Raw genomic sequence first — 72,089 nt, forward strand, 5'->3', positions numbered from 1 at the left:
TTTTTTCTTTTTCCCCCCCTCCTCTCCCCTCCCCCAGCACAGAGAGCATATCTAATTCAGGGTGCCACGGAATTGTAAAGCATGAGCTGTCACGAAGCACATTCACTCTGCCCTGTGCCAGCCTCCCAGGACATGACTCAAAAGACTTTACTGATGACAGTGTCCCTTTATGAGCCTGTTTTTTTTCTAAGAGGGCCATACAGATCTATAAGATCATGAGAGCATGTGTGGGGTGGCTGCATGGGTATCTCTGCACCTCCACATGCAAACAGCATGCATCCTTTCTCCTTTTTCAGCGTTTTTTACACGAGTGCTTTGGTTGAAATCATCTGTCCAACCCACTTGAAAGATGTGCCCTTTTCTGCTCCTCCTCTGCGCAGCGGTGTCTGTGATGAGAAAAAAAAAAACTCCTGTCTGCTTCAACAACTTCCAGCAAGACCGTTGTCCAGCTCCTGTTACAATATCTGGTTGTTATTTGTCTCTTGCCTTTCGAGGGTTGAATTTTTAGTAGAAGATGTACATTTTGGAAGGGGGGAGCTATAGAGGCTGAAGGGGAAAGGGATGAATTTATGCTTTCTGCTTTAATTTGAGGCCAAAGCGAACAGAAACAGAAAAGCCCACCCTTCCCACCAGCCAACCAAACACCACAAGTGTCTTCTGATGAAGTTCGACCGTTTTCGAGATTGTGTATATATATATATATGCGCCTTTACCTGTAGGACCTTTGAAAGTACAAAGGACAGTAGGTATTTTCCCATAGGAGCCCATGCAGACTAACAAAGATTTGTAGGAACCTTACAGTCAGAGCTTAAAATTTCCAGAGACAGGACCTTGAATTTAGAAACACCTTCTTTCTCTCTGTCTCTCTGCCTCAGTGTCTCTCTTTTTTTCCCTTCCACCCCACCCCCACCCCCCGGGTGCACCAGCCCACTGCAAAGCTCAGTTGTTTCTTTTCAAAGTCAGAGATGGGCTCTGCTCGCCTGCAGAATAGGTTGTCTCTTTGCGGTACAACGTGCTATAAAAAAAAAAATAATAAAAAAAAAAGGACAATGCGAAGGAAGGTTTGCCTGGGGGAAAAAAAAAATAAAGGTTAAAAATGGTCCAACTCCTCCTCTCCCCTTCCAAACCAAGGGCTACCCGGGAAATGCACAAACCCAACTCTGTTTTCAACCCTTTTCAGAAAGTAGCTAATCGCTATTCAAACGTGTGCAGAGAAGGGTTTGCTAAACTCCTTTTTGTTTTTTTCCTGGTCTTCTCTTTTTTTTTATTTTTTTTTTTTTCCCAGAGAAAGTGTTTCCAAGTTATAAAATATACAGTCCAAGTCTGAAACGTTAGGCTTTCAAATGGAAATCATTGATCTAAATTCACTCCTTTTAGATCTGCTTGAATGTGCTTGATGAGACGCTGTTTTGGTGTTTTACTGCATATGAGAGGATAATTTCTGGACATGTAAATAAAAGCATATTGCATGTGGGGAAAAGCGTAATATCTCGTTGTAAATGATGAATCGCCTAGTGCAGAGGCAACTTATTATTTATTTTAATATAAATACCATCGAAGAAATATTCATTAATTTCTCCATTCTATCTCTCTATCCATCCATCTATCCATCTACTAAAATAGCAGATATATGCACCACGTAAGACATGTGATCACTGTATAACCATATATATATGTGTAGATGTATAAATATATACACAAATATGCATTTATATACATTGACCAGGTTTGTATGTATACATGTATATGTAACGTGTAGTATACATGTGCCTGCATAGGCAAGAATATAGGTAATTTACATGCATAATTATGTCAATTTATATATACCTGTACATGGAAAAAAGTTACATGTTCGAAGATATACATGTGTTTATGTGCATGCATATGTAGGTCTGTGTATGTGCAGTTGTGTGTATGTATATAGCTTTATATGCCTAAGTCTATATATCTGTGTATATGTATATATCTAGTCGCTTATATGTCTGTAGATATATGTAACTATGTAACAGATAATGTTTTTTACTATCCGATTGAGGTAGACTTCGGCAGCCTATTGTTTCAGACAACAGATATAAGTTGCGATGGAAGAGGAACGTCGGATTTGGTGTCTGTCCCCCATTTCCAATTATAGATGGATCATTACAGACAGAGAAGTACTGAGAATCCAGACATCTGCTCTTCACATGAATGCACTCACCTCCTAGAGAACAGCCTGCCATCATGCTCTGGAAACTGGTTGAAAATGTCAAGTATGAAGATATCTATGAGGTGAGTATATAATATGCATATGAGTAAGAGAGTATATGTATATTTAAATATACATCTAGTATATAGATACAGGCATGACAATATAATACATATATAGCTCTACATATACATATAGGCAGAAATAGACACGCATACACCAACACACACAAGCATAGAGACGGGAAACCAAGAGTAAATGCTTAAATGCTTATTTATTTGTGTATTTGTATTCACTATGCCAAGCCCTAAACTTTTTTTTTTTTTCATGGAAAAGCTGTTTGATGCGATTTAAAACATCAAAGAAATGATCTGGGGGTTGGAATGAGGCAACTTAAAGGCAAGAGTTTGATTGTTTAGACCTCAAATTGAATATAATTCGATTAAATATGGACAAACGTTAAGAAAAAAAAAAGAGCTGAAAATTGAAGAGAAACAGCATCTGGTATTCAGGGATTGGATATATTTCTTTCTATTCTTTCTTTCTTTTATTTTTTATTTTGCAATTCCAAGCTAAGTTCCACCAGAATTTAGAAATTTTTTTTCTTTTTCTTCTTTTCACAATCGGATACGTTTTTTAAGACTTTTTATGCCTATATACCGATAGATAAGATGTGCACGTATACATATACTCGCATTAATTAAGCGGCACATACATTCTTGCACGTATGTGAGTACTCACACCCGAACTGACACATTCAAAGGCAGCTCCGCAGAGTCCGCGGACACGAAAAGTTGTGGGCTTTATTCAGACTTCCGCGTTATTTTCGAGGTCAAAAAGCAGACCAAGGTGGGGGGTGGGGGGTGGGGTGGGGGGTTTGAAGGGGAAAAAAACCCACAGCGCAAACACCGCGAAACCTTTCCTAATTTTGCACGGTTTCCTCAGCCGGATCTTTCCCAAACGGGAGCCGCGACTGCATTTCTTGTAAGTTATCCAGCGTGCTGGATTTGCTCCGAAAAGGGGGTGGGAGGGAAAGATGTGTGAGGAAAGGCTCTCTGCAAAATTGTATTTTCATTTGCATTCTTTCGTTTTTTTTTTAATTTGGGGCTGGCATTTGCACAGTGATAGCGGCGGGGAGATGGTTCAGAAGGGTGCAAGCCGCCAGCTCCAGCGCGGGGGCTGCTCCGTGGGCAGGGGACGGGCAGGGGCCAGTACCGGGCAGGGGGCGGGCGGGGGCTGGGTGCCGGGCAGGGGTCGGGCGGGAGCCGGTGCCGGGCAGGGGCTGGTGACGGGCAGGGGCTGGTGCCGGGCAGGGGCTGGGCAGGGGACAGACAGGGGCTGGGTACCGTGCAGGAGCCGGGTACCGGGTAGGGGTCGGGCAGGGCATGGTACCAGGCAGGGGCTGGGTACGCGGCAGGGGCTGGGTACCGGGCACGGGCTGGGCAGTGGCCGGGCAGGGTCCGGTACCGGGCAGGGTCTGGGTACCGTGTACCGGGCAGGGTTAGGGGCGGCCGGGAGCGCCGCCCGGTGAAGCGCCGTCGGGGCTCCGCCGGCCCCAGCCCCGCGGCGGCGCAGCAGCCCCCCTCGTCCGGGAGCTCGTTCGCACTTACAGCGGGGAAACTCCTGAGAAAAGCGGAGAAAGAGGCAGAAGGAGGGCACAGCTCCGGCTCTGCCCGGCCGGGGAAGGGACGGGACGGGACGGAGGGCAGTGGGGTGGGGATCCGCCGGCCGCACGGGAGAAATGTCTCCACTCCCAAAAGCTGCCGTCAAGCTAATTATCAACTGGCAAAACCCAGCATATGCAGAATAGGCACAGCCCGGCGTGTGTGTGTGCGTGTGTGTGTGTCCCGCCGGCGATCCCCAGCCCGCTGAGCCCTCGCTGCTTTTCCCTCCCCATCCCCAGGCGCAGCCCGGCCATTGTCTCTGCCCGCAGCAGCAGGCGACAAAACATCTCCCCTCCCTGGCCAGTGAGGTCGGGGATTTCTTTCTTTTTTTCTTTTTTTTTTTTTTGTCTACCCTCCTTTTGAAGGGGTTTTCTAAGCCGCTGTGCTTTTTACGGACACTCGTGTTTCCACATTGCCGTGGGAGAGAGGCAGACTTGGGGGAGCAGTTGGGTGGGATTTGGCCGCGGGCAGGGTATACCCTAACCGTGGGGTGCGCTCCAAGACGTTTTGTAACGTGTAGCCTTAAAAAAAAAAAAAAAAAAAAAAAAGAGAGAGGGAAAAATTGTTGTTAATTTTTTTTAAGAGCTGAAGCCCTCCAGATTTATCTTTAATATATATATATATCGTTTTTCTCTCTTCTTTCCGAATTATAAATAACAACACATTAGTAGGGGCGTCTCAGCCACTTAAACTGAGTCTGTTCTTAAAACAAAAGTGTGTGTGTGTGCGCGCGCGCGGGGGGGGGGGGGGTGTGCTGCTCTGGGAAGTGTGAGTCTATTTAGGAAGGAACGTAAGTTGAACTTTAACAGAAATGGCAGACAGTCCAGTTGAACGGGTTCCTGCAACATCAAAAAGGTTTTATATCGCCCCTGGCTTTGCCTCAAAACTATAAATTTACTATCCTTTAAAATTCACTGCATACATTTTACATTTGGGTGAAAATCGGGAGATATATGTACATATATATTTATTCTTTTCATATTGGGCGGGAGGAACAGGGTTGAGAAAATGTGAACCCCAACTCAACGCAGATTCAAGTATTTATTTGGCTATTGCGATTAAATACGATCTGTAACATGCACCAGAAGGGCTTAATCTTCGCTGTAAATAGACGTATATTGTAGTGACTGCACATTTCTTCTTCCATTTCTTTTTTTAAAAAAAAAAAAAAAGGAAAAGGAAAGGATTAGAAAAACCTCTTTTCCTTCATTATTAGGTTTTTTTAAAAAAAAAAAAAACAACAAACAAACCAACAACAAACGACTACAAGAACAAAAGCACCAAAGGCAATCAATTCCTCGTATTAGGATTGTATAATTAAATGTTAAAAAAAAAAAAGGAAATTTTTTTTCTTCGCCTCTAGCATTGCTTCAACTCACTTCCTTGCTCCAGCTCAGCAGTGTCTACTTTCTGCATCTTCCTCCGCTCGAGTTAATTGAAGTTATGCCTCTTCCTTGCTAAACTTTTTCCCCCCCTCTCCCTCTCCCCAAACTCTGCTTCTGCCAGCCCCCCTCGTCTGATTACATCTAGTAATTCTCCACTGAATGAACGTCATTTACAATAGTAGGGGAGCTCTCGAGCTGGCTGCCAGCTTCACGCTCCATTTGGTCCTGCATTCTCCCTTTAAAGTAGTCGTGTAATATTAATAGTCATGAATATCAATTATTATGAGGCGGTGTAGAGAAGGAAAGGGAGGAAGGGGTAGCGGAGCAGTCTGAGCCTAGCCTTGGGTTGAAGAGGATTGTATTTGGGAGCTCAAAGGAAAAAAAAAAAAAAAAAAAAAAGGGGGGGGGGTAGGGGGGAACCCAGAGAGGGAGGGGTAAATCATATATGTAGATAGAGGTTTCCAGGCTCGGTTTTGGGGGCATTGGTCTTTTTTTTTTTTTTTTTTTTTTCTTTGATGGATAGACTTCGAAATATCTCAAGCTGTTCTCCTGTGTCCAACACGTCCCTTTGCAGATCTCCTTGATATTTTTCCCTCCAATTATTAGTATTATCACCATTATTTTATTTTTAGCTATTACAAGACTTTTTTTATTTCCAGATGTTAGTCCACACCTATTCCGCCATGGTGAGTTTGGATCCATGTTGTACTAGAATTGCATGTTCTCTCTCTCTCGATCTGTTGTCTCTCTCTCTCCCTCTCTCTCTTTAAACGCCTTTGGCTTGGTAATTTAGCACAATAATTGGAGGAGGCTTGCAGCTGCTTCTCCCTTTTTGCATTGTGTGTTCTCGATTTGAGCTAGGGGAGTTTGGGGGGGAGAGCAGGGGGGAAAAAACTTTTTTTCTTTTTCTTTTTTTTTTTTTTCTAAATCATGTGTGCCATTGCTTGTGGGGGTTTGAACTACACTTTGTGGAATAGATATTTTTCTTGTTTACTTTAGCCTCGCAGCTTCAGCGCGGTGGAGTTCCACAAAACTCCTCTCCCACCTTTTCTCTGAAGCCTACACACACACACACACACACACGTCGTCCCCCCCCCACCCCAAAGACTTTTCATTACAATTAACCCCCACCCCATTCTCCGGAATATAATATTGGAAAAGGAGACAAAAGACACTGGAAGTTGCTGCAGAAATTCATAGCGACTGGATTTGTTCAATACCTATGTTTCATTTTAACTTTATTTGATTTTTTAATATTTTTTTTAATGGGGTGGATTCTCTTCATACAAAGAGACCCTGTGATTTTTATTTTGGTTTTTTTTCCCCCAAGTCCCTTTTGGCACAACTTCTTACCTCGGAGTCCTCCGAGAAGTGCAACTTTCTTTTTGGTCTTTTCCACGTGAAGATGGGTTTCTGATTTTGAGTTTCAGGACTTCAGCAGGGGGAATAAACAGATGTTTGGAAACTTTAGGCAGCACAAGGAGTGGATTGTTTGGAAGGATGGGTGGTTTGGGGGTTCTTAAATTTTTTTATTTCTTTTTTTTACCTTTGGTTTTATTTGGGGGGCTGCTGGAGGGGGAATCGTATTACTGGACTGAAGTCACAGATCATACACGCATATAGAGCACTAGTCCTACATTTTTAATTATGATAGTTAGCACTTCTCCCTCACACGCACCCCCACCCCACCCCCCTTCCCCCTTCTTGATAGTTACTGGGAATACACACGACCTGGGGGCGAAACGCTGGAACATTTCTAATCCGCGGTAGGGGAAGGGGGCACGTCTCAACCCTACTTTACAACTGTTTACATTTGTATTTTATTTTGGGATGGGTTTGTGCGCCTTTTCCTTTTTATTTTTTTAAAGGTCCTCTTTTTTTGTTGTTTTTCTTTCATTCCGCTTGTAGGACCGGCATGATGGAGTGCCCAGCCACAGTTCCAGGCTGTCCCAGCTGGGATCCGTCTCCCAGGGACCCTACTCCAGCGCTCCTCCGCTCTCTCACACCCCATCCTCGGATTTCCAGCCGCCTTATTTCCCACCCCCCTACCAGCCTCTTCCTTACCACCAAAGCCAGGACCCTTACTCCCATGTCAATGACCCCTACTCCCTAAACCCCTTGCATCAACCCCAGCAGCACCCCTGGGGACAGAGGCAGAGGCAAGAGGTGGGATCAGAAACCGGGTCACTGCTGCCACAGCCTCGGGCCGCCCTGCCCCAGCTCTCGGGACTGGACCCCAGGCGGGACTACCACTCAGTACGGAGGCCAGATGTCCTCCTGCACTCAGCTCACCATGGCCTTGACTCCGGCATGGGGGACAGCCTTTCTCTGCATGGCATCGGACACCCAGGGATGGAGGAGGTCCAGGTAAGGCACAGCGGTTCTTTCTCCTGGGTAATGCCTTCCAGGCTGCAGACCCAGCCCTCGGCTAGGAATTGTCAGTGAGGCTTTTACAGCAGTACTGGGGGTGGTGGGGGTGGTGGTTACCATCCTTTTTCCGCGCTGGGGTTATAACTGTGATACTCCCCCCTCTCTCCCCTTTCTTTTTTTTTTTTTTTTTTTTTTTTTTCGCTAGGAGAATTTATTTCATCGCTGTCACGCACAGGCTGTGCTCTGTACAGCCTCCACTGCACGGCAAGCCAGCAGAGTGCAAGGGGATGGCAGACATACTGCTCCAAATATTCCACGTGTTTCAAAAGCTGGCAGAGTTTAAGCCTGGCTTTTCAAATTCCAGTTATTTCCCATGCAATCTCAGCTCCCTTCGCCTCCCACCCCCCCAACCAATTTCCTGCAGTTCAGGGATTTTGATGAAACTGTCCAATTACTACATTTTTTTATCCGGGAGGGAGGGAAAATGTAAACAAACCCAAACCAAAAGCAATAACCGCTGATCAGGAACAAGCTTCCCCCCCCCCCGCCTTTTTTTTTTAAGTACAGTTGGTAGGGTAGCACTGATTTTAAATAGGCTTATTCTCTCTTTTGGGTAACAAAGGAGTTTCACCGTGCTCAAAGGACAGTATTTCCCAGCCCTCTTCTATCCCACGCGAAACTCATCATCACGTGTTATTTCCTAAAAACAGAAAGGTCTTTAACAGCTTCTGTGCTGGGGTGGTTTGCACCTTGCTGGAGCAGGGCATGGCTAGCTGGTGGGGACCCCCGAGCCGGAGCCTCCAGGGTCCAGGTCCTGCATGAGGCTTTATTAGTCAGGATTTGGGGGTGTCCCCCCTCCCCCGTTCCTTTTTTTTCCGCCAAATTTAAGTATCACACATCCATATTTAGGCTTGGGATAAGTAAAGATATGGACCACTGGATGAGATACGGACTTCAAAGTTAAAGAAAGGGGAAAGGGAAAGGAGAAAAGAGGAGGCTGAGAAGGAGGAAAGAAAAAAAAAAAAAAAAAAAGCCGTGAAAAAAGATCCTGCTGAACATTATAGGAATCAGGGACAGAGATGTGGCGGGGGGGGGGTGGGGGTGGGGTGGGGTGGGAAGCTGTATTGCATTGGCTTGAGGCTTGTCTTAGGGCTTCAGGGGAAAATCTCCGAGCTTTGCTGGGGTGAGTTGCTTTAGAAATAGGAAGGGATTTCTCTTTGGATTTGCCTCTGCCTCCAAGCTCAGTGGCCGTCGGGTGGCTGGTTTCTGCGGGTTTCCAAGCTGGTTTTGAGACCCGGGGGCAGCCCTTGACCCCCACGGGCGTGATGTGCAGGTCTCGTCTCGCATTCCTGGCTCACAGAAACTGGCTTGCAGGTCAAGGCGAGTTTTGCCCCTGTGAAGGCAGAAAGGGGATCGCTCTCCTTTCTCTCTACAACCGATAGGCGTTAAGTGCTGTTTGTGCTTTGATATTTACACTTTCCCCGAAGAAAACCTGGTAATTGTTGTGCTCCTGTGAGAAAGAAAGAAAGAAAGAGAAGGGAAGGGAAAGAGGTTAAAAAAAAAAAAAGAGAGAAAGATAAAAGGAGAAAGAGTGAAAGGAGAAAGAAAAAGGAGAGAGAGAGATAAAGAGAGAGAGGAGGAGGAGAAAGAAAGAAGGAAAGGGAGAGAGGGAGAAAGTGAGAGAGAAAGGAAGAAAAGAGGAAAGAAGGAAAAGTCCTGCTCAGCTCAAATAAAGCAGGTCTCCCTCTCTTTTCCAATAAACCACCCCTGCTGCGGGCAGGGCACAGCACGGACGGAAAGTGCCTCCCCCCGACGGCTCCGAGCGCAGCGCAGCGCTGCGCCCGCGGCCGCCCCGCCACCCGCTCGCCCGGGCCCGGGCCGGGGTCGGGTGGGGTGGGGTGGGATGGGAGGGGATGGGATGGAGATGGGTCGGAACAGACGAGGCTGTGGGGCCAGCAGGGCTGGGATTCTTGCTTTAGGGTGCTGAGGCCGTGGGAAATGGAACAGGCCTTTTATTTCTGAAAGTTTGGGCTCACGCTGAGGAGGAGGGGGAGAGAGAGAGAGGAGGGTATCCCAAGGAGAAACACGTGAAGGAAGAACTGCAAGTTAACACAGGCTGGAGGGAAAGAAGCCCAGCACTCGCTCCTACCGTTCAGCGGTTTCTGTTCTTGCCCCCACCAGTGACAGCTGAAGTTGGGCAGTTTCCCGCCTTGATTTTTTAATATGGATTTATTCTAGATGCAAGGAGCTAGAGGGATTCCTGTTTAGGTGACATAAACATATTATCCACGAATACTACAGAGAATTTCCAGGAAGGGGGCTCAAATAGCTTCAGAGTCTGGGTTTGTTTGGGGTTTGTTTTTTGTTTGTTTTTTTTTTGTTTTTCCAGTAGTCCAAAAAGTTGAACCGATAGCTAGGTATATAGTTGTATAAAGATGGGTCCCCTTTGGCTTATGCATATCTGATCAAATTCGTGCCATGAGAATGGGTTGGGCTGACAAGGGAGAATGAGGCAGAGGAACAGAGTGCGTGACGGAAAGAAACGGTGGTTATTTTATAAACACCAAATCCAGGCCATGTGTGAGCCATTGTCCGGAGCTAGAATTAAGTGATTGTAACGCGATAGTGCTCTGTTATTGTAAACAGGACGTATTGTATTGCTATGGCTGCCCCTTTCGAGAGGAATTTTAAATCTGCAATTTACAGCCCTCAGACAGGGCACAGAGAAGCCAAGACCTACTTATTGAAAACAAATTTGCATCATCTAATAGGGACTCTGAAAAAAAGAAAAAAAAACCCCACACTGCAACCCCAGATATTACCCTCCCCCCACCCCACCCCCGGCTAGGGAAAAATAGTGTGTTATACTAGTAAAATATACAATAAAGAAAATATGCAGGGGATAATTCCGGTTCTTTAGACTCTTTAAAAGAGAAACAAAAAGATCAGTTTGATCAGTTTTTGAGGTTTTCTCTCAGACAGATCCATGGCTGTCGAATGTGGTGGATATCTATGGTATAGAGGCAGCTCCATGCTATCAGATTATTGGAGAAGGGGAGGGACGGGAATCTTCCTCACTAGATTTTCCAAGTATATCTTGAAAACTCATCACCCTTCCCCTCCCTGCACACACACCTCCACTCCTCCTACTACTCTCTCTCACTCACTCTGCCGTCCCCGCTCCTACGTGCTAGGTAGAGACACGGAAAGTTAAGTTGCACCAAAACACTCAAGTCTCTTATAAAGTAACCCCTGGTATCACTTTTAACTAAAGAAGTCTAGTAATTAAAAGTCTGAGTTGTTTTTCCACGTTTCCGCATGCAGTCCTAATTAAATCTTTACGATCCTCTCTGTGACTATTAACTGCCAGCATGCTGAGCGAATATCCTGTACAAAAACCCAGCAGGAGGGCGTAATTAGATAGAAAATCAGACAGGAGTCTTCTCATTAACTACAACAACTAACCCACGTTGCTGATGGAGCGAGCGGAGGTGCGACGCACACGCATAAAGCGTGGGCACAGCCATCTACTCCAGAGATAAGGTGAGATAAGGAGGGCGGAAAAAAAAAAAAAAAAAAAAAAAGGAAAAAAAAATTAAAGAGAACAGGAAAGATGGCGTTTCATATTTACCTGCAATTCTGTGCCATGGAGGTGCAGCACGATGCACTCCAGCGGGGCTGCGGGATTTGCTCATCATCCCTCTTTGGGAGCTACTCAGGGGAAAGGAGGGGAAGACTTTGTAATTTTATTTTGTGCCCTTTAGGTATGTAGCCTATTGATTATGAGAGAGAGAGACACAGCCATGCACAAATACACAGTATAAGGAACCGCTCTGCGTGTGTGTGTCTGTGCGCCCCGTTTGAGTGTGTATTCCAGGAAAATGAAAGGAAAATATTGTTCCGTCACATTTTTGTGAGATGTAATTTTCTCTTAAATCATATTCCGCCTGGAACGTCTCTGCTGAGCAGAGAGAACCGGAGATAAGGGCTGGATCCGGATAAGCTCAGCCTTTCGCTGTAGCAAAGATAAAGTTAAAATAATAGCGAAGAAAATCATTGCTTTGCTGTAAAGGCATTTTCCTTATCAGGGAAAAAATGTGACAACTCCCCAAATATGCAACAACCCGAAAAAACCCAAACCCTAAATAGTAATGAGAAAAAATAAAATAATAAAAGCAAGAAGCCCACAGGTCCTCCCTTTCTCTGAAACCCAGAATTTACCCTAAACCGGCAGCTGTCCTAATTCTGCAATAAATTGCCCTTATGACACCTCTTCTCTTTGGGAAATGATTTTGCTGTGCCGACCGCAGATCCAGCGGTAATTTTTGGTTGGTTGGTTGGTTTTGGTAGAGTCCACTTTCGTGTTGAGAAATGAAACCCAACATTTGCTCTGTCCTCTGTGCCCGTCTTTGTTCTCTTCCCTGCTGGAGAAGTTAATGCCATAATAACAGGTGTGCTCCTAAGCCGGCCGAAAAAGCGAGAAAAGCAAGAAAACGGGGGGGGGGGGGGGGGAGGGGGGGGGAAGGCTTTGAAAGGGAAATGGGGAGACTTTTTCTAGGCAATCAGTTTAATAGTTCATCCTTGTGATAATGTATATTCCAGTTCCCCCTAACTCAGGACATGTAGGCAACCTCGGGAGCTGTAAATCTCTTTCTCCTTGTACCCTATACGATGTGGGCGTTGCGCTGCACTCCGAATTGCTCAGGCTTTAATTAAAAGTACATAATGTAAACTATTATATATAAAAAGTAAATGGCCCTTGAATTATTAAGATGGAGCAGGGTTAAACAAACAAACAAACCAAAAAAAAAAAAAAAAGGGGGTGGTGGTGGAAGGGAAGGGGGAGGGGGTGGGAATGTAAGGGGAGGGAGAATTTAAGTTGGTCTTAATCGTGTTCATTTATGTCATGCAATAGATCTTGCAGATGTTGCCAAATTGCCAGATTTTCAAAGGAAGAAATATAAAGCTTTATCGAATGCAAAGAAGTCTATGTGATATCTATGTTTTATAAGATAACAAAACCAGTATTGCACCCCATATGCTTCACACCTCTTTTTTTATTAGAAGACTATATAATTTGTAAGAATTTCATTTCCTTGTCGATTTGGGGGAATAATAATAACAATAATAACAACAACAACAAAACCGCCTCCTCCCCTAGTGAATTAATATAAATGGAAATAACAGAAACTCCAGTTTGGAATGACATGATTTATGTACGCGATTCTTTAATATCCAGTCAATTTGAATAGTGATGTTTTTATATCCACAGTCAGTTGAAGATGCCAATAACAGCGGTATGAACTTATTGGACCAGTCTGTCATTAAAAAAGGTATGCATTATTCCAACAAGCTAGACAAACTTTTACTGTGTAGCAATATCTTCATGATATATTTTTACTTTGGGGCAATTAATTTACCCGGGAAGCAGGCATACATGGCAGCAAGATGGATAGTTGATCGGAGGGACAGCTAGATGGAAGGGAAAAGGGAAGATACGCGAAAGGAAAAGTTTCTACCCCCTCCTCCCCCGGCCTTCGAAGGGTTTAATTACACAAATGCTCTCTAATGGAGCACCCCGTGCTCAAAAGCAGTTTCCACGGGTCCCCTCCTCTCCTCCCCCCGCCCGCTCCCCCATAGTCCTCGATGGGGACCCCTTGGCTTGTAATGGGGGAAGAGGGTTGATTCCCTTTGGGGCTTAAAGGCATTTCCCAGGCGAATGCAAACGTGAAGGGGAGAGAAAGCAATGCCTGTGGAAAGGCAGCCCCGACCTCCTTCCCCCCTGGTCCTCCAAGAATCCCCCCCTTCCCCATGCCCATTTTTTAAATCTTTCTACATATGCGCACATGATTTAGTGTAACTGCAGAATCACCCCATACTGTTAAAGGGAATGTGATATTAACAAATGTTTGCAGTCTCTTGTACAGCTGTAAGCAAAATAATTAACTAATTAAACTAATTAAATGTAATTACAATAACTCATTTTGGGCGTATTGCAGCTGCTTAATTTTTTTACATTTCTCTGACAGTCACTCGAAGATGCTTGGCGATTAGTGTTGTGTTATGCTGATAGACATTAAACAGATCACACACTGCAAATGTAGGGAGAGCTATCTTTAATTATCTAAGGAGTTTCTATTTCTAGATTCAATTTTAAGTACCAGAGATGAGGCTTAGAAATGCTGTCCCTTATGCTTGCTATCAACAGCACTTATCTCCAGGACCTTATTATTTGTCAAATGCGCACAAATACTTTAATAGAGATGATCTTCTAGAACATAAAGCAAAATAACAGGGAGGGTGTTTATTTAAAATGTGTTCAAGGCAGCATGAGGTCCTTCCGTGTATTTATTGTTTTTTAATTTAAAGCCTCGTGTACAGTCTCTCACACACACGATCAAGGTCTAGTTATTTGAGGGAGGACAGATGAAAACTTGAAGACCGTTTAGCAGCATCATTTATGACCACCGGTTGAAAAGCCGAAGGTGGTTTTGAGAAGCAGAAAATTACTTAAAAAAAAAAAAAAAAAAAAAAAAAAAAAAAAAAGAAAGAGTTGTTTCTCCAGTTTTAGTTCAGGTTGAACGTGTGGTAGGTTTTGTGCTCAGGGTCTGTAACCTGATGGTTTCTGGTTGTATTTTTCTCTTCCCCCCCCTCCTCCCCGCTCCTCCCTCTCCCCATCCCCTCTTGACACCTCATACACGATGTTTCCTCTTGGGTGTATTTGATTAATTGGTGCTTGATTTGTGGGCGAGAGACTCCTTTCTAACGTTGCTCCGTGCTCGCATTTTCCTTTCCCAACCTGGATTTTTTTCGCAGAACACTCTTCTGTTTATCACCCGGCCCAAAATGCTCTTTTTTTAAGCCCCCTCCCCCCGGTGTCTCTCCCTCCTTCAGATGACGAGGACAGCAGAGACGTTTAACGGGCGGGCTGGGTGGCACAGTTACGACCGCGCGTAGCACTACAATGGGAATGATAATAATTATGTGTATTAGGTATAGATTTAGGTGTGTTTATTGCGTATGGGCATTGCAACGGCCCCACGTCGAGCAGCTGCCACATAAAGAATCCCATATAGGTGGGAATACATGTGCCAGTTTGCAGCCATAAGAAGAGATGCTCTGATTTTATCCGTGATGAACAGATATATATGCACTTTGGAAATTAGGTTACTGAAAAAGATCCTGAGATCCCTCTGCAACTGTTTTAAATTCTAAGAAGTGATGTTGAGCTCCAAGAAACTTTGCAGCATAAAGGAATATCGTGAGCTCTGGTTCTTTTTGCACAGCGACTTTCCTGGGTGCGGAGGACGTGAAATGGGTAATAAATAGTGGGTCACATTTGTGGCCGACAATATTTAATCAGGACGAGAGAAGGAGCAACACAGAGAGGGTTCAGGATCAATTTCGCTTTGTTCCCTGCAGTTTGTAGCTGTGAGGATGTACTTTGAAGTAAGAATAAGTTATTTCAGCTCTGTAAGTCGTTATTGCAGGCGGATGGCATAGATAGATAGACAGGACACTACTGGCTGATTTTTGTGCAGAGGAGCACTCCCTGCGATGCATATTTGCTACACGAATGTTGAAGGGGGTCGATTTCATCCAAACCTAGCTTGGTGCCTAAAATGCTTTAATTACAACGTCATAGAAAAAAGCATGGGGGGGTGTGTGTGTGTGTGTGTAGTCTAAACTTAATTATATCATTCAGACTGCAAGTGTCTATTTCTTTATAGTCTTGGAGGCCTGCAGAGGGAATTGTCTATGCAAAAGGGTTGCCAAAATATTAAGGAAATTATACAGGGATTCATAGGCTGCTATCGATTTATCTCACGTATCGATCCCGCACGATAGATTACATATACCCAGTCTCTTGTTATGTTTGCTATCTGAGCTTACTTGACATTTCTGAAGTAATTTAGTTAAGAGGAAATGAGTTGTTCCCAGTAGAGAGAGCAAACGAGTGGAGTGAAGGTAGCCAGCGTGATAAATGGCTCTTTCATTTGGAGATCTCCAGAGCTCGTTTAAGGCTAATTTTCTGTATTAGCCCCCTTTGAGCTATTAATGCAATAGGCAGGGACCGTGGCCCCTCGTCTCTTAGCTGCCCCATTAGAGCGAGCATTAAGCTACCAAGCCTGAACTCTACTGTGGTGGGTGGTGGTGGCGGTGAAATAATGAAAGGTGCTTTTTAAACTCTCCTAATCTAAACTGGCAGAGGGTGGTTAATACGATTTGAAGGGGGCTGGTCAATGAACAATCAATAAACTAATAATGAGAAGGATGCGGTACATTAACAGTCTAAAAATGCAACGAGACATTAAAAAATCATCGTTAACTCCTAGTTCCATTAAGATTTGGGCGGTGGAAGTGGGAGGGAGGGAGCCAGATAAATCATCAAGATGATAATAATCACCAAGAGCATTAATATCAGATTTAACTCGGCTTTAAGAGCTTACCGGCTGCACGTTTGGAGGCCTTTCCCCCAATTTCTGCCGAAACGCAGGGAAGTTTTTCCTTGTGTCAGGAATAAAAAGATCGGGTCCCTATGTCAACTGCTCATCTGAAATTTTCTTGGCATCGTCTATGGCGAAAGAAGTTGTCCTCTTGCAAAATCCTGCGTGGCCCGAGTCCCAAGTTAATTTTTTGTGACTCTGGGGCACAGTCAGTGACCTTAAAATTATTCTGATGTACTTATTTACTTTCAGCTGTTTCTGACGATCGCCTGCACGCTCACGTCTGATGGAGCACGAAAGGCCATCTTAACCCCGACACCTTCGTTCATTGTCTCCTTGCAAACACGCTGTATTGTTCACACTGTTTTAAAGAAACATATGAAAGGAGGTGTCTTGTTTTTGTGGGTTTTTTTGTTTTCTGGTGTTTGTTTTTTTTTTTTTTTTTTTTTTTTAACTCTTAACTAATACAGCATAAGATTCCTTCCCACCTCTTCTTGAAGTATACGGATAAATGATTAACTGAAAACCACCCTGGCCTCAGCTTTCCAGGTGATGGAGCTGGGAATCGGTGATGTTGCTTCGCTGCCACTCGGCTTCGTGCCTGTTCCTGGTTTACACGTTGAACCTTATGATCCCCTTTAATTGAATGCAAAACAATTTCGAGGGAATACATTTCACTTTGAAATTTAGCCCCGGCTTTCAGGGGAAAGGGACTGCAGTGGGGAAGGGGGGCGGGGGGGAAGAGGAGGAGATGGGGGGGACAGGAGGGAAGGGGACACGAACACACATTTGTTGCCTTTGTTCGTTAAAATTGAAATAAGAAGCGGGTTGGGGCGGGGGGCGGGGGCGGGTGGGGTGGACAATGGGTGAGACACTGTCCCCGGACTTTCTAGGTTTGGCTACCAAGTCAGACGAAATCACTACTTACAATAAAGTCCTGTTGTTATAAGGGACAAAGAACTTTTAACTCATTTCAGGCCCGCTAGGTAGATTTAAAAGAAAATAAAGAGATTTGAAGGCAGTTTGGTAGCTGATTAGTAATAAGTTTGCCCATGACATTTGGTAGTAAGAAAAATTTCTTCTAATTGATTGATTGACTGAACGACTATCATATTATCCACCAGGTTTATTGCAACCATATCCATCGCTTACAGCCTTATTATTCAGCTATTTTCAGGACATAATTCTATTTATTTGTTGATATTTAGCATTGCTGAAATGCCCGTTTCTTTCAATTTCCTCTTGTGCGCCTGTATTTGTGCACATTTCCACGCGTTTGTGGAGAGCAACCCAACAGAGAGCCACCACCAAGAAAAAAAAGAACCCAAAACCAAAAAACAACCCAACCACCAAACACAACCACCCAACTCCTAAGACTTAATGTATGCACAGAAAATTGTAAACATGTAAAGAACTGAAAGCTTCACACTGAGTTTCGCCATGCTCCATTTCCCCACCATTTCCTGCTGTCGTTTTAAAGCGATCTCACTCATCTAGAGATCCCGTTGCAGGAACAGTAGGCTTATAATTACTAACAAATCAAGCGGCTACTGTTGCTCTCCCGGTTTATTGATAAGCTGAAGAGAAATGGAAGGGGGAGGAATGACAAAGAGGCTGGAAGTAACCACAGGAGAAGAGAGGGAGAGGAAAAAAGGGCTAGAAAAGGAGAACGGGGAGGAAAAAGAGAAAGAAAGAAAGAAAGAAAGAAAGAGAAAAGAGAGAGAGAAAGAGAGAAAGAGAGAAAGAGAGAAAGAAAGAGAGAAAGAGAGAAAGAAAGAAAGAAAAGAAAAAGAAAAGAAAGAGTGGCAGAGATGTTGGAAGGGGGACTCGTGTTTGTGGGTGCTCACATGCACACAGCAAATAGAGTTCGGGAGTGAAAGAAAATGGAACGGTTTCTTCTGGGGATAACAAGGCCTAAATGGGAAAAAGTTGAAGCAGAACTGGTGGGGACGCTGCGAGATGTACGTGTGTGTTACTCTGTATCATTTCAGCAGTTATGGCAATCCCAAACCAACTGGGAAAGTTGACATCGACTAAAAATACACCCTGCGTTATAGTTTATTTACATACACGCAGGGATTTGCCAGATGCAGCTGCACACGCGGACGTGCATCTCTCTTCACCCGCTAAAGCTGCCACGTTATATTATCTCTGGTAATGTCGGCTGTATCCGAAAAGCTATAGCCATGATAAACATATAGATATGATATAGATAGAGATAATTCATTCCATGGCAAACACTTTTTTTGAGGCAGCATTAGGTAATTTACAGAAGATATAGAGTCTAGATAGAATACATCTCTCTGAAGCTATGAAATTGCAATAGATATGCTTACACCGCCTGGTAAGCTTCTAAAATGGGTTTAGAGTTGTTAGACTCCAACCGATGGGTATGTTCATATGGTCCTTGTCGGGGAGGCAGTGGTAGGAGGAAAAGCTGTGGAGCTCCCAGGATAGCAGGGAAGGGAGCCAGCCTGCTTCCCAAAAGCAATTTGCAAGGGGGTGGGGTGGGGGGGAATACTAAGCACGTGGAAATCCATATTTCAAAGGCTAACTAATGTAATGAGTGCTCCAAAAGGCCAAAGCGAGTGGGGTGAGGAGCATTTAAGCATTGCACGGGTCTCTTTCTCTTTAGTGAGTTTGGACTAAGATCAGATGTTCGTGGAATTGCTGCCTCTTGTTTAATTTCTCAGTTCACTGGCCAGTGACCTGATAAACTGGTCACTAAAAATAGCCACTGCAAAGGTGTACTCGAACCACGGAGCCCATGTGTTTGTCCGAGGAAAAAAATGTCAGTAATGAAAATCTGTCTGGTGGTACTGCTTTAATCTAACCCTTTTTAAAACAAACTTTTTCTTGATGCCTTACTTGAATAATGTTGCAGAACATCGTGCATGAAATAAGAGATATATGTATGTATCGTGGTGGGGAGAGATTTGTTCTTTTTCTGCCAGCATTACCTCTGATACTCAAAACGAGTCTTTTCCTATAGAATCAATGGAAAAAAAAATCCTATTAATAGCAACTAAAGCAGAAGCGGGCCTCTAACTCTTTTATAACTGTTTCTGTGCCGTTCTCAAACTATTTGAAACCACCTTTATGAGCTGCATAAAGTGCCTAACTAAAATAATAGAGAAATAGGAATCCATTCCACTTCCCGATTCCCTGAAGTAAAGCTACTCAAAATAATTTGTTTATACTGGAGACTATATACAAGGCATACGAAGCAATATGTATATCTAAAATCGACATGCCTTTTGGTTTTTAGCTGTTATAGAGCTTTTATTGTGGGGGTCTGGTCTGGCAGTAGGAAATGATCTGTAATAAAAACAGTGAAACACGGTTGTGTCTATTCCATACACTGAGGTTATAAAATTGGCAATTGCCCAGTAGTTAGCACTTGGTAATATATTAGGATACCCGATCTTATTGTTTAGCAGCTCCAGACGACTTAAATATCCCCTCAACCCTAATGGTTTGATTCTCCAGATACGTTGCAAATAAACAGGGGTTTTATGACTTAACTGACATGTATTATAACTACCTAAATAGCTGGCATATGTGCATAATAGAACCCTATTATTTGCCGAATTGGTTTTGCAATTGATTGAGTGGAAATGGGAGACTGTGAAGTAGGATCTGCTCGGCGAGGGTGTGTAATCAATTAGTCTTCTCCTCTGAAACATGCCCGCTGGACTGCCAGGACTCTACCACCAGCAAACCCCCCAGTTTCGGAGTATATTTTCTATAAGGAAACGCGTGTTGCCGCGATTCCGAGAGGAAGCAGCAGTAGCAGCTGTCAGCTCTTATTAACTCCTGCATAAAACATACCTTAAGTACGGTTTGTTATCAATTACTTGCAGAAATGAAACAACTGGGAAAATGCAGCGAGGCTCCCTATAAATTAAAGTGATTGATTGATTGATTAGAGCACCTGCTGTAAATCATAACAGTTACACACAATTATGAGGCAGCTATTTAAGTTCATTTGTAAACAAAATTCATGTCACGGGGGAATTGCGCTCATTTTTACTTTAGCCAATTTTGTTTTGTTTTGTTTTGTTTATTTCTCAGTGTGGCTGGTTGCTATTACAGGAATCTGTTGGTTATAATCCCCTTGGTTACTCTTAAAATAACCTCACTAGTTTCTCAGAGAAAAGAAATGTTTTGGTTTATCGTGGACAGAATAATGCGGGTTTATTTTGGTTTGTTTCACTTTATTGCTTTGTTTTGACACCCCCACACACCCCCCAACTACCTTTAAATTTGTGTTACAGTAACTAGATCAGCTTTATTTAGGGTTGGGAGAGTTCCTACTACTTCATGGACAGCACAATATGGCCAAGGTGGCGAATGCCATGGCTAGACCAGATTATTATTTTTTTTTCCTGGTGTTCATTTTTCTGCAGGAAAAGACTCATTTTATTTCATAAACCAGACTTAATAAAAACACAAAGCAATAACAGAGCTGTCTTCTGGTTGCTGTATCCTCCAGCCTTGATACTTATTTAAGACAGCGACTCCCTTCGTGTAGTGAATTTATTCCTGGCTCAGCTTGGCAGTAATGGAAACATTAGCAAAAAAAAGTAAAATTTCCTTTTTTTTTTCCCCTCCAGAAAGGCGCTGTCCGTTGTACAAAAGGCATCGGGGGGCTCTGGGTGAGACACAGGCTCAAACCCGAAAGTTGCCAGGTGCTTGCCAATATGTATTTTATTTCCCAATGATCAAACCCTGCATAGAGGCTGTACTGCACCACCCTTCTCTCCATCCATCATTCGTGGAGCAGTTTTCTAGAGGTTGGGGGAGCAGCACCCTTTAGGTTGCTGGAGGTAGCCGGAGGTTCAAAATTCCCTTTCATTTTGCTGTTCTGTGCATGTCAGAGAGACTGTGGTTATCCTGTGCTCCTTCATGGCATGATGGTTTCTCTCCCCTCTCTTCCCCTCTTCTTTCCTCAGTTCCAGTTCCTCCAAAATCTGTTACTTCTTTGATGATGAATAAAGATGGCTTCCTGGGTGGAATATCAGTCAATACCGGAGAGGTGTTTTGCTCGGTACCTGGCCGCTTGTCTTTGCTTAGTTCAACTTCAAAGTACAAAGTAACTGTGGGAGAAGTTCAAAGACGCCTTTCTCCTCCTGAGTGTCTGAATGCATCCCTCCTAGGAGGAGTACTTAGAAGGTAAGAGGCTGGTCTGAGTGCATGACCATGCCCATGTCTGGGCATCCATGCATGCACCAGAAATATTTGGGCAACGGTAAAGATGATTGCAAATCCGCATTGATCTTCTCGCCATAGCATGTGAGTTAATTTTCAGGGTAAGGTCAAAACCATGCTGTATTCAGAAGTGAAAGCGAACATATGGAGGCTAGAGAAGATTTGGCCTTGTACAGTTCCTATCAAAGAATCCCAAAATGAAGGAACTGAAACAAGAGTATTTTCACTCTTGTACATGCACGCAGCTTCTATTTTTCCTCTTTCTCCCCACACTTCTCACTTAGAAAATGGACAAAACAAAATGCCCCGATGGACGTGTTGCAATTATGAATTGGGTGTATTTCAGGACCTGATGTATTCCTAGGGATTTCCTAGATAAATCCATGAGGCTTCCTCTATAAGGCGATTAATATGGTGTCATATAAGACATTGAAATTGGCAGGGGATTAATAGGCAATCAGTAAGGTAGGTAAGTACCTGACTAAAGAAAAGCCATCAACAGATAGTTTGAATGTCAGAGGCTTAGTGTTTCATCTAGAGAAGGTTGCAAGAAGAATTACTCACAGTTGGTCTTCAGATCTTTGCTTTTTAACATTTAACATTTGTGCAGATCACCCACTTAGGTCCTTGTGGATTTTCTTGAAGATCTCAAAACAGTTAACATTGTGGTACTGAGGAAAACGAGGAGCAAGGGATAGCCTGGAGGTCTGGTTGCCACCGCATCATATCAAGTGCGAGGTTGTGCATTTAGGTACCAGCAACAGGGATTTAAGCTCCGAGGTCACTACTGGAAAGACTAACAGGAGAAAGGCTTTTGTTTTTCTTGGCAGTGACTGAAGGACTGTGAATAGTCAGTACGACTTGTCTGTAGGAAAGGTGAGCTAAGGCTCCGTCTCCGGTCAGAGCAGGGAAGAAGTCACGATGTGGTATGAGATACCAGTTCACTCTAGCCAGTGGAAGGCTGAGAGGGGATAAGACTTCATTTTCTACATGTGAGGTACAAGCCAGACTGGAAAACAAAGCTTAACTTCGAGACAGAAACAAATTCAATTAATTTAACCCTGAATAAATATCGGCTCATGTTTAAAAGTTGGTGCTTGTCTTAGAGGAGGAAATAACTTGCCAAGCCCTGTAGCAGCAATTGGGCAATGTTGACTGTAAGGTGTTTTAAAATGAAGTTGTTTGATTTTGGTGTTTTTGGTGGGGTTTTTTTTGTGTGTGTGTGTGTGTATGTGTGTTTTGTTTGGGGTTTTTTGCCCCTTTTTTTGTTTTTCCCCTCCATGCGAAAATTTCTGTGATGAATTTCAGGGGCTTCAGCTCCGTGTCTGCAGAGGAGGGGGAAATTCCTGCTACATGCAGTCAATCACCCAAAAATACACGTGAGAATCAGAGTCTCCTAAAATAGATGCTGTTCCACGTGAATGTCTGTAATCATTGCTCAGCTGTGATCCTTGCCAGTGAGAGCAGCAGAGATTTTTACTTACAGATGCTAACCTGCCTTTACAGATGCTAACCTGCCTGCTCATTCTGTACAACTACAAAATGGAACAGGGAGAACATCTGAGAGAGACATTGTAGAAAATACAATTATCAAGGTAAAGAAACATCATTATTGAACTTCAGTGGATTTCTGGAGATGGCCCAAGCCGTAATCATTGGCTGCTGCTGACTTCAATTCCTATCTCGAATCTAAATTTTAGACAAGCTTTTGGTTCAGAGCAGGTGAAATATATAAAGCTGTTGCAATTCTGCTATCTAGCCCTATTTACTTTGATATAAGATCGTGGGAAGCCAGTCTGGCTTCTCTGTCATTTCTGGTTTCCTTTCGTTAAGCGTGACTGCTAATTCTTAAACAATTTTTAAGTAAGAACTAAGAGATAATTGGGATAGACCTTTGATCTCAGGTGCCAAAACTCTCCCTGATTTCGCAGGTGGCAAGATTTTTATCCCTGGGGATTTACATATGTATAGGCGTCCGAACAATAGCTCTGTCTTTCCCGGCCTATAGCTCACTCATCCTTTTATTGTCCTTATCAGTAACCTCCGACAGACATTCAAATCTTCCTCCAGGCAACCAATTCCCTCTCTATATACGCACCCTGCCCTTCAGGTGAGCTCTCCCTCTCAGCATCGCCTTTCCGCGCAAGGACACGCTCACACACACGCACCAAGTGGTTTAATAAATATTTTTCTTTCTCTTTCTATTTATCCACAGGCACGCGCACTTCTCCCCTTCGAACCTCCCAGGTTGTTGTTTGTTCCTTCCCCCCCCCCCCCCCCCCCCCCCTTCCCATTCAGGCTCTTTCTTGGTATAAATGAGGATTTAATTCTCCTCCTCTACCTTTGTAACCGATCTCTTCATCTTAATACAGTTTCCCCTCGCACTATAGGAACCCGTTTGCTCTTTAGATCAGAACCCTGTACATTAATTATTGCTATCTGGCATTATTTGATTTCCCTGGATAAAACAGGGGAGAAAAGTGGGTTCATCCCCACTCCCACCCCTGGGGAGAAATGAAGCAAATCTCAGCAAACCCAAGCAGAAATCAACACCCCCCCAAGTCCTTAACGTCGAGCGAAAACCCCTCCCAGGCTCCACTGACTGCACAGACTAAACGTTTCTTCCAGGAACACTGCGGGGTTAATCACGATGTTAATTTCTTTGCAATTCTAGAGCCAAATCGAAAAACGGGGGCAGATCTTTGCGAGAAAGGCTAGAAAAAATCGGTTTGAATTTACCAGCCGGCAGGCGTAAGGCCGCAAATGTCACTTTACTCACCTCCCTGGTGGAAGGTAAGCCGAGGGTCGCAGCTCTCTTCACATCCCTGCCTGCTCCCGACTCCTGCCTAACATTCCAAGAACCACCACCACCATCACCCCCCCCCCCCCCCCGAAAAAAAAATCCCTAAAAACCCCCACCCATAAAAATTAGCTTTGGGGATCAGGTAGGAAAACCCTTGCAGATGTGACATTCAGGGCGGGTGAGGATGGACACTGCCACGGTTAAGGATCCCACTCCCCCAAAATGAACTCACTGGCTGGAGGGTCGTTGATCCCCCTTGGTGGCAAGAATGAGGTTGGGGTGTGTGCCCTACAGCGTGGGTGGATGTGAGTGTGTGACCCTGCAGGGCTGTCCCTCCTTGCTATGGATTTCCAGGCCTGTGCTCTCCGACTCCACGTCTGCTCCATCCTCCCGTTAATTTCGCTCCTCCCGAGCTTCTTTACGGCCACTACAGGACGCTCAAGTGAGGACAAATAATACAGAACCGATCTTTTCTTAAAGAAATCAGAACAATTCCAGAGTCGCAGAGGGCGGTGTACCTGGAGGTGGCTGGGACTGCGCAAAGGCAGGTTGTTCCCGAGAAAGGAGGGAGGGGAGGATGAAGTTTCCCCTCATTTCAAGTCAGCTAACATAATTTCGGTGGTCGGCGTGCTTCTTTGATTTATTGTTACTGTATCGAAAAGTAAAATTTAGAGCCACTAGTATGTTTAGGATATGTGCGTGTTTATGCTAAGAGAAGTTGGACCTTCTCCAAAAAACATAACGGGAATAGTATGGATGCAATTATGAGTTATGTGTATCTGCATTACACATGCACACCGAGAGGCGTATAAATAATCCACTTATCTCTTCTGCATATAACCATGCATAAACATTTGTGCTAGATATTAACTTTTCCACTCCTTTGATTGAGTTGTGCGAGCGATAAGCCCTTACCGCATGCAGGGGCTGAAGGCAGGAGCGCAAAGAGACGGGGGCTGATAGGAAGGAGCTTCTCCTGGTACCTGCATAGGGGTTATACCGGGTGTGCGAAGCACGGTGTAGGTTACGGGATATAGGGTCGCGCTAATAGGCGACGCGAAGCATTTCGGGGTGTGACAACTGCCCTTTAACACCGGGGTTAGTGCAGCTTCATCCCTGTTGCCTGTGTGAAGACCTGCGCATCCTACTCCCAGCAGGATCAGCCCCTCCCCGAAGCTGGTCTGAGGTTCGAAAGGCTGCGTGGCTGTGTAGCGATGCTGAGGTTTGCGTCAAGCGTGTAGTAAGGTGTACATTATCCTCCTCTCCCCTGATTTCCCTTACAAGTCAACAGTTTACCTTGAGAGAGCATCCCTCCTTTCGGAAGAAGCTGCACCCGCTGAATTTATTTTCTTTTTCCCTCCCCCCCTGCTATCAGCCAGGCTTCAAGCTGTGGCATCGCCCGGAGCGCAGCGCTGCGGCCACCCCCGGCCGCCACCACCCCGGGCGCTGCCCGCCCGGAGCCCGTCCGGCGGGGACACCACCCCATCCCCGCTTTCATTAACGCTTTGGTGATTAGCGAGAAGCCTTGGAAAGAAGAAGATGACGTTGGAAAAGCAACTCCTGATCGTTAAAAATAATGTGGTCCTGGAGTTATTAGACATACCCGTTTTGCGTATTGGAAATCTTCCCCCCTGGTCCCTCAGGCGCGTGCTTTAAAGGTTTTAATGCTTTATTCTAGAGGGTCTGAGCTATAATCTGGTGGAATCCCCCTAGAGTCTGAGGGTTCCCCCCCCTTCCCCCCCCCCCTTTTCCTCCTTTCTGCAGCTACTGTCTTCCTTCTTGTGGCATGAAGTACATCAGTAGGAGTTGGATGACACGAACCTCTGGAGGCAAGAAACCTGAAACCAGGCAGGCAGGAAAAGTGACAATTAGAATTAGAGTTAGAATAATTACTATTTTTCACAGAACAGGTTGCCATTCCTTGCTGTCTTTCCACTGAGAAGAGTTCCTGTTGCATGATGGTCGGTTAAAAAAATCAGATTAATAATTTCCATCGGACGAAACGCGGTTATCTCCATCATTTGACAGATGTGACGATAATTGTGATAACGATACGAGTAACTCCGTGTGCATGTATAAATAAGTGTGTATATAGTGCCCCACAAGGAATTTACATTAGTATTAAACGCTATGTCCACATCTGTAAAATTTTGGACAACGATCTGGTGTATTGCAACAGGAATGGTTTCTCTGCTCTTGAGAAAAAGTTTGGGTCTTTCTGTCTTTCGGAATTTAAACTAGTTTCCCCTGGTTGGTTGGGGTTTTTGGCCCAGTTAGTGTGAAAGTGAGTGTGTGTGTGTGTGTGTATGTGTATGTGTATGTGTGTCCCCCCCTTTTCCCACAGTCATGGGTACCACACCACCACAAGCGCATCATAAGAGACAAACCTACTGAAAATTTGTCCCAGCAACTTACTTCTGCCACCAAAACGGGGCTTACGGAGGAAAAACCTGTACGTGGAGCCCTGCCCTGGCTCCAAAGGGGGCCCGGGGGGAGTGGGGTGGGCGGCCTCGGAGCCGGCCCGGAGGTGTTAATGCCCCTCTCGTCCCCTTCAGGTGAGGCCGTTCATTTAGCTCGGGATTTTGGGTACATCTGCGAAACGGAGTTCCCAGCCAAAGCTGTTTCGGAGTACCTGAACAGACAGCACACGGACCCCAGCGACCTCCACTCCAGGAAAAACATGCTGGCTTGCTACAAAGTGAGTGCCGAATTAACTACCCCCCCTCTTTCTGCCTTCCCCCGAGAGAATCCCTCTCTGTCCTTAAACCCTTCCTCGGAGCTTGTTTGGAAAGCAGACGGAATTTCCAGTCCCTAAGTTACAAACGGCCCCGCCGGGGGGGTGGTGGGGTGGGGGAGAGGGTGCTTGTATCGCCCTATGGGCAGGTTAGACCCTATAGCCTCTGCGTCCCTCTGCAGCGTGGGACAGGCTGTCCCTATTAGAGCGTGTAAGTGACTGTTCCCTAGCTACTGTACAGCGTTTCCAGGCCACCCCCAGTCAAAAAAATCTCTATGGAAAAGGGACCAAAAATCTATGCTTTGCTTCCACAGCATGTATGTCTGTCTGTCCCTTTAGCTGCTCACACACACCCTGTTTGTCTGCTACCAAATTACATCTTTTCCATACAATGTAATAAATCTGAAAAAAGGAAAAAAAAAAAAAGACACCACCCCCCCCCCACCCCCCCCCCAAGACACTACCATATATTGCTAATGATCCTCAGTTTGGTCCTCCCCACCCATCTATCTCCCTTGGGATTATCTCGGTGGATGTGCTGTATGTGGTGATTTATACTTGACTGTGCCTCCCAGGCTGCTAACCGGGTGCTTCATAGTTTGCTCAGGGCCTCAGCAGTGGGTGCTGTCTCCACACATCTTCATCTATCTGGCCAAAAAAGGGGGGGAAATAAAAAAGAGAAAGAAAGGAAAAAAAAAAAAAAGCACCCAGCCCAAACAGCTCTCATTCATTTCATGCTCTGGGATGTGGCTTGTCTCTGATGACAGTGTAATTTAAAGAAATATATGGAGGGTTGAAAAATCATTTGCTCAAATTTGTCCAGATGTTTTTTAGACGTGATTGGAATTTGATTGCCCTTTTCCGCAGGGTCAGAAGATATTAATGTCCCAGAACTTTAATTGCTCGCAGACCCTGCTTTGCTCTTTGAAGATGTAAAATGTTGGACTCATTACTGTTTGTTCTCCAAATTCAAAGTTTCCTCTCTTGCACTTTCTTAATGGATAATGCACATAGAAGTAGACCTTTATCTTTCCCCACCCTCTGAAACCTTTAACCCACTGGGAATTTCAGATAATTTCAGAGGATGAGCAGTGAATGTCTTTTTTAAGGGTTTCTTTTTAAATTTTTTTCTTTTTCTTATCTTTTTTTTTAATTCCAACCCTTTTTTCTCCAGTCTCTGGGTAGACATCTGTCTCAAAGATACTGTTCCTTTGGGAACCCCACCAGCCCCCAGGGTTTCTATGTTGCCTGGGTACCTGTTGACTTTGAAGGCCTTTTGGACCAGAGCAATGCAAAAGGAAGTGTGTGTGTTCGTGTGAATTCATTAGAAAAATCAAATCTAATTTTTCAAAGGTGTGAGCAAGCAAACAAAAGCCAGGTGTCACCCCTGATGTGTTAACTGGGGTGCTACCACCCAAAAATGAAGTAGGAAGTGCTTGCTTTGCTGCTCATACAATGAATAAGCCAGCATGGAGTCCCAGAGTCCTGACCTTTCTTGACAAGGTGGCCCAGCCTGAGCAGCCTCAGAGGAGGCTCCGTTTTGGCCCTTCCCTGCACCACGTCCCCGTGCCACCCAGTAGCTCTTGTTGTGTGCTTGTGCTTTCCTCCAGGAACAGCACTGATGGGAGCTGTTTAGAGCCAGGGTCAGGCCTCCAGGAATGTGGGTGGTTGGCAAACCCATGGTACCTCTCCCTTTCAGCCTGGTTATTTTGAGAGCTGCCAAGCAGGACGGGGTTTTCACAGTGCTTGCAGCTGTCGGAGAGATTTCTGTCTCCAGACCTGGTGTTAACCTGCAGTTGTGGAAATCTTTCTCCTGAAGAGCATCATTTGGAGCAGGGAGCTGTTGGCTCACCGTGACCGGTCCCCGAGCACTGTTGGGGGGGAAAAGAAGGTGGCAAAAAGGTCCTATCCTGGCTATTTGGATCAGCTCTGGCCTGAATCTGCCCCTTCAACCTTGGTTGTCTAGGAGAAGTGTGGGATGAGCCTAACCATTGCTTTTTTTTCCTCTCTCTCTTCCTCTCTTTGCTTTTCTCTCTTCCGTGCAGGCAACTTTGTAAAGAATTTACAGATCTCTTGGCCCAGGACAGGACGCCCATTGGAAACAGCCGGCCCACCCCTATTTTGGAACCGGGCATTCAGAGCTGCTTGACTCACTTCAGCCTCATCACTCACGGCTTTGGGGCCCCCGCTATCTGCGCTGCCCTCACGGCCCTTCAGAACTACCTGACTGAAGCGCTCAAAGGCATGGACAAGATGTTCTTGAACAACAACACTGCTAACAGGCACACATCTGGCGAAGGACCAGGTAGTAAAACTGGAGACAAGGAAGAGAAACACAGAAAATGAGAGAGAGAGAGAGAGAGAGGGGAAAAAAAAAAAGACAGGAAAAGAAAAAAGTTAAGTAAATAAAAGGAGAAAAGAGAGAGATAATCTTTTAAAACAAAACCGTCTTAATTTTAGCTTTAAAAATACTGGATTGGGCTTTGGAAGAATTCTATTAGGTAGGACAAAATAATAATAATAATAAAATCATAAAAGAAAGACAATAATTTAAGATCAGAGGAGCACAATGGCGCAAGACCAGTGGTTCAGAGTCTCTTGCCAGGAACATGTGAAGACAACCACCAGGATTTTTTTCCCACTTCTGTTCTTTCACATTTTTTAAATAATGATTTGGGGGGGAGGGAAATATAATAATAATTATTAATAATAATAATAAAAAAAGACATGAATAACTTATTGGAAGAAATCGGAGAAACATTTTTGGTGTCAGTGCTTTGATTTCTTGAGCTGCACAGTCTGTCTTGCTATTATTTTTATTTTGTTCTCTTTTATTTTTTTCAATTGAATGATGTCCTGTCTCCACCCTAGCTAAAATGATCTTCCAGAGCGTTCCTTTCTGAGCAACCCCATTGCCTCATTCACCTCAGCTCTTCCCATCTCATCTCACCACCCTGGTTCTGTCTAGACTAGGAAAGGAGGGGAGGCGAGCACCCAGACCTCTCACAAAGTCATCAACACCAGCCAGTTCAAGCTGCGTTTGTGGCAGCATCTTAACGTTAGATGCCATTAGATAGGAAGTTTCAAGTCGTCATAGCTCGGTTGAATTAGCTAACTCTATTTTTTAAGATTTTTTTTATTTTTCCTGGTCTAGACAGACTCTGTTTAGATTACCAGCGTTTACAGGTGTGTATGGGCGTGTGTGTGCCTATGTGTGTGCATATGTGTATGCACATACATAACTTGATAGGGGTGCGTGTGTATCCTATGTATGTTTGTATATATATATGAATATATATGGATATATACATATATATATAAAATATGTGTGCGCAGTCACACATATTCATGCATGCAAACATACCTTTGTAAATTAGTACTTTGACAGTAAAATGCCTTGTTTATAATGGGTTGCAAAATTTGAAAGTAAGGTCTGGTAAAATGTCAACACTATCTGAGTTCTTAATTTTCTGAGGTCTCCTCTTTTTCTCTTATCTTCCCCCATTTTTAAAGAACTGTTAACAACGACAAAAAATGAGTGATATGAGTATGTAATTCTTTCTCAGGAGTATGCACTATTTTATTTTCTTCTGTTTCCTAAAGCTTTGCCCGCTTGGCTTATGAGCTTCTTCAAAGAGGACTAGAGATCCCTACACAATATATCAGGTACAGAGAAAAAAAATCCACAATTCTGATATTCTGATACTTTTCTTTTTTTTTTTGCTTTTTCAAATCAAAGTCAGTTGTTTCCGAATTCTGTAGGTGCACTTCTTTAAAGAAGCTCAAAGGGAATAATTTGAATGAGATAAAAATATAAGTTGAAATCCAGGTGTAAAACTGCAAAGAAAATAAGAGCTGTGTTGAATGTTATCGCACTTGCTTGGCACTAGGGTTTTGTACCCAGGGAGGAAAGGGCTGCCATGTGAGCTGGCTCCTCGTGATGGGAGTGGGGAGGGCTTGCCAGGGAATATCCTGATTTCTGAGCTCAGTCAGAGGAAATCTGTTTCTCTTAGAAAGCTTTTTTAAAAAAATGTCTTGTGACTCTTGCTTTAGAACAAGTCAGTGTGGTAGGGGGAAAAAAACTTCTGAACTCCAATGTTTTTCTCAGTGGTTTGGTGTCTGACAGGATGTCTTATGCATATGATTCAGCAGGGGGTGGAGGGGAAGTCTGATGTCTTTCCTTTTTTTTTTTTTTTTAACATATATTTCTTTGTCTTCTATGGTAAAAACAATGCTGAAGTGTAAGGATATGAATTTCTGTTTGGATTCTGCCATATTGGGTAATTGCATGTGTTTCTCAGTGGGGTAAGGTTCGTGCACTAACACATCTTTTTGCTTATGTCAGAACAGTTACTGGGTGTGGGTAAATCTCTCCTGGAGTGGCTGGCAAAACTCCAGTGGGGTCAGGCCTCCCCCCAGGATGCCTGTTAAAGCTGCAGGACTCAATCCCACCAACCCAAGCAGGCACACCTGAACTCAAAGCAAGGGAGACAGAGAGAAATAAAAGAGAAGCTTTAGCCTTGTTTTAATTCCTAGATACTTTGCAAAGTGGATGGTGGGGAGTAATAACTCAGTAATACTTTCAACATCCCCCAACAATTTTTTTGGGAAAGAAAAAAGTAAATGAGCCTCTTGACTGTCACCTTAGTGTCCTTAGCTATCTGAGAACTGGCCTGCTCTGCTTTTCAAATCTTTGTGCAGCAAGCAAAGGTTGGCTTTTGTTCCCTACATGTGTGCTGGACACGCATGTGGCAATAGAAATCCAGGAATCACCCAGACCCAAGGAGCACTGGCCCCTCTGGAACTGCTCCTCATTCACATACCTTTGGTACTTCTGGGGCAGAGTGCTGTGGGGCAGAGTGTCACATGAAAAAAGGGGGAAACTGAGGCAGGCAGCCTTCTCCATGGGCTGCTGGGATGAGCTGGAGGCATTCTTCTACCCTGGCAGTGGGTTTGGTAACTGGCATGCCCCTGCAGATGTCACCAGAGAAGGTGTGGATCCCTGGGTAATGTAGATCTCATGGATCCCTCACCAGTATGCAGGGGACCCCCAGATTGAAAAGCAGCCCCCAGGCAGGCCCTGGACCTCCAAAGTCTACCCTTTGCCAATCATTTCCAATTTCAGCAGGCCCCTGGGCAAGGACCACCCAAGCTCCAGCACAGGGCATACCCCAGCAGTGATGTGTGGGAAAGGGAAGGAGTACATGTGTGTGTGTGTGTGTATCTGGGGAGGAATGACTGGTACCACCTGCAAGCACATCTCCCTTCTCTGCCTGATGAGAACCTTCTCTTTATTGAAGCAGAGCACAAAGCGTTGACAGTTGCTTTGTCTGGCCTCTGCTTTTGCCTTGGTGAGGAGCCCATGGGTCCAGCCTCCCCACATCACCCAGCCCAGTGGGGGCTGCTGCGGATGGGGAGACCCCAAGTTAGCTCTGTCTTCCACCTCCCAAGCTGCACATGCAGGGACATGGGGTCCTGCTCCCTGCCACCCCAAGAGCTTCCAGCTGAAGGCTTGGCGGGGGTGGGGGTGTTGGGGATGCCCCTTCCTTGTCTGTGGGGGAATGCTGGGGATGCTCCTTTTAACTGCAGAAGACAGTATCCCACCACCGTTGTGTGTGAATGAGGAGAGGGAACCACTTGCAACTTCTTGGGGAAAGACCTGTACACACACGCACATGTTCATGCATGTGTGAGGGCCCAATCCTGCTTCTGCTGTTGCTGAAAATCTCCCTTAGGCACAGGTTTGGTCACCTGGACCAGGACCTAAACCTTGAGAAAGTTGAGGGAAGAGTTTCAGCTTACTCCTGGCGACTTTGGATCTGCCCCTCGTGCCTTCTACCTGGAAGAGACAGACTGCAAATGCCAGACTGGGCTTCGCTCAGGCAAAATAAAGCCAATTAAGATTCCCATTGATTTCAGTGGGATGCCCCACATTTGCTCCCCAATGTATGGAGACAAAATTCCATGAGGTTTCTGATTTAAATGCAAACAGGGAGAAAACACGGCACAGGAGTGTATCCATCTCTGTTCTTCCCCCTAGTCTAGTGCTGGTCCCAGAGGGAAATTTCCGTTCCTGGATGGCTCCTAGCAGTGCGAAGGACTGAGGTCCCCCCAAAACTAAGCCCAGCCTCCCACTGGAAGGTGTTTTCCTGCTCCCCTGAACTTTCCCAACCCGATTACTTGTGTCGGCGGGGCACCTCAGACGTTTATCTGATAATCGAGTTATTAAAAGATTTGGTTTCCTCGGGATCATAAATCAATAAACAGGAGGATTAACACGGCAGCTTTGCTTTTTAACTCAAGGGAAAAGTTTGAGGAGAGACCATGAAAAGTTTGTTTTCAAACCAAACAGGTGGGTTGCTGTAAATTTTATTTCATTTTTAGTCTCACTTTTTTTTTTTTTTTTTTTTTTTTTTAATAACAATTCTCTATTTTCCGTTGGAAAGATCTTTGGTTTTGTATGTTCCCTGACTTTTTTGTTTGTTTTGTTTTTCTCCCTGGTTGTTATTCACACAAGGTGTGAAGGAAACAAGAAGCCAGTTTGATGGGAATCCTTTTACAACCCGATGATTTCTTTAAAATTGGGTTGTGTTTTGTCCCACCTAATAGAAATTCTCTGTGAGAAGCTGTTTCAAGTCCCTTTGCATCCCAGACCAACCTCCCCCAAAACCCCCAAATTTGCATTTGGGGCTGGGAGGGAGGGGGGGGAGGATGGTTTTAAGACCTTTAGCTGTGCCCAAAGGGCTTATTCCCTTCCCTTGCTCATCTCTTTCTGACCAGTTTATCACGCAGACCTGTTCAGCTCTGTTTTAATACGTTTCTCGGAGAATTTGGTGCTCGTTTCAGCTGCCGTAAGCATTGCCAGATCGATCCGGCTAACCCCCTTGCCCCCTCCGGCTTCCCTGTGTGAGAGACCGTAGGCTTTTTACAAATAGTATATTTTCTTATACAAAGGGAAGAAGTAAAAGAAAATATCCCCAAACACACTGGCAAACGCCTGAACATTTCGAGAGAGACAAAACATTGTGTGTCAGCGAGAAATAAAGGAAAAAAAAAACCCCAACAAAACAACCAAATGAAACCCAAACAAATGCAAAGCTCTGAAAAAGCGAATGAGAAACTGGAAAGATGGTAGAAAAAAAATAATTCTCCTTTTATACCCCAAACTATCCCTTTAACCCCCTCTTCTTGAAAAATCTGACCATGCAGTGAGAAATATCAGTTTATCGACTCTTCCTGAGAAGAAATGTGGAGAGGCATTCAGTATTGAGTTTGTATATATTTATTTATGCTTAATTTAACGGGAATGTGTAAATATGGCGAGCAAGTAGTTTTTGGGTTATTTATCTGTGAATCTATACCTCTGTGAATGGGTGGGGGAATTTAAAAAGAAAAAGTAAAAAAAAAAAAACAAATAAAAAAGAAAAAAACAAAACCAACAAAAAAAAATCCCGCTTGACTAGATAGTATCCTATCTGAATCTTTTCTGTTCTTTATAGACAAGCTGTTATGGTAATGGGTAGAAATTGGTTTCTTGTCCAGTGATGACCTGATTTACATAAATAATAAGAATAAAAAAAAAGAGATTGTTGTGTTTTGTTGTATTTTCCTCTTCAGTTTTTTTGAATGTTGGTGCTGCTTCGATTCTGCAGACGGATTTACTTATAACACCAAGAAGTCTTTATTTTCCCAGTCTAGGCTTTGGGGAAATTCAGGACATGTCTCTACAGTAAAAAAAAAAAAAAAAAAAAAAGAAGACAATAAATATTGCTTCTCAGAAATGTTGGTATTTTATTTCTGTCTGACTCAAAAGTGTCCATATTTTTACCACTCTTACCTCTTCATTCTAAGCAGACCTATAATAAACCTCATGTCATGTGAACGTGAGCTTTTGTTTCATTTTGCTTTTACCAGCTGAATTAGCAGCAAATCCTTTTTTCTTTTCAAAGTATTAGCCATTAATGTTATGTAAGCCTTCAGTATCAGGAAACATTCACCCTCCCGCCCCCCGCTGTGTTACTGTTACTATATGTTTCCCTTATGTATTCATGGATGTGAGTGTGTGTGTGCTCTTCTATACAGATGGGGAGTGATGCTCGTATTCACAACGCGGGATTATTTTCTACCTTTAGGTCTACAGTTGCAGCACCGCTAATTAGCAAAAGGAAATATTCAAACCAAAACAACTTTTTTTTCCCCTCCACCTCCCCTCCCCTCCGTTCCCAAATCGCCTTTATTTAGGTTTGTAATCGACACTCGTGAAGCAGAGCTGAGAGGAGATCCGGATCCCCTGGGCTAAGCCGGAGCCACTCCGGAGTGACTCGGGGTTTGCCCTGCGAGTGGGTGAAGGAAGAGAGGGGGAAGATTGGGAAGATTAGGGCCTCAGGATTATTAATAATTTTTTCAATGTTGTTATAGAAAGAACCTTTCTTTTTTTTTTTTTTTTTTTTTTGTTGTTCTTCTCCCCCCCGTAAATCAGAGGCTGGAAAGGGACTGTCAATATAACCGTCCGCACAGTCACCCTGAAAACAAACACACACGTGTGCTCAAACAGGGAACCCGGAGGGTGGAAACCGGTTTAAAGCATTTCCTTTACTGCGGTGAACTGTTTTAGCTGAATACCCGCTCTGAAGACTTTCTGGGTTGGGTTTTATCCTTTGGTTTTTGGAGACAGTGGTGGTTTAAGAGGACAGGCGGGGAGATGCAGGAGCTGTAACAGGCAGTGGATCGGTTTTTGCAACTTAACATTTCTCTCGAAGGGGGTGGGGGAACAGCAAAAAATAAATCCATTCCCACCTCCATCTCCCAAACTACCTCCCTTCTCCCTCTCCTTCCAGCTTGGACTACAGGAACCGACTCAGCTGATCGTCCAAGGTGTCCAAAATAAATCATCATCATCATCATCATCATAAAAAAGCCCCAACAACGTTGCAAACCAGGACCCCAAAGTCTGTTTTATGGGGAAGCTTTGGAGGCTCGGCTGCCTCGGCTTCAGCCAGGCTTGGACTCAGCCGTGACCTACTTTCCCTCCGTGGTGTGATGGCAAAACCGCCCGGAGCAAGTTCGGGGGGCCCGGGATGAAGAGAGCGGGTGGGGATGGAGGGGGGGAGCGGAACGGTGGCAGCAGCGCCCGAGGTCCGAGCAGGGGGAAAATGAAGTGGGGGGAGCAGCCGAGCTGCAAGCAAAAGAAAAAAGGGAATCCCCCCACCCCCCGCCCTTTCCTCTTTTTTACCGGGGCTTTGCAGGGCAAGGAGTGGGGACCCCCAAACCTCCCCCAGACCCCTGACCCAGCTGCGGGCAGGGGTGGGGGGAAGGTGCCGGTGGGCAGGGAGTGCTGGGAAGCCCAGCGACACCGGAGCTGATTTCCAAAAGCCAGGGTGCATGCCATGCTTTTTGAGTTTGTTTTGTTTTCTTTTGTTTTAATCGCACCGATGACATTGTTTTTAGTACAGCATACGTTTTGCATGAAACCTTTCAACGCAGCTCTCGCAGTTCCCGGCGGAGACTGAGAGGGTTGTTGGGGGACGAGGAGGGAATCAGGAAGTTTCTCTGTTGTCCCAGAACTGTGCAACAGTTATGTAAAAAGAGGATTAAAAAAAAAAAAATGCACCAGGGAAAGCTCTTTTGTAACTCAGCAGAAGCACCCGCTTGTGGAAACCGAGGGCTCCCTTTAAAACGGGACCCGACGAGACGAGGAAGGTCTCACCCCGAGCTTCCCAGGCTCACGGCGACAGTGTCAAGGTTGCAAATTCAAGGCACATATATGTATATATTTATGATAAACTACAACCAGCAGCTCCGGGAGGCTGCCGGTGAGCCCTGCCTCCCCCGGGGCCGGGCTCTCCTCCTGCTCCCCCCGCGGGCAGGTAGCGGTGCTGGGGTGGGGGGCACACCGGCAGGGCTGCAGGGGTAGTGGCAGGGAAGGAGAAATATTCCTGCTGATCTCTGCTCCACCGCACCTCCCCAACGGTCTTCAACAAGCCAAGATCAGATACTCGCTTTCTTTTCCTTTTCTTTCTTTCCTTCTTCCCTTCTTTTTTTCTTTTCCTTTTATTTCCTTCTTTCTTCCCTTCCTTCTTTCCTTCTCTCCTTCTTTCCTTCTTCCTTCCTTCTTTCCTCCTTTCTCTCTTCTCTCTTTCTTCTCTTTCTTTCTTTCTTTCTCTCTTTCTCTCTTTCTTTCTCTTTCTTTCTTTCTCTCTTTCTTTCTCTCTTTCTTTCTTTCCTCCTTTCTCTCTTCTCTCTTTCTTCTTTTTCTTTCTTTCTCTCTTTCTTTCTTTCTCTCTTTCTCTCTTTCTTTCTCTTTCTTTCTTTCTTTCTCTCTTTCTCTCTTTCTTTCTTTCTCTCTTTCTTTCTTTCTTTCTTTCTTTCTCTCTTTCTCTCTTTCTTTCTTTCTTTCTTTCTCTCTTTCTTTCTCTCTTTCTTCCCCTTCTTCTTTTTCTTCCCCTTCTTCTCTTTCTACCTCCTGGTCTTTCTCCTCTTCTAGCTTTTCCCCCAACTAAGGTTAAAAATAAATGAATAGCAGCAGTAACCTGGCTCATCGAAACTTCCCCTCCCCACCGATCTGATGCTATGATCTGCTTTCCCAGTCATGACCAGCAGGGACCTTCTCTCCGGCTCTCCTGCCTTGCCCCATTCTCTTTTTCAAACTCTAGGCAGTTCTACTTTCCATTACGAAACTTCACCTTGATTTATATAGTCATAAACATAATTTTTGTCTTTCATCCCTTTGGGGTGAACTCCTTTTTCTTTCTTCCTTTTGCCTTTTTTTTTTCTTCCTTTTTTCTTTTTCCCTTTTCCCTCCCCACCTGCATGGTATGGCCCACATTTATATGAGACCTCATAAATAACATCTGGTGTCCCTATGATGGAACTAGTCAAATGTCTTAAATAATCCCCAGTACCAATATATTCACTGAATTCCATTGTTTTCTCTGTCTGTCTCGCAAACAGGCACCCACACATATTTCCCCCCGTAGCTGTATGTGTGTCCGTGCACAGCCGGCCTAGGACACTGTGTGTCACAACCTCACGTCGCTCTGCTTCATCGTGCGCAGCCGGTCCCATCCCCACACCGCTACTGACTTGGATCAGTTAAGGGAAAAGAAAAATACTCTTGGGTTTTGCCTTCGGAATGAAACCCTTGCAACGGGCTCCAGCCGCGGCCAAGGGCTGGTCCTGCCCGGCGCGCTGCCCCCAGCCCGGGGCTCTGCCCTCCGCGCCCCCCCCGCGGAGCCCCCTCTTCCCCGCCCGGCCGGGCCTGATCTTGCGCCCCGGGGCAGCGGGGAAGGGCTGCCCCCACCTCCCTGCCAGCCAGCCACCCCTCTGCTGGGGGACACGTTCGGAGCAGGGGAGAAGGGAGTCACCGGGGATTCACAAGTTAATAGTGTCTTTATACTCTCTCTTTAATATGAAGGCGAAAAAACCCCCAGAATCTTACGCAATTACTTCGGGGTTTCCTCAAAACAACACTCGGATGAAAGGAGTATGTGTGCGTGTGCCTTTGCGTGTGTATTTTTCACCCGAATTTTCACAGACAATAATCCTTTTACCATCCAGATCTGCCCGGGATGGGGCAAATGAAAAAATCCCCACAAAAACAAACAAACAAAAAACCCCAGAAAACCCAACAACAACAAAAACCCCAAACAAAAACCCCTCCAACCCAAAAATCAAGAAAAAAACAACAACCAACCACCCCAACAACAATCCAAACAACAAAACCGGGTGTAACGCTTGGCAAGGTGTTTTGAAAGCAAACACCATCCTGAGCGGTCCCCGGTGCGGTGGGACCTCCCGGGGGTGCTGTGACGGTGGTTGTTAGTGCTAGTAAATAAACAGTGGCGTGCGCGGAATAGCCGCCACCTTCTGACGCCAGGCGAGGAGGGGGCTTTCCTCAGGTCGAGAAGAACATGTCCTTTAAAGCAGAAACGTTTAGTTCTTTTCAGGTGATAAATTAGTGCGTGTTGAGCTTTACAAAGAGCATTGGGTACAGTTGTAGTTACATCCGTAGTTTTTACTCGATTAAAACGCCGAGGTGAATGAAACGCGTGTGGACATTTCTCCCCCTTGCAAAAATCCATCAAAGTACCAGGAAGAAACCAGCTCAAACAATAGTTTATCTGGCTCTTGGTGCACAGAGCATCACCTGACAGCCTTTGCTCCTGTAAAACTCCCAGTGAATCCACCGAAAGCTGTTTGCAGCTCTTTCCCAGAGCTGGGAGCAGCATCGGGATGACAGTAAGCCCCGGTCTGCCCCATCCTCGGCTTTATTTCAGTGCAGAGTGGATCCTGTTTTGGCTGGGAAAAAGGGAATCCGTTTCCAGCTCTGCATAGAAAAATCACAGTCCAGTAACTGGTAACGATGGGAAGGGTGGGTTGGTGGTGGAAGAGCTGCGAATTTTTATCCAAAAATGCTTTTCATGGAAATAGGCTGGATTTAAAAATCTCTTTAAAACTGGTCTAAAGCGAGCGGGAAATACTTAAAAACGAAAAGTTCTGGGATTTAATATCAACATTTGAAGGTGAATGTGGGAGATGGTTTTGTTTGACAAGCAAAGCATACAGCGGCGCTAACCTGCCCCGGGGAGCCGCCCTCGCCGAACGCTGCAGGCAAGATGAGTGAGGAAGGCTGAGGAAGGGAAGGAGAGCATCCTCAGAGCCCCTCCGGTCCTGCTCTCCCGGGACCTTGCCATGGCAGGACCCCGGAGCCTTTCCCTGTGCTCGGAGTGGGGGGACACGGGGCGCTGGCCGAGGCGGACAGGGACCTCCTCCCTCCCTGTGCTCCAGAGGTTTCTTTAACATGAGACAAGCCAAAGTAACTGAGCCCCGACATGTAAACTCGTATTTTGGGATCAGCGAGGTTTCCTCACCCGCACCTCCCCCCCCCCCCTCCCGGCCTCCTTATTTATTTATTTATTTATTTATTTATTTATCCCCCCCCCCCCCCCCCCCCCCCCCCCCGCCTCCCTCCTTGCTCTGGGCTCGGCTGGAAAAGCTGGGGGTTGTTTGGAAAGTTTGGACAGAATAATCATTTAAACAAACCCCTGAGTTGGTTACGGAGAGTTTCCCTTCTGGGAGAAAAAAGGTGGTAATTCGAGCGGGTTTCTCGATGGAGCAATACCCCCACTCAACCCCTCACTACCCACCCCCCCACCCCCCCCCCATCCCCCCCCGGCTGGGTGCTGAGCAGTTCTGGAGGGTGAGTGTGAAAGCCAAGCAGGGCTTTCCCCCCCTCCTCCAGCTGTGCAAACCGTGCGTGTGTGTTTGTGTACATATATACGTGCTTGTGCTACTGACCTGCGGGAAATATTTTACAGCTACTTATCTCTCCCGGTGCAGAAAATGAAGACTACGGGGGTGTTTTCCCCTTGCTGCATCGCTTTCTCCAGTTCTCTGTTTATAAGCTGTTGCCCCATCCCGTGAAAATTTGCCAAAACCACCTGACACACGGCTCCGGGAGGCTCTTGCTGCGGGCTGGGCTACGACCCCTGCCAGGAGGGGTGGCCCAGCTCGGGACCGCGCTTGGAGGAGGCTGCTGCAGGGCGAGGCTTGACACTGATGCGGGGGCGGGGAAGGGGGGGGGGGGGGGAGGGGAGAGAAATGTTGGGTTAACCCCAGCGATAGCCAGGGTCAAGGTAAGCCCCTGCTGAAGTAACCCCCTGCTGAAGCTGGGAGTGAGGAAGACCTAGAGGGGAGCCCATCCTTCCCCCCACCGAGTCCCTTCAGCTCTTCTACCCTCTCCCCCTCCTAGTGAGGGTCCGCACGGCCCCAGACCGGCCCCTTCTCCCCTCCGTGCGGGGTGATAAGGACCTTGCCCTGCCCGCTTTGCTTCCCCGACCTCCCCCCTTCCCCTCGCCCCCTCCCCAACATCCTGTCAAGCAATAGGCTGTAAAATAGTTACCCAGCCCAGCACACAGGCAAGTGCCGTTTGAGAGTAATTTCTGCCCCCAGCATTTGGCCAGGGGCAAAGCAAGCGTGCTCTCTAACTGATCAACCTGGATATTTCATTATTCATTAATTTACTGTTTAACCAAATCCCACTCATTATCAGAGGCAACGCTTGGCAGAGCCCAGCGAACAGTAGCAGTTGGTGTCAGGCGTGGAGAATTGGCCCATTTGATCCTGGGCTGTTTTATTATTCAACACCACTGACTGAGAAAAAGGCCCATGAATAATAAAGAGCCAAAGCGTGTTTGAACTGAGAAGCATGACACAGCCTTACAAAACAGCAGTTAGGAAATTAAAGGCGAGGTGGCCCAGGCTTTGCATTTTTTATTCTCACTGTGGGCGCAGGCATTGGGATCCCACATTTTTGTTGCTCCTGTGTTTATTGTTGTCGCTATTACTATTTTCCCACAAGCTGTTTGAGAGGTGTAAGCCCAAAATCTTAATTGGGATCTTTTTATTGTAAAGTTTCTCTCTGATCTATCCTGATTATCGTTTTGATTTTAATAATGGCACAGATAGTGCTGCTGGCTTTTTTCCCCCTGCTTTTACTCCATAGGAAATGAACCCACCACAAACATCAGGTCTGGATCATTTTGGGTGTAAATCCACAAAAACACTCACAAGAGAAGGTTAAGTGAGCACTGGGATGCCGATGGTGCCACAGGAACTCTGCTGAGACCCTGAGGGACCCTCAGGGCTGGGACTGGTCCATTGGGATCAGGACTACAGAAAACCACTACTTTGAAGGCATTTTTCGTATTTTGACACCACCTTCATCTCTAGCACTGACTGATCACCAGCTGAAGACTACACGTCCTAGGTGGTGACACCATTCAAACTATTTTTCATGTTAGTAGCAAATGACATAATAGTAATCCTTCTTGTCATCATCATGCTTTTCACTCCTCTGAACCCAGCCCTTTGTTTTTTCACCCTAATCCTTCCCTTGTGTATGGCAGAAACTCACAGGTGTTATTTCAGTTACATCAGGATCAAACTGCATTTTCCCAAATGCTTCCATTTTTGCAGGGTAGATGAGACTGTCCTATGAAATGGTGACATTTTGCATGTCTTCTAAGGAAATTTTCCTTCTCCAAGATGGTTATATATGGGGTCCTGAAAAAGAATGAGGAGCAAGAAGTCAATAGAGCTTTGAAAAATGTTGACCAAAAGGTCTCTGACTTATGAAAGTCATCCAAGACCAGTGGAGCAAAATAACTTACCTGCAGCCACAATAATCACATGAGTGAAACTGGGAGTATTCACAGCAGCCTAGCCCTAACCTCATCCCCTTCAAATAGGAAAATTTTGCAAGACTTTTAGTCAAAATATTCTTTCTGTGTTGCCCTTTTCATCTTTGTTGATTATGACAACTGCTGTGGTGAAATACCTTCCAATTTCCTTGTGTTGTGTTATAGTTTCCGTTAGAAAGAATGTCTTTAATGTCATCAGGTTGCAGCAAAGATCTGGCTTTTAATCTTTCCACGAATGAACTGTAGGATGCATTTTGCCCTTCTTAACTTTCCTAAGCCCCTCCTGTCAACTTTGCCAAGAATTATGGTAGGAGCAGTCATGGTATTTTAGCTCTCCCTGCATGCAACACTGGGCACAACACATGGTGGTAGGCACAGAATGGGGGTGCCAGCCCCATAACACTGAGACTGGTCCCCCCATGTCTTTGTCATTTGTATCTGTTCAGATTCAGACACTGCTTAAGATGCTTGGATGGTGAAAAGAGATTGTTCCTCCTCTCTGTGTCCCTCCCTATCTTCTCTCTCATCTTCTCTCCTGCCTCCTTGAGATACACAGAAGTGGGATTTCTGACGGGTGGTAGCTGTGCAGGGAATGGTAATTATTAGACCAAGTGCAAGTCTTTATCTGCACGTATTAGTTCTGGTCAGGATCAACAAAGACCTCCTAAATGATTTAGAGTTACTTGATTTGGATCAATTGTTTATTTAATAAAAAAGTGGCCAATTCAACCCCACACCACATGTCTTGTTTTATTTGTGGCCTGGCTCCCTGCAAAGGCATCTTTGAACGGGCCATATGTATCCTATTGTGGCGGCCGGCACTTATCCATAGAGTCTGTCTTATCCTGCAGGGTATTTTTTTAGGTTTGGGTGGTTTTGGTTTTGTTATTTTTATTTTTATTTTCTTCTTTCTCTATCCCACCGCCCAACCCTTTACCTGCCATTCTTTCTAGAAGAACTGGTGTGACTCTCATTTTATGTCTTGATTAAGAAAACCCAAGTCCAAGTGCCTGTCAGGAATGCACAATTGGAAAATTGGCTTCTTAGTCAGAGCTTTGCCTTATCCTTTTAAATGAAAACCTGCTTTAGAAATTACTTCAGATTATCAGAGCTTCCTCTTAAGTCTGGTTCAGACTGACTGTGGCTTTTAAATACGGGAAAAAATAAGATGTCTGTGCATCTGGGTGCACATGGGTTTGTACAGATGATGCTTGCTTTGTTTGCACCTCTAAAGTGTCTATGCACAATATTTTTTCTGTTCTCTGTTTTTTCTGATCTTATATTAATGGTGATGACTATGGTTAGTGTTCCTGAAATTAAATTTATCTGGTGAAAACAGTCCCATAGCAGCCCGGATTTCTTGTTAGCATTTGTGTGGGCTTTACACACCTCTGTGGTGGATCTTATCATCAGGAAGACCTGACAGGTCACTGAAACAACCTTTTTGTTGACTTTAGAAGAAGAAGGATTTCACCTGCACATTGCCATTAGCAAACTGCAAAAGATGGCCGTGCGGTCATGCAGAAGAGACTATACATACAGATTGTCTCAGACGACTGCAGGCTGCTTGGACAGCGAGTCACTGCAGTGGTGAGTAGTTGGCCACGTGTTAAGGAATATCAGTAATTTGCTTTTATAACATCTCCATAAATCCAACAGGGCATTGAGTAGGTAACCTTCATATTCCTCCGTAAGAAACTCTTGTCATTTTCTCCAGCTGATAGATACAGCCTAATCTCTTTAGGGTTGGAACTGTCTTTTGTTTCAAGTGCCTGGCATTTTGTGAAATGGCACCTTGATTTCAATTCCTACTAGGTACTAAAATAAACCCAACCATAGCATACATTCTGCAGGAGGTATAAAATAAGGGCTCAAAGTGATTTTCTGGGATGCATAGGACCGGGAGATTATTATGTTCCTCGGTAAGAAGTGAGTGGTGTTTGTGTTGCTGAAAGAAAAAGTAAAACCCACTCTACTGTCACAATGAAAGAAGAAATCTGGTGTTTCCATGCATGCATGAATGTGATGAGCAGACGTGCATCCCAGGGAAGGCTGTTGAGCATAACTGGATGCGAATGCCAGTGAAGGATTATACCGTAGGTGCAGAATTGCAGCTTTAATCACATGTGATTATAATTGAGTGTGGGGGGAGGTGGGCAGCACTGATGGTGTAACTGGATGTGGAGTGTGAGGGTGTGATTGTAATTAAGTGTGGGTGTAACACTCTAAGCATAACCAAATGTGAGTGCCAGAAGTTGGGTATGTAACCAAATGTGAAAGTGTCTGGGTGAGTACATGTTAGTGGAGAGAAGAGGGCATAATTGAAGCTGAAGGTGAGTGTGGCTGGGTGTGCATGCAGTGGAGCTGGTGTGCAGTCGGACTCGCAGAAAGCAGGGCGGCAGCAGTAGGACTGCAAGAGATCAGTTGAAAGCCTGTTTTTGGAGCAAGGCGTGTGAGAGGTGAGCGTGGGGGGTGTAATCAAAATGCAGCCTGGCTTTTCTAAACTGTGGTGTTAGCTGGGGTGGCCCTTCTGCTGGTGTGCTCAAAGTCACAAGCAATCCCGTTGACTTTACTGCAGCTGAACATGCATGAGTAAGTGCTCAGTACCAGGAACAAGGACTACAAAATTAGTGGATGCAGTTAATGAACCCAATAGTGAATGGTGCTGGGCTAGTCTACAAAACACTGACTACTTGCTCACATAAAATCCTATACGTATTTTCTGCTGTGTTCATGCTCCCAGTGAATTAATTTTTTTACATGCAGTTTAGCCTTCAAGTTTACTGCAGGAAAGTTTGTACAAACGAGGAATTTCCAATCAGTGTTAGAGGATATTTGTGGCAAAGGTATTTGAAAATACCTTTTTCACATGTAACACGTGTTTCTAAGAACTAAATTAACCCAATCAAGGCAAAGAACTAACACATCATAAACTATGCATCTAATCAAAACTAATTAGCCCAGCTTGATTTTCATATATCAAACATATACAATGAACAACTCATAGGCTTGAGACCAAGATGCCTCAAAGAAATTATTTGGAATGAGAGTTCAAATAATGACTAAATTGTAACCTTAAAGACCACGTGTGAATCTAAAAAGAAGTTGAATTAATTCAATCCTTCTTTCCCCCTCTAAACTAGTTGTACAGCTCTAGTTGTTTGTGTGCCAGAATGATTTAAAATGATGCTACCAGCAACACTCTCATTGCCATTTACCAATATAAGCAAGTTTCTTATTATTTTCACCTTCCTTTTAACAGCTTCTCATTGAGACAGGCACACACTTCTCTTCACATGCCTTAGGGCTTCTCGACACTTCAGAATTTACCAGAATAGCTATTCCAGAATTCTGGAATAAAATTGGCTACATGGGGGCTTTAATTAAACAACTACTTGGGAACCATTATCCAGAAATAGTAAATTTCCAGGAGTAGAAAACCGTTAGAGAAACAACATGGCTCAGTGAGTAGAGGCATGGCATGGGAGTGAGGGGGAAAGTGCAGTATTTTCTCAGCTCTGCTGGAACAGTTGCTCTATCCCTCATTTTTTATATATATAAATGGGGAAAGAGAGCCATATTCTGGTTGTTTACTAAGAGACTGAAGTTAATCTCACTAGATTTTACTTGTCGATAGGGTAGACACCTGTTTAAGTTGCAGAGGTTCCCTCTATGCGGGTAGAGAGAGCGTCTTCCAGCAGCTGCCTTGCGCCGTCCTGACACACGTATCTAGATGGCCTGGATGAACATCATCCGTATGTCTTTGTGTCTCGATGGACAGGGATGACAGGCACTAAGAGGACTCAAAGGAGATGTTGAGTTGCTTTTTATGCTTAGTGATACGCTGAATGAACTAAGAAGGCACGTCTGACACAGTTGCTAAATTAGCCACAAATAAGTGGTAAAAAGATGATCGTTGCTACTTGTTTGATGCTGAGAAGCACTTTGAGGTCTTCAGATTCTGCACTTCCCCAGAAGTCTCTGTAGACATTACTCCTTCCTTGTCTTGTGCTTCTTTGCCTAAGCGGATTTAAATTGTAGCATGTTTGACCTAGGAGGATTCAGCCTTTGAGGGCTATATTGGTAAGGCATGAGTTCAGCTTTCACAGTATCTTTAGAGTCACAGAGGTGCTCACCATGTCCACTTTGCTCTGACACGGTCTCAGGTGCTTGGTCATGCTCTGCTTGGATTTGTAGGCTTTGATAGGAGGAATGCAATGTTTACTGATAGCAGAAGGTCTTTGAATGTAGTCTCCACATTTAACATGTGCCACCATTTGTGATATGGAGGCAGGTCTAGGATGCAAAATCACTATCTGAAGGGAAATCATACTCCCTCCTATTTCCTCATTCCTGGTTTCACAGTAGCGTAATCACAGCATGAGGGAGTGAGACTTTTTTTTCTACTTTTTTCTTTCATCTTTTTCTAAAATAGCCTGGTGTTTTAAGGGACTTTGTTGGGAGACAGGGGCCTGAAATCTTTCAAGAGGAGCAGGACACTAACCTTAAATCTTCTTCCTGGGCAAAAGCAGCTCCTGCTTCACGGAATCACAGAATGGTCAGGGTTGGAAGGGACCTCTGGAGATCATTTAGTCCAACTCTCTGCTAAAGCAGGTTCTCCTAGAGCACGTTGCACAGTCACATCCAGGTGGGTTTTGTATGTCTTCAGAGAAGGAGACTCCACCAGCTCTCTGGGAAGCCTGTTCTGGTGCTTCATCACCCTCAAAAAAACAAGTTCTACCTCATATTCCAATGGTGCTCCCTGTGCTGCAGTTTGTGCCCGTTGCCCTTTGTCCTGTTGCTGGGCACCACTGAAAAGAGCCTGGCTCCACCCCCTCGACACCCACCCTTGAGATATTTGTAGATGTTGACAAGGTCCACTCTCAGCCTTCTCCTCTCCAGGCTAAACAGGCCCATCTCTCTCAGCCTTTCCTCATCAGAGAGATGCCCCTGTCCCTCTAATCATCTTCATAGCCCATTCAGCTACACTCTGAATAAAAACGGTCATGAACTGGAAGTGACACCCCTTGTTGCTCACCCACCCTGCTCAGGTCAGAGCACACTTACTGGACTGGCCCCCCTCGTGGTGCTCAGGAGCACCCCACTTGTGAGCCTCAGGCAGGTGGCATGTTAGCTCAGCTCAGGACAGTGGTGAGGCAATGCAAGAACAGTTATCTGATTTGTTATTAACCTCCTCATCTGTCATAGAGGTGAGCTCTTGGATCTCTCTCCCAGCCTTCCCTCTGAGGTACGAGAGTCTGAGGACATGAGTTCTAGTCTGATCTGTGGGTGTTAAGTCACTGAGTGTCGAGCTCGTGGTATCTGATTCAACACCCATCCGTCACTGCTAAAGCTTTCAGTGACATCAGTGGCCCAAGACTGGGGCCTTCAAGTGTAAATTTTAAGGAATGAATCACTGCACACTTCTATAAAGGTTCCTGCTGGAAATGACTTGATTAAAAATAACACACTTAGGAGAGGTGTTTCAGCTCCAGCCAGACCTCATTAACAGAATCACTCTTGATGTTCTCCTTGGCAAGCCTGGCGTTAGGTCTGCTTCAAACTTGTTTATGAGGTTGTTTGAGGTTTGTGCAGCACACAAGATCTACAGTTGGAAAAGTGTCACTGCATGAGGCTGTAATCCTCGCTGTGGTCAACGTGTTGAGAGTTTTATATTTCCTGACCGCAGGATCTTTCCATAAAGTGAAGGGGGGAGGGATATTATTGTGATTAACCAGCTGGTTTATTAAAACTTCTGGAAGCCACGGTGAAGCTTTAATGAGATTATTGTGTCCATAAACTCCAAAGTTTCTGCTGCTCTCTCTTGTTACGGGAAAAATAGAGGAACTGGCCAGGCCTTTCTCAGGCCATGTGAAAGGTTATTAGAGACTGTAACTCTGGGTGTGAATGGTGGCAGTGAGACAGGCAAGGGCCTTCCTGATGCACTCATCAGCCGAAAATTTGTGAGATGTTTTTTCCCCAATGATCTCTGGAGATGTAAACTGCAGCAGGAGCTTTTGGCAGCCTCACTAGGAACAGGGACAGGATTGCCTCCTTCCCTCAAATCTCCCTGGTTAACAACACAGGCTGAAACACGAGCAAGTTTTCCACAGGCTGGCCATGACCCATGGTTTGAAACTATACATTGCATTTGTAGACCTTGCCTTGGCACAGTGCTTCAGCACCTATGCAACAGTACATGTGTGACTTCAGCTTGACTGCTCGGGCTGTATCCCCAGCCCAGGCATGCCAGGCTCCCTTTTCATCTGGTGAGATCAATGGAGCAGCGGTTTTCACATGGTAAAACCAACATCTAGCATTTGTATAGAACAACAGCTATTACCTTGGCTTGCCTTCCAACATTAACTAACTCATTGCTCTGCCAGGTAGCAGGAGAACACAATGCAGTGAACAAGGAAGAGGTGAAGTGTGGCCTGGATCTGGGGAAGAGCAGTAGTAACAGCTGCAAGAATTTCTTGGTCTTTCCATCTCAATTCTTCCATTCTTTTGACTAACTTGAAATAAAATGTGAAAAAATTAGTCTATCCTAGCAACCTCTGAATCTTCTCCCTGTTTGTGAATTATATTATTTTAGATCTTATTTCCCTGTTTTCATTGCTCTTCCTTCTTTTTTTTCCACCTCCATTTTATTTTTCCTTTGCTTTCATAGTCTATTTAAAAAAATGCAGGGTGGCACTTAGCCAACTGTCATTTTGCCTGGAGATGTGGAAAAGACATTGGAAAAGCTTCACAAGACAGAAGATAAGTATGCCAGGTTGTGTCTATTCTGATGATCCTTTCTGGACATTAAAAAAAAAAAAAAAAAGACAAGAAGACCCAAACAGTAGGAAACTCAAATTATATTTCTAACATAAGGAATTATAAATCTGTCCTCTACAGCAGACAGCTTGGAGCTATCAGGCCCTACTTGCTTGGCATCAGGCCCAAATGGCACAATCTAGTCATATCGGTATCCATATGGGGCAGATTATTCTTCATTTGCTTGACTTTGATGTAAACGTAGACAATATCACACCTTCTGGTGTCAGGCTGGTGGTAGGAGATGCCTCCAGTACTCACCTCTTTGTAATGATACCAGTAATTGTATTTTTCTGAACAGATCAGAAGGGAAAGTGGTGAGCCTTTTTGGTAGATACCCTCTGTACATCCCAAGGTGCTACAGGTCCTAGGAGCCATGCAAATGATTTTAAAGCCCTGATTAAATATTTCTAAAAGAAACTAGTGTGTGGTCTGTTTTATAGTGAGTGCAATAAAAATTCCTGGACCCAATTTATCCTTAACAAATGCAGGGCCAGAGGTGAATCCTACTTTTTAGTTGTTACTGTAGCAAATATTTACTTTTTTTTTTCCTGTTTAGGCATCAGCTCAACATTTTCTGTTTATTTGTAACATAAATAAAAGAGAAAGGATGTTGTTAAATGAATAAGCTATTTAAATACAGACATTATAAAAACACAGGGTTGGCTATTAAAGTACTCAGAAAAGTAGTTATGAAGTCTGATTCAGCTTTCATTTCAGTTGGTAGCAAAATTCTAATTGATTTCAGTAGGAACAGGGCCTGGCCTTAATTTCTTCAGTGCTGTCCGCTGTAAAGTAATTGATTTATATTGCTGCCCTCTTGAAGCAACACAGAATGTTCCTGAAGTTTTTAAGGGCACACCCTTGTCATTTGGGATGAGTCAGAATCAATGTGTCATAAGGATTTCTTTTAAGGTTGTGATTTTATTATTGTCATGTGTAAATAACTTTCCCTGTACAATATGTATGGAAAAAAGAGGATTTCTTGGAAGTAACCAAGTCAAATTCCGATTATGACCACATAAGGCCAGGGATTTAGTAGGCAGAAACCCACCACCAGGGGTAGGGTTGGAAACACTTACAGGTGGACTTTCTTTAGTTAGGGAAGGCTAACAGGCAGGAGTCTTATCGTCCCTGCTTTGACATATTTGCAGTCATCAGATTTGTACTGGTTATGACCTTCAACATCCTCAACCCACTGCATGAATGAACCTACTTAGTTATATACCGTGCAGTGTCTGAGAAATTACAGAGTTTCTCCATCTCTTATCCAACCACATCCAGAGAACCAGCTCATTTCAAGCACTCTGGAACCATGACATAAGTGAGTTGACTGTCAAGCAGTGGTGACGTGGTACTTCTTCTGCATCAGGGATCTCATACAGTAACAGCTGATAATTTGTGCTGTTCATTCGGGTTGCCCTTGAGGTGACATTGAAGGTTACATTTGCTCATCCTTCTGACACCAAATCTCCATGCAAAGCTGGAGAGCTTGTGCATGAATGTGGTATATAGGCACATTAAGTGGTTGTAAGGAGCTTGCACTGGAGCTGCTAGCAAGGCACAGAGGACAGGAACCTTCCTATGCTTATGTCAGCTCCACTTGTAACCTGCTGTAGACATAGCTGTGCTTTTAGAGGTGTCTTCCTCATCCCTGAGCCTGAGAAGCGATGAGTGGACCTTTTCTGTGAGTGAGATAATGCTTCACATATTTGTTTGGCCAAAAGGCAAATAATGACTTTTTTAAAGGGAACCCTGACCTCATATCCAGGGACAGGGTTTGATGTTAAAGTGGGGAAAAACACCCTCAATTTTTCACTTGCAGGAAATGCCATGGAGGTTCTTTATTTGGAGAGATATCACAAGACATGTCTGGTTCATAAATGGTAAATATATGGCAAGGGTGGAAGAGTTCTTCAGTCTTGCCTCCTGCCCCATCCTCATGTCCGTGTACCATGGCTTTGTGTTCATCTGCCAAAGTCTTAGGCAGCCTGCATTTTTATCAGTTCTACAAATCTAAGTAGCATGTGTGCAAACAAGCAACTGAGTGGGTTGGAAACCTTTAAGAATAAGACATGACATAGCAATGACCACAAAGTTTGATCTGCTGGTGAAGGAATGGGGAGTCTGAGATGTTTTAAGAGAAAGCTGTTGCTCAGCAGGAGTTGCAGATGGCCCAGAGGTACTCCTCTTCATCTCACTATATTCTGGAGCCACATGACATTGGGGGTGCTTGCTATTGCAGACATTGTGTTTCAGGTGATGTTAAAGGAAAGGCTTTTTTTTTTTTTTTTTCTCTGCAGTTGTCAGGCTCCCAGGGAAGTTCTGCATGTGGACACTAATCCCCTGCCAAAGATAATTATATTCTCTCTAAATTCTCTGTGAATTTTTTGTGGGTGAATAAAGTCTGTGCCTCAGATTGCCTATAATATTGCGTTGTTCTATTAAATCACTGTGACAGCAATGGTTGTCCCACAACAAAAAACATCTTCACGAGGAAAAGGTGTTTCAATTGATGTGTACAGGGTATGTGTACCCTCCAGGCTAAGAAATCACTGGTCACTCTGTGGCATTGCCCATTTCAGTTCAGGGCTGTATATCTACATACAATACATTCTAAAGCCCATCAGCCCCATCCCTTCCTCCATGTCTAACAGCACAAAATTATTCTACAAATTTCTTTTTTTGCTAATTGGCAGCAGCTCTGTAATTATGAGATAACTGCTCCAAATGAAATATTTGGGATTGGGTTTGAAATATTGTCTCTTCCTGCCTGCCTGGGGGATTTATGCAAATGCAGAAAAAATTGTACCCTAAGTCAAAAGATTCTGTGGTCTTATCCACCTCTTCCAGGACTTTATGAGCAGGAAGGAAGGTTAGGGCAGTTTTTCATTTCCTATGTGAATGTCAGAGCTTGGAACAATAATGGGGTCTGGAATTGCTCTTCATAAAAAGTATGTTGAAATTATCAGTAGAATGGAAGGGAAATGCACCAGGTGAGATAGGAGATATAAAAATAATTTTCCTGTTACAAAGTAGTTTTCTTCCTTTAAATGGCATGAAGGGCTAATCTGTTTAGTATCCAAGCAAGCTATTTATCTGGTAATTTATTTTCCTGCAAAAAAGTCCATCTGATATTATTAGGATACAAACAGACTGTATATGTATCATCAGCTTTTTTCCTCTCTTTTTTTCTTCTTCTGGTTTCAAATGCTGAAAAAAGCCGATTATTTCAGCTGTGCAGCTGACAGTCACTGACGGTAGGTCAGAACCACAAACTATAAATTAGGACATTTATAAGACTCAATAGACAAGAGGTTAATTTTAAGTGTGAACTTTAAAAGCCTCAGCTGACTAAGTTTGGAGGAAAAGATGAGACGGGTTCAAAAGTTAATATGACTTCAGTATCCCAGAACAAGCTAACTACAGCACCTGGGAGACTGTGATTTAAAAATAACCCTTAAGCATATAAAATCAATATTTTGGTGAAGCTTTTGAGTTCCAGAAGTTTCCCATGGTCAATAGGTAACACAAAAAGTATCCCATGCCTAGAATTCGCATGCAGGAACTTGGAGACTGTCAGATTTCCCAGTTTTCTGTGCATAAGAGACCAAACAAAACAAAACAAAAAAAGCCATAAAATACATCCATGTTGCATTACATACACAGTTACAATTAGTTCATATGTATACTATGTATATGCATATACACACGCATATACATGTGTTTAAACAGGGGAAGAAGAGAATGACAATGAATCATTGTTGAAGGAAAAGAGATACACTAGCAAATGAAAACTTGCTTCTGGGAAGCATAAATATGAAAAAGCACTATTTGTTACTGCAACAACACTCATGGGATTTCTAAAGAGATACTGAATATCTGGGGGGTAGATTAGTCTCATGTAATGTTAAGTGTCTAGACGGTAGGTGCCTAATATAAACTAGTTGTCTAAGCTGTTGATCATCTTTCAATAGCCAATGGAAGCAGCCAGGATCCTCCAGAGAGCAGTTCATCTCACTCGTACTGGGATGGATTAGGCCATTTCTAGAGGTTTGCGCCTTTCTTCACTGACTATAAGAGGAAATTATTAAATAGTGTAGACAGATGTCTAACTTTCTGAGGGCTAAAGTTAGCTGAGGTGAATTCACTCTTCCTGTGCTTCCAGGTTAACACCTCCAATCTGAATAAATATCTTTAGTGTTTGAGATGCCTTTGGTTACATTGCTAACCTAATCATTACAAAGCCAAAGGCTTTGAGCTACTCAAGCTTTTGTACATCTCCAGTCTTTGAGCATTAATTATATTGCTACAATATTCTCCATCATCTCTCCCACATCCATCCTTTCTCTGGCACCAATAGCCAAATTCATGGGGCACAAGGCCACATTCGCACCACTTGGACGATACCTAAATCCTGTGCCTGTATTTAGGCACTGCCTACAGTCCAGTGCCAGATGAAACCAAGCATGCTGATACATAAAGTAGAGTTAAAGAGAGGTGGGATTCAGTTAGAGGTTAAGGCACTTGAATGTTGTATTTAACATGCAGGTGCCTATGGGCACTCCAAGTATTAAATGTCCTACTATGGGAAGTAGTCAACATTGTCAGTGGAGCATAGAAAGGGTGCCAGCTCATGCTTGCATTTAATTTTAATCTGATACCCCAGAAGCTTGAGTTCAGAGGCCAAATGAAAAATGCCATACACTCAAAGTTGTGGCCAAGTTTGTGTAGCTCCAACCACCTCCCGGCTGCTTGTATCTCATTTATTTCAGATGATACCCAGAGCTGTGCGTGTCTCTGCTGAGCCAACTGTCGCTGTGCCTTCTTTGTGGTGTCAGGTCCCCAAAAGCCAGCCTTGCACAGATTGTGCCTAACTCTGCCAGAGTGAGTTTGGCTAAAACATTATGGCCCTGAAGAAGACACTGATCCCCCTGACCAGGAAGCATCTTCCACACAAAGAACTCTTCTGTAGCCTGAGATTTGATGCAAAGGAGGAAAAGGAAAGGAATAGGGATTTATCCTCCATTCCTGCTACTGGGTGTAAGCTGTTCTGCAGGAAGGAATGCAAAATTTATGGAACCAGGGGAACAAGAGGGAAAAAAGCTCTGCAGCTGGCTTGTGCGCTCGGATGGAAGACTCCTGAGTTCCTGTTGTCATCTATGCACTGAAAAGTCATAGAGTAAAACCTGTACACAGTCCCTGGAGAGCTCTTTATCAGCCCTGATGGTGCCTGCTGACTTGTCAGGTAGCCTAAATGTCATCATTTGGATTACCCTGTCTAGTGAGTACCTGCTGCTTTTTGTGATGCCTGTTTTGAGTGTTTGTAGTAAATGATCTGGATAACGTTCTAAGATCCTAGTCAGTACAGAGGAGCACAGGCTCCATCAAACCTTTATGGACCTGCAGCTAAGTGCTTCTTCATTTTAAAAAACAGAATAATGGAGGCACCTCAGAAAAATGCATCTAAACTTTATTTCTTCGTGTTCAGAAGTAGCTAAACTGAAATCAGCAAAGTGGCACTGGTATAACATCAATACAAGCAAGGTCAGAAACAGTCACAAAATCCATTTTTTCAGCTCCACTAAGACCTTATGATAATTCCCATGCAAATTATCCAGGATACCTGGCTTCTAATGGGCTTTCTCTGAAGCTGCAACATTCTGCAGTCTATTTCTCCCAGGCCTTGGATTTTCTGGCAGTGCACACATGCTCACTGTTAATAAAAGCAAATGGCTACAGGGGATTCTGGGTCTTAAATTTAATAATGGGTAAGAGTTAAAGCAAACAGTGACTTTGCACCAGTGTGAAGGGCTTTGCGATGGACATGCCAATGGTGAGCTGCAGCTGAGCACAGATCTGCTCAGTACCTGTGATGACAGAGAAAGGAAAATGGATTTTCTCTCTCACCCTCTTCTTTTCCTCCCCTCGACCTCTCCCTTATTGCACCTGTGAAGTCTCAGACTGCTTTCCCCCTCCTTTTTTCTTTTTTAGCTTTCCAGCTACTGATGAAAAGGGAATTTCCAAAGCATCCAGGATCCCAAGAGCACTGAGCTAGGAATAAATAGTACAAAGACTAGTCATTCCTTGGCAAATACCACTCAGTAGGAAGCAGGAAAACTGAAGCAGTAAGTATGCCAGTAATTCTAATCAATATGCCCCCTTCGCATGTCAGGCTACAAATGCAGAACAAAGTTGGTTAAAATGCACGTCCTGGGACATTTTAACATCTGGAACTTTTTATGTATTCATGAAGATTGTGAGTCAGATTCAAAAAGCTGTTTAAACAAGTATGTTGATACACATAAGGTTTACTGTATATATAGAAAAAAAGCATCATGGTTAACATGTTTTTTTGTATCTCTGCCAACGTCCTGCCAACTGGGGATAGAGTGTAGGTTGTTGGCATGTGTTCCTAGAGCTCTCATTGGAATGGAAACTTCCCAGTGCTGGTTCAAGGGTTAGCTGGGTGTTTGATTTAAGCCAAACAGCCTTAGAAAACAGGGTTTTATTTTTTCATCGAAATGAGCGTTTATGTTGGTAATTCTCACATTTGGTTTTGGTTGTTACCGGAGATGTTTATTTGGGCTTGAAACAAGTAGTCTGGTCGACTTGGTACTAAAAAAGACTGATTTAATTTGGGTAAGACTTGCATTATAGCAGTAGCTGACTGTTTATGAAGGGATTAAGCTCACTTCATGTTGGTTGTCTATAGATTAGACACCTCATCTTGGTTAACCAACTGGCAACCTGTTTTAGGACTGAATAAATCACTGTCTGGAGGTTCCTACCTCTTTTGTACTGAACCCATACACAGAAGCCAGATAACTGGTTGGTTCCAGGTGCCTAACACAGACCTAAGTGTGATTAGCGCTACCCTTAATAGGTGTTAGTGAGATGAGTTTCATGTGTGCTCCAGAAATCTAAGCACCTTAAATGCATTGAGGAATCTCCAGTTCTTTAAGAAATGAAATGCTAGTTTGTCTCCAAATTCCTGTTGGCTTTCATAAACAGGGGTGAAGTATCTATTTATTTTAAAACCATGTGCTTGTTGGAGTGTGAAGCTGCTCTTCGTTTCATGAATGCATGGTGACATGAAGCCTCAGAATATCTACAGGTAACTGGTCAAACTGGTTGGGATGAAAAATTGTAGCCTGAGCCCTGTGGTGCCCTATATAAGTATCTTCTTGGGGGTAAAGCAGGAGGTAAAAAGATTTAATTTTTCCACCCACTTGTTCTCTAACCATAAGGGACTCTGTGCCTCAGGGAACCCATCAGGTAGTTTTCTATCCAAGAAAATGAGTTTGAGCTATAATTAATTAATTAATCACTATAAAGCACTCTGAGATTTTGTAAGAGTTAGAGGCAAAAATGCTAATACTCAGGTATATGGCAACAATAAAGATAGTGCACATGTACAAAGAAATAATATTTTATGAATGTGTTTACAGTATCCTCATTTAATATCCATTTGGTTTGATTGCCCTTAAAAAAAATCTTTAGTCAAAATGTTACATTCTGTTAGCTCCTTGTAGACCCATAAAACATAAAATGTAATGCATTCATTCTTAATTTTTTTCTTAAAAAATGTAGTTTTTAATGAACAAAAATTTTATTGTAAATATTTACTAGAAGATGCTTGCAGCCTTCTTTCTGGTTAGAGTTTAAAACGTTAAATTATGCCTCAGTGCTTTTTTAAGGTGGAATTTAGGTGTCTGCAAGTTAGAAGTCTAAAATCTAAGGAGGTTGCTCTGGGTTCCCTTTGTATCCAGTGGAGAAGACAGGTAATTCCTGAGATAAATAGACCAAAAGGAAGAATTTAACAGAGCTGAGATGACCAACTCTCTGGAAGTGCCTGTTTTTCTCTCTTAGTCAAGGAACTTGCAGTTATTACTTCAGGTAATCACTACACTTTAGGTATGCATGTTAGTAGTAACTAACTATTATATATATAGTTATATATAGTGCTTACTATAAATATTAAGTAGTAAGTTAGTATAACTTAAGTCTTCAAGACTTTAAACACGCTCAGGTAAGATGAATTCCACCTAAGCTTTCCATTTTATTTAAATGAGACAATACAAAGGATTTCTCTGTTTGACCGTGTTTGATTTACAATAGTTATGTATGACTTCTCGCCACAGAAGCTGGACAATCTTCAGTGTAGTTACCTTCACAACATGTTGCTGAGGGCGTTAGGATAATCAAATTCGATGGAAATTAAAGTGTATTAAGAATTCAGGCCTAACATCCTATTTGAGATCACGAGGAAAGGCAATAATACAGGACAGGGATGGATCTTGGTCCCTTCACAACTCCACTCACATTATAATCACTGCCCCTCTCTGTCCCTACTGTCTGAGGATCTCTTCAAAACTGCTGAGCATCACAAATCATGCTGAAATCTTGGGGGGCAGCAAAGTATTGCTGTCAAGGATTATACTCTGGAAGAATGGTGGGATTTTCAGAGGGCTGCAGAAGCCTTTTGCCTTTCCTTGAAAATCATGTCTTGTGCTCTCTTGAGGATCCTTGAATTTTTATTTTTTTTTTTTTTCAGTACCTGAATATTGCTGTAGGCCCTCATCTTAAAGGGAACTAATGGAATGGTTGTGATTTTCAAAGAAATGCTGAGCACCAGTACCTTAAACCATGGGTCTCTTTTAACCTGTCTTCTGTTGGGCAGGTAAAATCAAGCTACACCGAGGACTTGAGTTCATGACTCATGTGTTGGTCATGATGCCTTTGAGATGCTCCAGGAAATTTCACATGACTGTGGAGCTGTTGGACATGACACAAGACATACTATAAACAGAGCTTTTGGAGTGGAGGCTGCAGACACCTGTTTGTTGAAGTCTTGGACCTGAACGTTGCAAAAAAGGTCTGATATTTCTGTGAGAAGATAATCTCTTCAGAGATTTCTTCAACATCTGCTTCTCATCCCTTCACAAATGCTGCCTGTCTTTGGGATGCTTTGGCATTTCCACTTCCAGTCCCAGCTTGCAACCAGCAGTAAAAGAACTGAGGAACTTGATGAAGTCTGGTTTGAGTTTAGGTGTAAAAATGACTGAAGCTCATCTGCTTTCTATCTTCTATGAATTGCTGGCTAGTCCTTTTCAGTCAAGATGTTCAAGTGAAGATTATGTACATTTTTAAGGAGATTGTGTAGGGGCCTAGAATAGGGGCTAGGTTAAAAGAACCAGGAGATCCTTCTCCCTGTGTCTCCTCTATAAATCACTCATTATCAAAATAATGCCTCATTTGTGGTCTCGGATGGCTCTGCCCTGAATGAGTCATATTTCTTTTTATACAGATGATTCATATCACTTCTTGTACAGCCCAGGCTTGATCTGCAGAAAAGCTTAGCAGCAGAAAAGCTATAGCAAACAGGCTCTGCACATGCTCTGAGTTTCTGATAATCAGCCTTTATTTAATTAAGGTTCATATCTTTCTTGTGAGGCAATTATTATTATTATACAAGTTGTACCATATTATAAAAAAGAGAAAACAGAGACATTAAGAGATTGATGAAAGTGATAGGAGGTGTTACAGCAAAGATCTGGAGTGTCTGCCTTACTGTTCCTTGAATACATGCAACACCCTTTTCTAGCCCAAGTTACAGATACAAATTCAACACAACCAAGTGTCCTTATTCAGCTCCTGATGCGCACCGTGTTCTGATTCAAGGGTGATGGCTTGCTCTGTCTCTGGCTTTAGCGATGAGATAGTTTGTATGTGTTTTTTTTCAAGAGAGAGTGGTCAGGCAGCAGAAATATGTGCCATGATGAGGTTTTGCATCTACAAACAATGAATTATGCACGTGGGTTTTTTTCCAACCTCTGGTCCCCCTGCTATCAAACTGCATGGCAGTGGTTTCTTAGCCTGCATCCTTCGAAGGATAATCATTCTCTTCCTCTACCAGCAAACAGGATTGTCTGGCATTTATACTGGGGAGAAAGGGATGTTTCTCCACTTTGACCTCAGTTTCTCCACAGAACTAAGATCGAGCATGGTTTCTGCATGTGGAGAAGCTACCAATGTGGCAGTCAGCCTCCAAGAGGTGTAAATACAATTCAGGTGAAAAAAGTTGTGAATGAATCCCAGATGAGGGGAATGTGTCATTAAGCAGCGATCTGAGACAGTTTGCTAATGTGACCCTCTTTGCTGAGGCAGAAGCACAAGGCAACATCATCTTCACAGTTGGACCTGGCAATTAGATGTGTTCTCTTGATCTTTTTGTGTTTCACTGTGGACCTGAAATCAAACACTGAAAAAAAATTTCCCATTAAAAAAAAAAAGGCAAACAATACAGAAAGACCTTATCATGTGTTAATGGTGTCCCTTGTGTGAAAATAGTTAAAACCATGAGCACCTATGAAAGGGCTACACCTCTCAACATTAGAAAACTACATATTTTTCTTTTCTTCACAAGTTTTTTTACATCATTAAAGACAAATTAGGCTGAGAAGCCCAGCATTTTAGTGATTACTCTGATGTATCAGCAGATATGATCCAATATTAGATTGCACCCTATTTACTCCAGATTAATGAGGAACACCTTTAAAGATAAAAATAGAAAATACATAGGCTTTAAATAAGAACAAGAGACAGAAGTGATGTCACAACATCATAGAAAGAGAAAACGGCTTATTAACATACATGCTGCTCTGACTATTTAGACATCCAAGCAGGCTGCATTTGCAGTTATTTTCCTGAAAGAAATCTTATAAGATGCCTAATCTTCCCATGCCAGTATTTCCATATATGTATGTGGTCAATTGGAAATAAATGAGTGAAGAGATGATACAAAAGATCAGACATCATCTCTACCAAATACAACAACACTAATTAAGCCAGTCAAAACAACATTTACTAAAAAATTGGCAATAGCAACTCCCAAGCTCTCCATGGAGCTCCATGGAGCTTCTGCGCTGAAATGATACATTTAATGCAGTGCACTATTACTTTTCCTATTGCTGTTGACTTTAGGTGGGAGACATTGAAACACAATGATCTTAGGTAGCTAGCTCAAAGTAGAAAGGCAGTTTGATCTTGTAATTACTGTATATACGTGTTATCATGAGCTTTGTGCTTGATTTCTAGATCATTAAAATTAATCTTTCTATAAAGCTGTGAACACCTGCTGGATCATGTGGACTAAACTGACTTTCCCACTCCAATTCCTTGTTTACCAACAGGCACATCATAAATGCAGTTGCTAGACTCCATCACATCGTGGAGTGTATTGTCATTGTGATTCCAATGAAATAGATGCAAAGTCCTTGTTCTTCCAGCTGTGGTTCACAGAAATATCTCAGAAGGAGCTGGCAGACTGAAAATTTGCAGAGATGTTGTATCTGTTTGCATGGATAACCAGAGATTAATTTTCCCAGTCAGCATCCTTTTGCAAAACTTGCAATTCATATTGAAAAAAAACCCCAAACAAAACAAACTTCTGAGGGCCTTGAAACAAACCCTCATCTTTTTGGCAAGAACAAGTCCTAATATCAAACTGTAAGTTAAATATCTGAAGAGATACAACCATAATTAATTCAATTATAATGATGCAATCAATACATTGACACTTTCTGATTTGACAAGGATGATTACTGGATCACCATTCATCTCCCAGGTTTCCCAATAGTCAATGACTTTAATGGAAAGTCTCCTTTGACTCTTTCCCATTTGATGTTTCAGCTTGTTTGAATTATTAGCTCTAATTTTGTCAAACTGGAATGTTACAGACCAGGCTGCTAGGATACTGCAAGATTCATGGGTGTTGGATATTGTACCAGAGTAAAACAGCTGGAGGGGAGGGGAAAACCGGTATGGTGAGTAATGGCAAATGCATCCATCACAACAAAGAAACTTCTATCAGCCCCACTGGCAAAACAGTGAGTTACTGAACTATCAAAGATATCAGGCTGAGGATTTTGAATGATAGCTAAATATACTTTTCCCTTAGAGGAGTGATCTTGCTTTGGACTGATTATATTTGTTGCTATCAATGCTGACAATGAACAGCTGTGCTCGGTGGTAGCTGCTTGTAATTTCTTTGCCAAACATATCCACTCACAGGACAAATAGATGCATTTTGAAATTAGCAATTAAAAAAAAAAAAAGACCAAAAAAGTGAGCAAGATATACAGGTACTGTCCAGCCATCTTTGAAAGAGGTAGTTATCATGGAGTCTATTTATACTATTTCCTACATTTTATTATAAAGCTTTTCAGCAGTAAGGTACAATATTCCCATGGCGTAAAGGAGCTACCACTGCACAGAATTTCCTTCTAGTGTAAAGCCAAGCCATGAGCTCTGTCAACTCATAGTTTGTCACCAAATAGATTCCTTTCTTCAAAACCCTCTTCCTCTTCCTCTTCCTCTTCCTCTTCCTCTTCCTCTTCCTCTTCCTCTTCCTCTTCCTCTTCCTCTTCCTCTTCCTCTTCCTCTTCCTCTTCCTCCTCAGTGCATGCACAAAAAGTACCAGGAGAGAAATTGTGGCACAGTTGAAGTTCATGGAGAAAATCTCGACTTCAAAAAGGACAAGAGTTTAATCACTTAACACAGCTCTGAGGTTCTCTGCAATTTTGGTAATCCTTTGCCAAACAGGTTTTGCCATAGTGAACAGGACTGCAGCACCTAAAGTCTGTAAATCTGGTGTTTCAAAAACTTATTTTCCTTAGGGTTGAGTTTGAGTTTGAAATTTTGAGCTGCCTTTGGTTCATAACTCTTCTTCCTGGTTTAATAATTTTGTCATCATCTTTACATTGCTTGATAGGTCTGGGGAAGGCTATCATAAATGCTCATGTTAGTCCCATAATTTTCAGGTGCATATATAAATTCAGACTGGATAACTGTAAGGATTTCTTATTGTCTTAAATATTTATTTAAGATTGTAATTCACCCCTTTCCTTTTTCTTCCTATTCCAGTTTCTTAACTGAGAACCATAAAGACTGCAGAATGAGGGAAAGGCATATACATGATGGAAACATAATGAAAATAGCAGTGAACACCTCCCAGAACTTGGGAAAAACATTCAAGGAATGTTTTTATTCCTTTTATATAAGGAAAAAAAAATAAGGAATGTACACCAAAAAGGGTGCACAGAGACTATTTCATGCTTGAACTCATGTGTCAGGGGAGTAGTTAAAACATACCGTTCAAAGTGAGGTGGTAATTATGAGAAGCGAACTAATAATTGATAAGTATATAAAACCAGAAACTGTAAAGAGACAGTCAACACAAACTAGGGAATGAGACCACTTAAAGCACAAAAGCTAAACCCAAAGACAGGCATGGCACAAGCCAGTAGGAATCGGTGCAACTTTGTTAGGGACAGTTGGCCTTTGGTTAGTACCGCTTGTGACCCCTGAAATCTGTTCTCTTTTGGCTTTTGAAGTGAGAAGAGTTGTCTTCAATGCTAAGTCTTGAATGACCCAATTAAAGTTTATATTTAAAACGTGTTGAAAACAACAGTATCTTGTGGGTTGGAAGTAGCCACAGTCCGTGTCCAGCTTGAGCAGCCACTGCTGCGGGGGAGGACTGGCTGTTCTCCAAGAGGGAACAAAGTTGATTCCTAGTATTATTTAGTTTTCATGCACCTTTGGTTCTGGATTTTACTCCTTGATCTCTACTAATTTTAGAGACCACAGTCTGTACGAGGTGAATGGGAACACGTTTAGATACTGTTTTCTGTGGGAATAAGCAAGGGGAGAGAAAGTGAGATGGACATATTCAAATGGCCTCTTGTGCCTCTCTAACCTGACTACAACAACCTTTAAATTTAAGGTAATGATGGGTTGATTCAGGCTGTTAGCAACTCTGAAAGGTCAGTCCCTACTCAAAACGTAGTAAAAAGAGAGGAATTTTTACAGTGTTTGAATTGCTCACTCCAACAAAGCCTTTGTTTCAAGGTTACTCTCACCAGCTGCATCCTGAGCCGGTGTCTGACAATTGCAGCTAGTACATCATCAGAAATGATTCAGCTCTGTCTTAAACTCAGTTACTACAATATTAACAGTGCCTGAGGGACCTGTGTGGGTCAGCTCTTCACCCTCATCTTGAGGAGGTGGAGGCAGTGGTGAGCTCAGGAATTCTAGCATGGGATTCCCTCTCCCATTAATACACTTAAATTTAGGTGTTTATGTCTAGATGGCTAAAATCCCCAAATAGGCTTGACTGAGCCACCTGGGTCCCTAGTGCTATTAGGGTACTGGATACTACTGAGTATCCAAGACATCCATGTCAGGTTATTAGATATGACATGGGGTATATAAGGGACTTAAACTTTCTGGTGGAATAACCTACGTTATCACAAGTGGCACTAGACACCTATGGCTGAGCACTTGAATCAAATTCTTAGTTAATACAGTCAATGGAACTTGGAGAGCAATTAATCTTCTCTTAAGGCAGACATGTAAGCAACATCTGTTCTAGGAAATAAAGCGATGGCAGGGCCCATGGCTGTAGGATGATTTTGGCTGAGGTCAAGATGATACTCTCGCCAAATCTTCTAGGATCAGGCAAATTAGCACAGACCAAAGAATTTTCCCAATAGGGAGTTTGTATCTGCCCATCTAATTTTGGATGCTAGGAGAGTTTAAATCATGCAGGTGGCCAAGTTGTGCCAGTTGGAAAAATGATCCTTCATCCTGGTTTGTGTCTGAAACAGTGTGGCCAGCAGGACCAGGGCAGTGACCGTCCCCCTGTGCTGGGCACTGGTGAGGCCACCCCTGGAACCCTGTGTTCAGCTTTGGGCCCCTCACTGCAGGGGGACGTGGAGGGGCTGGAGCGTGTCCAGAGACCGGCAACAAAATCGGCGAGGCGTCTGGAGCACAAGTCTTAGGAGCAGCTGAGGGAACTGGAGTTATTTAGTCTGGAGAGGAGAAGGCTCAGGGGGACCTTATTGTTCTCTGCAGCTACCCGAAAGGAGGTTGTAGCGAGGTGGTGTCAGTCTCTTTTCCCAAAGTAACAAGTGATAGGACAAGAGGAAATGGCCTCAAGTTGTGTCAGAGGAAGTTTAGATTGGATATTAGGAAAAATTTCTTCACTGAAAGGGTTATCAAACATTGGAACAGGAAGCCCAGGGAGGTGGTGGACTCACCATACCTGGAAGTGTTTAAAAAATGTGTAGATGTCGCTCCTAGGGACATGGTTTAGTGGTGTGCTTGGCAGTGCTGGGTTAACAGTTGGACCTGATGATCTCAAAGGTCTTTTTCAACTTAAATGGTTGTCCAGTTCTATGATTCTGTTATTCTACTGGCTGTATTGGTTATATCTGTACTGACCATGGGATCAGAAACACCTCCCGCTTATTTAGACACCTGTATGTAGACATCAAAGTTGAATGTCTTATCTTCAACTGAATCCCTCCCACCTTTGGAGGAGGATGGGGTCAGCTGGGGGCAGCCTCCAGCCCAGGATGTCAGACACCTCCGTGGAGATGGGGACATGAGCCCATGAGTTACGGTCAGGGTCAGGAAGGCATGGTGAAGGTCAACAGGATTAGACACAGCCAGGCAGGGCCAAGGTCAGGCCTGTGTGTGCTTCAGTTCCATTCAAAGGGAAACCAGTGCTTTGTCTTGATCTGTTTCATCTGGCAGATGTTTGAATAAGATGTTCATTTGTTAGAACTATGATCTAACAGTTGCTCTTAACTGAGCAAACTGGTCTACTGGATTGTAGTATGATGACCCTCCACCTGCAGCCCCGCATCTTCCTCTTCTCTTCCATGCTGGGTTTTTTTGTTGTTTTTTCATTTTGGTGTTTTTTTAATTTATTTTATTTTTTAATTGTATTGAGCAGTCATCTAAATTAACTGCCTGAACTTTAATCTTCTCTTTCTCCTCTTCCTCTTTATCAAGATCAGCTGGGGGATCCAGCTCACAGTGAGGTTCCATAGTCCCAAGTGATAACAGCAGGGGAAGGGGCAGAGCAGCGTGGCCTTGGGTGAGGCTGCCAGTTTTGGGGGCTGTATCTGCTTAAAGTACCTTAAAGCAATGGTGAGCTATAGCGTGCTGATGTAGGATGCTTACTGTTGTGGAATCCAGCTGGGGTCTCTGGATATTTAATAGTGCTTTTATTATTTCTGGTATTAAGGAATTACTCTAGGAAGATAAGAAAAAGAGGAAATAAAAGCTAAAATAATTCCTCCAAAGCCAGTCTAGATTTCCTAGGCAACAGTGAGGAAAATAATGGAAGTCTAATCATATAATTTAAGCTCTGCTAATGGGAATAGCCTCTTCTTGTAATTATCTCAGCAATACAGTCTCCTTTTTTTTTTTTTCTTCTATTTAACCATTACCTTTTAAAGTTAAATAGCATCAGCAATAAACAGAAAAAAATGGGGATATTTCCTATCTACAGTCACTAACCGAGTAGAAGTACAAATAAGCAGCTCACTTCTTTGGATTTTGGAGCTTGTCTGTAATTGAATTTCAGACTACAAATCTGCATCTGAACTTCAGCGGTAGCTCTAATACAGGGTTCGACTCTGGCTGGTGTCGGAACTTTTAGTTTAGACTTCATGAAGAGATAATCGAAAATACCAGCTCTGAAACTCTCACCCAGCAATAATTAGTGTTCAAGGTATGCTAATAATCTGCTATCAAGATTACAAATTAAATTAACTATTCAGTCTACCTTTATGCTGAAAAAAGAAGAAATGTCAATCTCCCTTCTGTGCAATAGTCTCAAGTCTGTGGGATATTCAGAGCTTGCACCACTGTAATTGGGATCCCATGCCAATCCAGTCATTTCACTGCAGTTGCTCCTGATTTACATTGGCAGCAAATGTTTTTCCACATCACTAAGAGATGCAGTTCTGTTTAAGACAGATTTATTTCACTGGAAATGGAAATAAATTCCTCCTATGAACACTATATTTAAAAAAAAAAAAAAAAGACATTGCCTCCTTTCCTTTCTACCCCCTGCCCCCTCTCCTTTTTGTAATGCTGAAGGTAATGAGGCAAAATTTGTTGCTAAAGATCTAAACATGACAGTTCGGCAAATTTTATTTCCTTAGTTCAGCTGAATTTATTATTCTCATACAGTTCTGTAATTGCATTTTTTTTTCCCCAGCTATCAAGTTCACACCGGTAGAAGAAAGACTGCTTTAGATCTGAACTTGATGCTGGAGGTCGTTGGAAAGATTATGTAACGTGACTCAAAAAGCTTTACAAACTGTTCAAATAGCAGAACATTTCTAGTACAGCACAGGAACATAAAAGTGAAACCAAACAAACCCAAATCGTTTTGCAATTACTGACAAAATTGTGCACTGGCAGAAAATGTGAAAGAATAAAGGAGTGGAGCAGTGGAGGATTTTTTTTTTCTTTTTTTCTTTTTCTCTTTTTCTTTTTTTTCTTTTTCTTTTTCTTTTTCTTTTTTTCTTTTTCTTTTTTCTTTTTTCTTTTTTCTTTTTTCTTTTTTCTTTTTTCTTTTTCTTTTTCTTTTTCTTTTTCTTTTTCTTTTTCTTTTTCTTTTTCTTTTTCTTTTTCCTTTTTTTCCTCCCTTCCTTCCTTTTTTCTTTCCTTTGGGACCGATAAAGCAAATGCATCTCAGTTCTTGAAATGACTGAATACATGGCCGCCTCCCCTGCCCTACTGCTTTTCTTTGTATTGATAGCACCAGTAAAAGATAAAATAACATTAGCACCAAGTGTAAATTAAATGATGGATGTTACAGTTCCCTTTTTCTGAATCTAACTCTTTAAACCTTAGTTTAGAAGCTTAAATGTGGAATGAGGGACTATGTCCTGTTTCTCCCTGCTGGGTTCATTTAGGATAAAACCCAGGCTGTCCTGCATTTTAGTTGGAGACTTACACACAGTGGGGGTGATTGGACTTTCTCTGCCCAAGGCACAACATATGCTACTTCCCATCAGTTTAATAGGCATTAGTTCCGCAGACAGCACTGGTCAAATGTACATTATTCACAATCACTTTAATGCAAATATGCAAGGATGAGAGAGAAAATATGTCACAAAGAAAGAATCAGCCATTTCCGTTCTTTTTTGTTTTTCTTCTATCACAGTATCTCTTCTTTTACCAGTTCTGTCTGCCTACACGTGTATGTATCTATGCAATCACTTCATTTTTGGGAGGATTTGGTTTAATTTTCATGGAGGGTCTCAATGCTGTTGGTTGAAAGTGTTTAGATACAAAATATCAGTGCTACACTTTTTCTAAAGGGTCTGTCTATTGTTATTAGTGCTCACAGAGACAACGCTTTCTTTTTCTTTGCCAGCCTCTTTGTTTTTGGAAGGTTCATCCTAATCTTTATTTTCATTACTTTTTGTTCTGCTGGATCCTTTTGTGCACCCTCAGAATGACCTGTGTCTGTAACAAATAAAGCTTCCTAATTAAAATATTATCACCGGAAACACATTCATATACTTTTGCATAGATGAGGAATAGTTTCATGTTCTTTTGCATTTACACCCTGGCTATTTTACTTTCTTTTTTCTGCTGTGTAAATTACATGCAGGGCTTTGCACACTGCCACTGTGCTATAAATCTTATTGTGGTATATTTAGGTGTTATAAAGGAGACCACAAAGATGTTCTTAGTATCTACCTGTTTGCCTGCTTGTTGATCTTTATTTCCTTGTCATAAGTCCTGGACAGATAAATTATACTTCTTTTGTGAGGATCTCAGACAACCCTAATAAGATAATGAAAATATTCAGCAGCTTATTCAGAGTATGATGTTGCAAGTCATAATAGCTAAGCATTTTTCTAGTTTTTATTGGTTTTTTTTCGCTTCTCATTTCCTGGCCAAGTGCAACACTTCACTCCCGCTCTGCCCATCCATTCATGCAGGTGTCAGAGTATTTCTAAGTTATCACTATCACTTCTGGTTGTTTCTTTCCAGCCAACTTCCTACATCAATTAAATGGATGTTTGGACTGGGTACTGAGTGTGAATCCAAGCTTACCAGGCATTTGATAAACTGGAAAGATGTTGCTTTTGGCAGCCAAAATCAATCTAACCTTTGGCTGCCACAGCGCTCCTTAAGAGAGAGGAATTGTTCCTCTCCACCTAATGATCAAGGCCAGTGGTAAAGCCTTGGCCAAACCACAAATGAAGGCTATCTGTTCATGAGCTGTGTCAGCACAACCAGTTACCTGTCCAGGGAGGTTATTTGCCATGCTGGAAGGCTCTTTCATGTAACAAAGACAGAGGCAGAAGATCCAGGGATCTTGTGGCTGAATAAATTGAAAACTCAGATTTTTAGCCAAGAGCTCACCAGATCCATCAGGATAACGTGCCAGGGGAAGCAGCAGATTCTGCAGATTTTGTTTCTTTAAGGCTGTTTGTCTTTCCTAAGAAGACATTCAGGCTCTACTACAGGTTCTTGGGGTGATGGCCGGAACTTATCTGGGATGTTTTGAAGTCAAATAAAATATGCTCAACGGCACAGAAACCCGGGGCATTAGAAAGCCAAAAGTATGTGGTCCCTGTAAGAAATTAATTAGAAAAAACCAGAATAATTCTGATAGGCACTCACCTGTGAAACTCAAACATGTATATTCAAGTAGATATATTCCCATGAGATATTTTAATTAAGACAAAATGCTGTTTCCTAAAAGGAAAGCATTCCCCTCTCATGCACGACACGCGGCCACAATGTTCGCTTTGCTAGTTTCACTAGTATCAAGTGATTAGGCATTAATTGCAAAATGTAACATTGCATTGAGTTTGCTTTCTAATAGGTGACTTTTAATGGCACAGTGCTGTACCAATGGCTTCTAATTAATGCTCAGTTTTGTCCTTTTAAGTATAGAAGGAAACACAAAGCAATAGATGTGTGTATGTACATTGAAACACAGATAAGGCTTTTGGCAACCTGTTTATAGCACTTCTTTAAACAACATAGAGGATTAAACAATGGCAACACAATGGATGAAACCTGGTTCTTTTGATTATTCGCTGTTACTTTATTGTAACCTCACTAGAATCAATCCCGATTTACATAACCAGAAAGGGAAAACATTTTTTGCTTTTATTTTTGTATATCATCATATCATGTGGTTACACAGATCATAATCTGGGCTGACCCAATGCCAAGTACCAGGGAGACCTGGCCAATGACATATGTGTTTTCCTGGCCTAGTGAGATAAATTACACCAATTTCATAAAGAATTGCAACAAGGAGCAAGGCAGCAAGCATTGCATCTGGACGTGTTTAACTTCTGAGCCTAAATGATCTGATACCCAGTTACATCTGGATTAGCTAAGAGCTGTTTTTTTATCATTTCTAGCAATCTTTGTCTTCTCTGCATGTATAACAAGGTGTTTTATTGGATCTGTCACTACCTTGCAGAAAAAAAAAAAAAGACGATAAAAATAACAATTGAAATCACTATGATCCTGCTCCTCCTCCTTCCTCTGCAGCTATTTGCTTTATTTATGTTTTTACCGATACCAGAGGAGTTATATGAGTTTTTAAAAATAGTTTGGAAATAGCCATGCATTGCTTCCCCTTGAAGCAATCACTTCATGGACCACTTTATTTCATATCACAGTTCAGATGTCAGATATATACATTGTACATTTTTTAGTATTAATAGGTTTTTCAATTGGGAAAGCCTGTGTTCTCTGAACTTAGTAGGACTTTATCTTTTCTTACCAGTGATGAGTGATTTGTGTGGACAGCTCCTATTAATGTTAATGGAAAGCAAATGTGTAAATCTCTCCACAGTAGATAGATAGCAATCTTACAAAAGTGGTCCAAGCAACGCGTGTCTTTGTACGGGGTCTAACTAGCAATTAGCATAAAAGATTGACATCAGCTCTAACTTATTTATATGAGTACTGTTAATCTAAATACAGAATCAAACTCATCCCTTGTGTAACTCCAGTGCCTGCTTTGGAATTTCAGCACTGAAGATTGTGACCTACTCTGTCTTCAAATGTGTAAGCTGAGTATAAATGCACGGGTTTTAAGGACTAGACTCTTCAGTCAGGGGGAGCCTTGCTAATTAAGACAACCTTTCTGATTCCTGTTACCTGACGTGTACAGACATTTGAAAATTGAGATTTGTAAAGGAAGCTGAGAGAATGACATGCTTTTTGGGATTGGGCACCTGAAATACTATCAGGAAGACAAGAACTTTCAGCAAAGTTCTTGAAGAACCAGGACAGAAAAAGGGTGATTTGAAAGAGCCTTTCTATGAAATTCTTGTAGGGAAAGGAGCCAAGGGTTGAGTAGGAAAAGGAAAAAGAACAAAACAAAGACACCAGCTTTTAACTAGAAAATCACCAATATTTTTAGGTTGGATTGGTTTTGTTGAGAAGTGATTGTTTTTCTTTAAAAAATACTGCAAAGAAATAGCAATATGTCTGATTCTTGAAGGGAGCTACATTTTAGGTAGAACCCAGGTACCACCTCACAACATAAAGTAGTGGAATGGCCAGGGGTATACTAGGATTGAAAATCAGGCTCAAGAGTGAGTTCTGCACAGAAGGACGTTGGTGCCTTCCATCCCACCACTGCCTGGATCTCAAGACATAAGCTTGGGACATAAGACAAAAAACTCATAAACTTTTGTTTACTGTTTCAAAGAGAAGAAATAAGCTGGTGGAGAGTATTCTTATAGACAAGTTGATTAAGCATGGAGAAGATAAATGGACAGTGGGGTGGACTGAAAACCGATTGCACTGCCATGTTAGAGGCTTGTGATCAGTGACACAACGTCCAGCTGGAGCCTGCTGCATAGAGATGTGCTCAGAGGTCAGTGCTGAGGCCAACACTGTTCTTCATTAATGATCCTGATGATGGAGCAGAGTGCACCCTTAGCATATTTGTAGATGATATGAAAGTGGGAGGAGTGGCTGGGACACCAGATGAGTGTGCTGCCATTCAGAGGGACTTTGACAGGTTAGAAAAATGAGCTGAAAGGAATTTCATGAAGTTAACAGAAGGAATGACAAATCCTGCACCTACCTGAGGATGAATAACTCCATGAACCAGGACAGGCTGGGGACCAACTGCCTGGAAAGCAGCTTTGCAGAGGGTGTCCTGGTGTACAAGAATTTGAACATGAGCCAGCAACATGCCCTCACAGCAAAGATCACTACCAAGATCCTGGACTGCATTAGGAAGAGCCTTGCCAGGAGGTCTGGCTTGGTGAGACCCACTTGAAGCATGGCCAATTCTGGTCTCAGCAGTGCACAAGAGACACAGACATACTGGAGTGAGTTCAGCAAATGACCACAAAGACAATCAGGGGATTGGAACATACGACATGCTGGGAGAGGCTGAGAGAGCTGGAATTATTCAGGCAGGAGAAAAGAAGGTTCATGAGTGAACCTATTCATGTGTATAAAGAGCTAATGGGAGACAGTAAACAAGATAGAGCCAGACTCTTCCCAGAAGCTGACTGGACATGATCTTGAGCAACCTGTTCCACATGACTGTGCCCTTTGGCAAGGGGTTGGACTAGGTGATCTTGAGACATCCCTTCCAACCTCAGCTACTCTGTGATTCTGTGAACCTTTTGGGATCACTTCAGTTGCCCCCACACAGGACCTACCAGCTTTTGAAATATGTAAGGTATCCTGCCTAGTTTGTATTTGTTTTTCCAGGTAGGACTTATGCTATGTTTCCCAGTCCCACTGAGATTCCTTAGTGTTGTCCATAAATGCATGAAACTGTGAAAAGACCAGCTGCCTTGCATCTGTTTTAGTTACATCTTGGTACCTGTGCCAACACAAGCTAACATACTGGTGTTGCATCCAAAAGAGACTTCATCACCCTGTGAAACTCATGACTTCTGCTCTAAAAGACTTGGCTTGGATATGAAAAGGCAATGTGCTACTGTTCCCAGCCAGAGCCATCTAGTTTTTGTATGCTTTTTTTAATATGCAACCTGCTGTAGGTGACTGCTTGAACATGGGGATGGGACAAGATGATCTCCAGAGCTACTTTCCAGTCTCAACAATTCTGTGATTCTGTATCCTCAGAATTTCCTCCAGGAGAGTGCTGGGAGTTGAGCTCATGCTTTTGTAAGAGGATGGTAGGTGGAACCATATTTAGGAATATGGTTGATTCTCCAAATGATGCTGTAAGTGTACTTCAGAGTTCAGGAAGTCAACTTGCAAAACTGGGGTTGTCTTTGATTTCCATTGATGTGAAATCACTGGCAGCTGGGATAACCCAGTCCCTTTCCCCAGCTACTCTCCCAAGACAGTTAGGAAAGCATGTTTTAAATCAAACTTGCATGGTTATTTAAGAAGAAAAATAACAAGAACATTTTGCACAAGAAACTG

At 43.3% G+C, this 72,089-nt stretch overlaps 1 protein-coding gene across 1 annotated transcript; it reads left to right on the forward strand.

The window, feature by feature from the left end:
* Nucleotides 1–2,047: 2,047 nt before the first annotated feature.
* Nucleotides 2,048–30,273, forward strand: TFAP2B (transcription factor AP-2 beta). Its single transcript, XM_055811209.1, is given in 9 exon segments — nucleotides 2,048–2,268; nucleotides 7,143–7,601; nucleotides 12,877–12,937; nucleotides 20,668–20,742; nucleotides 21,007–21,226; nucleotides 23,937–24,055; nucleotides 26,621–26,751; nucleotides 26,753–26,763; nucleotides 28,845–30,273. Coding segments are annotated over 9 exon segments (1,458 nt in total). The 5' UTR covers nucleotides 2,048–2,187; the 3' UTR covers nucleotides 29,146–30,273.
* The last annotated feature ends 41,816 nt before the right edge of the window (nucleotides 30,274–72,089 follow it).

The sequence above is a fragment of the Falco peregrinus genome, chromosome 7 (genome assembly GCF_023634155.1).
Source record: "Falco peregrinus isolate bFalPer1 chromosome 7, bFalPer1.pri, whole genome shotgun sequence".
In the NCBI taxonomy this organism is placed as follows: Eukaryota; Metazoa; Chordata; class Aves; order Falconiformes; family Falconidae; genus Falco; species Falco peregrinus.